The following is a 60,948-nucleotide window of genomic DNA, read 5'->3' on the forward strand; positions in this document are numbered from 1 at the left end:
AGCCAAGGGCAAAGACTATGTGATGTAGTCTGTGAGGAGAATCTATGGGGCCCAGGGCAGAGCAAAGAGAGCCACAAAACATATAGGGCCTTGTATAGTTTCCTCAGGTATGTGCACTTCAGCCTTCAGCTAAATACTTGAGAATGCCATTCTCTGGATCTCCAGGCTTCTCACTGTTCAGCTCTTTCTCCTCAGGTTATCTGTCCTATTAGTTCTAGCTGCTTTGGATACCCCAGATTCTTTCTCATCCCTGTCTCTTCATCTCAGGGAGTCTTCTGGGTTCTACCAAGGTTCCCCTCTCTATATTATGTTTTTGTTTCCAGGTTTTTTGGTTATTTCCAAGATTTTCCATTTTTAGACACTTTCAATATATTGGGTATTTCTAATATATAGCCTGTTTTATCATTATTTCAAGCAGGAAGTTAAGTCTAATCTTTGTTATTCTGCCTTGGTTGGTAGTAAAAGTCTCTCACATGAATTACTGTTAATGATTTATTGTTTAATCAAGGACACCCTTAGTTATAAAATCACATTTTTGTTACGCATATTGAATCTAATGATACTTTTAAGGAGGATAAGGGTAGGGGTTGGATAAAGGGTTGTCTTTTGAAATAAAAAAGACAAGATTATATTAGTATTTCAGCTTTATTATTTAAAGTCAGCAGAAGTGTGTTAAACAACAAAATTCAACCAAGTAAATTTGAAGACCTAATGGGCTTTATTAAATGATTCATGAATTGGGCAGCATCTCATCTAGCAAATAGAAAGGAGTTCTGTGAATTGCAGGAAACGAAAGGTTTTCAAAGGCAGAGGGGGAATGGAAAAAGGGAAATTATTAACAAAGAATGCATTGTTTTAGGCAAGGTCAGTTTCCTTAGGGGAATGGAATGAGTTCACAGGTTAAAGGTTAACATGGCTACGGGAGTTGAAACTCTCATTAGGTTAGGTATTAAGTCTTGATTCACTGGCATAGGGCTCTTAACATAAGTGACTCCATTTTTGGCCTGTGGTTTTCTTTTGAACAGGTGTATCAATAATTGAACTCCCAAGTTCTTCCATTCTCATTCCAGTCTCACTTCCTGAGTAGTTTTTTCAAATTATTTAACACTTGTGTAAGGATATTTTATGATCCATCTTGACCCAAGTTAAGAATTTAAGATGCCCATGTGTATAAATAAAGTAAGTCAAGAAAATGTAATTTAGAGATAAGTAAAGAAAAACAAAGTCAAACAAAAACAAGAATAATTCATGTAGTATGACATGTCTTATACAAATGTAACATTTTATAGTGGTCAGAATAGTGGTTACCTTATGTGGGTACTGATAGGGAAAGAAGGCAATATTCTGGGGTGCTGAAAATATTATTTTGAATCAGGTGGTGAATTCATGAACATAAATACTCCCATAACTTAAAAATTTCTCCATCTATATGCTTAAGATTTGTGACCTTTATTGTATGGAAATTATATCTCAATAAAAAAAGTAATTAAAAATCATTGACTCCTACATTTGCCACAGATAAAACTGAAATCTACCTCTAAGCTTCCCAACAGTCAATAAACACATACAAAAAGAACATCTGTTTAATTTCACAAATCATAGTATAGAAAACATAAAAAGAAACATATTATATCATAATTAACTATAACCTAATTCTTCAAAATACTTAGAAGTCATAAACAATTGCATAGAAATAATCTGCTTTTAGTATCTGTTCAGGGGGATGGAGGGAGAGGGAAGGAGGTGTTGGGTGTAGATTGAGTTATATAAATAATTTATAAAGTTAATTAACCAAACTTGCTTAATATTATGTCTTATACCTTTCTTAAGCACATTCTAAAACCATGTCCTAATTACATTGCAGGAAATAAAGGGCCATAGTTGTCCCAGGAGCAAACAGGAAATGATTCATCCAGCTATTGTGGAATGTACTAAACATTCCACAAAAATTCCTTTCTCCTTTCTGGGACCAGTACCTTGGGTCATGAGTCTCATGAACAGTTGTGTAAGGCTTTCTTCAGTTTCCTGTGATATTATATACCATGTTACAGGTTCATGAAAATTCCCTTATCATTTGTAACCTAATAAGGTAGGGAAATTGTTGTTAAAAAATCAGAAATGTCCTGGCCTCTGTCAAAAGTGGCCACCTATCCACTCACACAGTCAGAAGGAATGACTCAAAAATTGGAAAGCATAGTTAAAATAGACTGGTCTGGAGGATTTATAGAGCTATAAAAGAACTATGACCTTCTGGAATAAATGTGAAAATTTGTATGTGTTCGTCAACATTAAAAATGCAATCCTCAAAGAAATACTAATCTGGCACCAAGAAAAAATGACATCAAAACTATTTCTTATTCATTTTCTCCTCAGAGTTGAGGTCATAAAATAAACTTAAGTTTTAAACTAAACCATTTAACTAGTTTTAGACAATGTTCAGAGCAGCAAGGGGCTGGTTTCCCATTAGCAAATATTGTGGGATGAGGTGGCTAGTAGCAGGTGAAAACCAGAAGGAAATTAAATTTCTTCTAGCACTTTACTCTCCTCCTAGGATAATTTTGCTGTTTCATGACCTCTTGAATTGAAGTTTCATTAATTTGTAGTAAATTCACAAAGCAGAAGATCTTTCTATTATGCTCCTAAAATAATAAATAGCAATAATAATTATTATTTTAAAACAATAAATTAGTTTTTGAATGAAATTATTATTATAATTTTCTTAATAATTAAAAGCAAATGAAATCAGCTTTCAGTTTCACAGTTAGCGAAAAGCCACTGCTTTTAATATGGTAATGTTTACTGTCAGTGCTAATTTTTTCCTTTTTCTTCTGAAAGAGTATTTTAACAAAGCTACTCAAAATAATTGCAATCATTGGGATGTCTTACCTTCAAGCAAAATTTATGACAAGCAGAGATGCAATCATATAATAATAACAGGCATTGTAGTATATTATTTCAGGCTAAATTGCGAAGTTCTTCCTGTGGAATTACAAACTCTACCTCAGGAAGTGAATCATCCTTTTTTTCCATTGGCATTTAGTATCATACCCTAACTAGGCTGAATTAGTCTGTGGTTTGCCATGTAACAGCCTCAATCTCTAAAAAATTACAACGTAAGTAATATCTTTAGATTCCTAGGCCCAATTTTAACGTAAATTAGAAGTGTAGTTGGGATCGTTTCTTCCTAAGTTTTTCCTCTTTAATGAAATATACTATTTTATATCATCAATTATAGACAAACGATATATTGTTTAGAATTGAATAGATCTTAACAAACCCTTTCATTTGACATCCCAACATATTTCTTTTCTGCTGAGAGAGGTTAAATGTTTCTTTTCTTTTGAAAGCAGTCTAATATATTTGTAAGTTATATTATCTAAGGTTGATTTTTTTTTCTTTTAAAAGAGGATGATAAATGGTCATGAATGTATACAGGTTTATTCATTCTTTGGGAATAATTTTTCCTGTGTTCTTCACATATAATCCCAATTAACTCTAATTGGAGTTTTGCCCATGTATCAGATATGGAATTTACCCTTCTAAACGTAGGAACAAGAGTGTTTTAAACAGTGAAGCAGATGGTAAAGGCTTACCATGCTTTTGTAAAATAAGTGCTACTGACCAGAAGCACATAAACAATAGCTTCATTTCTAATAAATGATATGGTTGCTGTGATATTCCCACTTCCTTCTTCAGAGAAATATCCTGAAAATCCTGGGCAATTTATAGGATATAATAGTTTGGAAATATGTAGACATATGATTTAATTAGAAGAAGCACATAATGATACCTGCTCTGAGTACAGCATATCGGTTATTGCCGTTGTGCCACAAGTCAGAAAATATTTTAGGAACACAATCTTGATTGGAAAATATGCTTTGCCTCATCATTTGACTTTTTAAGTTTTTTTTGGAGGTGTTTGCTATTTACATCATTACTAGTCTACCATCCAATTTTCCTTCCTCCATTTTCTATTATACTTAAATACACTTCTTGAATTATCTCAAAAATATCACTTTTATATTTTTACTAAGTTGCCTGAAAGCCTTGTTGCTCTCTTACCCATGCATGATCAGAAGTTTAAGTCCTGTCAAATGACAAAACAAACAAGTTAGTAACAAGTTTGAAGCCTCTTATTCAAGGTGAAAAATCCCATTGTATGGTGAACCCCCATTGTTTTTGAGGGATTTGGGGCAAAATCGAGTTTTATAGAGCATTGGAAGAAATAACACAGAAAAAGGATTGGCCAGAAGGTAGAGGATTTTCTTATAAGACTACCAGGTCCTATTTTCTAGGGTAAGGTAAGCTAGCTAACTAAAGCTAGGTTGGAGAATTGTGACTGGTATAGGGTTGGATTCCTCAACAGGTGTTTCCTTGTAAATGCAAGCTGATTTAGGTTTAGATTTGTGATATAGGCCAAGCCAATGGGGACACTTTTATGCAAATTAACTTTATCAGCCTGAAGTCCTAAAAACTGTATTTCAAGTCCCCTGCCAACCTAATTTCCAGCCTATTCTGTCACTACTTAACAAGTAGTAGCAACCCTCAGCTGCATCTATCCCAATGTTCTCCTAATACTTTTTCTATTCCCTTGTAAGAGTCATTACTTTTAAAACTTCTAGCATTTGAATTCTTTCTCCTTTTGCCCTCTCCACCCTATCGTGTTTTTGTAACACTTCTAAGAACATATGCTAAATATTTATTTGGTATCTAATCTCATAGTATTTATAGTAGCTTAATATTACCTGGAGTGCCAAACATGTATCAGATGTCTTACTTTTATGTTATCTTGATCTGTTAAATTCTTTTTTATTTCATTTTATTCATTTGATTTCTTTATTTTTTTCCCATATAGAGAATAAATCTCCAAATTCCCTGAGAGTAAGCAAAAGAACTTGTGTGGTATTCAAACCATTTAACCAAAATGCAATGAACAAGAAAGATACAATTCATGTCATATAAATTTTTTATTCCAATGAGAGAATGGATACAAGTATACAATTAACTCCACAATTAATTGCAATGGTAATGGATGCTCTGGAGCATCAAAGTGCAATATGAGTATTCTTTCAATCAATATGTTTTTACTGTAAGGGAGGAAAAATAATTTTCTCTTTACCATTCTAGGCTTTTGGCTGAAACCCCCTGTAATAAAAGACATATTAACAGGAAAAACAAGCAAATTTAAGTGACTCCTGTACACATGGGAGAGACCCCGGAAAACTGAATAATTCTCTGAAATGACCCAAGCCACTACCTTCAATACCAACTCCAGCTAAAGATAAGAGATGTTGGGGGTTAGGAGAGCCAATTATGGTAGGCTACCAGGCAAAGCACAGTAAACAAGGGTGTGTTGTTATGCAGATTTAGGTCATTGTCTTCTCCATTGTTAAGAATTTCTAGATATTGATTGATTGATTGATTTTAAGAGTTTCTAAAGATTTAGAGTCAACCTTCTCTTGGTACAGAGAAGGAGACACCAATACAAATGGAGACACTCCAAAAGTGTAAATGTCCCTTACAAAAGAGTTTTCTACTTGGTTTTCAGAGCTTCACTCGTGTCTGCTGTTTCTTAAAAAATAACCAGTTAAAGATAATCCATATATCAAAGAGACATATTTTGGGGTGGCAAATTCTGCTCCCCTTTATTATTAAATTACAACTATGTGCCAGACACTATTCTAGATGCTGGAGGCACAATTCCAAAAATATTACCTTCATGCAGCTAACATTCTAATAAGGAAGCCTTAAAATAGTTAATTAACAAATAAGTATTTGTTAAATAAATAACCCTTTTAGGAAATGACATATGGTGTGAAGAAAATTAACAGAGAAAGACTGAGAATGGGAAGGGAAAAACAGTGGGATCTTTTTGATATGGAATTCAACAAAGGCCTTTCTGAGAAGATGACATTTGAGCAGAGACCCAAGTGAGGAGAAGGAAGGATAAGGCACTCAGATTGGGAAAGAGCATTCCAGAAGGAGCAAACAGCAATAGTTTATACAACAACAAGTGTATTTTTATGCATGTTAAGCAGGCAATAAGCATTCATTAGTATGCAAATGTACACTTCTTTAAGAAGATGAATGTATAAAATATTCTCAGGCAATGAGTGAAAAAATTCTTGAGCTCCTTAGACATAAAGTTCAGCAACTAACTGAAGGATTTTTGAAGAAAGCCCTGAAATACTTAATTCCCAGTGAATCTAAAATGTTAAATCAACTTCAACAACATGGATGTATACCATAAGTTTCATTTCATTCATTTAACTCTGAAAACAGTATATAAAAGAAAGTTCAGCAAGGAAAATAATTTCTTAGCTTGGTTCTGCTTCTTACTAATGGTGTGACTTTAAATCAGTCATTTCCCCTCTTGGATTCTTAGTTTCCTATTATCTGAGAAAATAAGTATTAAATCCTACTCTACCTAGCTTACCAGATGGCTATGAAGATTAAATGCAATAATAAATGCACAATATATATATTCAACAAAAGGCAATATCCAAAAAGAAAATAGCTTTATTTGAAACAAAATGGCATTTCATAAAATTTGCAAGTGATTTTTACTGATCTATCATAGGCACTAACTCAGGAAACTATTCAGTGAGGTCTGGAATGCTGCCATGGCCAACTGCTCCATCCCACGGAATCCTGAGGGGACTGACCAAATCAAAAGCATAGCTCCTGGCTGGGTTGGCCAATACTGTTGCCAAACAACCTCAGGTAAACTCATCAAGAGAGTCCAGTAACTCAAGAGATGAGTATTTGGAAAAGAGAAAGGCAGAAATTTATTCTGGGTGCCAGCAGCTGGGGGACATGGCAGGTTCAAGCCTTAACAACTGACCTCTCCACCAGCAAGATGGATATCCAGAGTTTTAAAGAGAGAAATTCAGTAAGAGTACAGGCAAGAGAGCAGGAAGATAGTGCATGATCATAGGTAGGGGTCAGTATGTGTTCAATGCAAGCATGTTCATCATGGGCAGGGAAGGGGATATGTGGAGTGTGGTCTTCTAGGCATTGTGTTGCTATCAGGGCTTTTCTGGCATAGTGGTTGAAATGTTCTGGTCATTGAAAAACATTCTCATCAGTCCAAGAAAGTGCGATAAGAAATAAGTACAATGGTTTTCAGTTAGAGCATGAGTTAAGTGGTCTTATCTATTTCTGGTTTCAGCTCTTGGTGTCTATAAGTAAGCAAGAGGGCTTGTTGTCATAATTACATGAACAGCAACAATATTTATTGAGCAACTACTAAGCACCAGGACTGTTCTTTGCACTGTAGATGCAGCAACACATGAAAAGAGCAAAATTCTTGCCCATATGGGGCTTACCTTCTAGCAGTAAAGTCAAACAAGAGATAAGTAAGGAAAATAATAATAATAATAATAATAATAATACTAAGAGAGTGGTAAGTGCTATAGAGAAAAAGGAGAGTAAAAGGATAAAATGCACTCAGCCAAGAGTGAGATTTTCAATTTTAAATAGGTTGGCCTGGGAAGGGTTCACAGAAGGAAGATGAGCTAGGGAGATTTATGGATAGCTGGAGGAAGATTATGCCAGGCAGAGGAGGCATGGAAGGCAAAGAGCTTGAGGTAAGAATTTCCTTGGCACACTTAAAAAACATTGATGAGGCCAGTGGGGCAATATTTGAATGAATTCGGGGAGAGTAGTAGGAGATGAGATCAAAACTAATTACAGGCCAGAAATCTGACTTAATTTTAAAGAAATCACTCAATTTATGTATTGTTATTTTATTCATTTTTTGATTATTATTTTATTCTATAAATTATTGCTGCCATTCTAAATCCTTTGTGAAATAAAGCAGAATGCATAAAAATAGAATGTACTAGTTACCATAGTTAGAATATTTACTAGGGTCTTATGAACAGAGTACATGTCTACATTTTTTTTAATTTACTCAGAAATTCATGGTTTTGGATATTATCCCCATTTTGTAGATGGAGAAACTGAGATCATTAATTGGCCCCAAATCACATATCTGTTAAACTACAGGGCCAGAATTTGAACCAAGATCTGTCTGACTCCATATCCAGTTCTTAGACCACCAAAAAAATATAGTCTGATATGAAAAAAACATACAAAACTTATAAATGATCTTTCTGTATGTTTAATAATGTTTATTGTATTTATACACCCAGTTTTCCAAGATATATATTTTAATTAGTATTTATACTGCTCACTAATGTAGAGAAGGAAAAACAATTTTCCCTCTACCCTTCTGGGTTCTTGCTGAGACTCCCTCCTGCAAACAGAAGGAAAGCAGAAGAAAAGCAAACAGAAGTTTAATAACATGTATACCACCTGTAAACATAGGAGAGACCCAGGAAAACTGAGTAACTCCCTTTATTGGCCCAAGCCACCACCTTAAATACTATCTCCAGCTAAGGACAAAAGATGCTGGGAAATGGGGAGCCAGTTATGGGAGGTCCCAGGAAAAGCCTGGTTAACAAGGGTAGGATTATATGGGGCACCTGTGTGGCTCAGTCAGTTAAGCATCTGATTCTTGATCTCAGATTCTGAGTTCAAGCCCTGTGCTGGGCTCCACACTGGGCATGAAGCCTACTGTAAAGAGAGAGGGAGGGAGGAAGGAAGGAAGAAATAATAAAATTAAAAAAAAAATTTAAATACAAAACAAACAGGGCATCTGGGTAGCTCAGTCAGTTGAGCATCCAACTCGATTTTGGCTCAGGTCATGATCTCAGAATCATGGGATTGAACCTTGCGTGGGGCTCTGAGCTGAGCATGGAGTCTGCTTAAGATTCTGTCTCCCTCCCCCGCTGCTCCCCCCATTCTAAAATAAAACAAACAAACAAAACATGGGTAAGGTTATGAAGATTTAAGTTTTGCCTTAATTGATCAGAATTTCAAGAGGTTTAGAGTCATCGTCCTGTTCCTGCAGTAGAGAGGATGACACCCTTATAAACAGATTTCCCATATAAGTGTCTCTTATAAAAGGGTAACTTCCCTGTTTTCAGAGCATGCCCTTTGTCTGGCATTTCTTAAAAATAACCAGCTCAAGATAATCCTTATGCTGAAGAGGCATATTTTGGGGTGGCAAATTTTACTCTCCTCCACTAACAATCTAGTATGTTCAAAAAAGATATTTTCTTTAAGATGAAAACCTAAGGAGTATAGTGATAGTGTCTTATTTTATGCTTAAATCCTAGTCATTCTTCAGATCCAATCATGAGCCTCAATACCCCCAGGACACTTTTCCATAAATGTCAAACTTTAATGATCTTTCACTTTAGTAAACTATTAAACTTAGAATGGTGCCATACAGATTTTGGCTTAATAGTTCTCTAATAGAGTTATGTCTCTTCAGTGAATCTTCCCAAATAAGAACCAGATTTCCTAAAAGTAAAAACTATTTCTTCTGTTTATTTTGCACTGATAGAACACTTAAAGAAATTTTGAGTCAGATAAATATCTGTTGATAAGAGTGATTGATAGTATAAGAATGATGAGTTGTAAAAACTGATGGCTCTTGAGGACAAAATTCAGATGAGTTGTAAAAACTGATGGCTCTTGAGGACAAAATTCAATAAAGTACCTAAGCATTACAGTAGAATTTCACATAACACTTTCCCAAGTTTCCCAAGAATAATTTTGGTGATATTTTAACTTTGTTAAAAATACTGTTTGAATTACAAAGATTTCTCATTGTGTAAAGAATATTTTAGGGCTTTTCGATGTAAATTAGAAATTCATGAACTTCTGATGTTCATGATTTAGATTTTGCCATTCTACTTGCAAAGGGAAGTAATTTTCACAATAGCAGGGAAGGCTATCTTTGTTGGAACCAAATGAAAAAATATTGATTTGAAGACCCTTAAAGGAAATTTTCAAAGCAATGTGTGAACAGTATTGGAAACTTGTCAGAGCCATTTTTCAAGTTTATACTAAAAAACAAACACCATTTCCTACACCACAGTGAGGAGCTGAATAAAAATTGTATGTGTTGTGTATCATTTTTATTTTGGAATAAGCTAAGTGCATAAAAGAAGTGTAAAATATCATACCTGATTTTTAATTGTATTCTTTCAACTATAAATACAAAGGGATAAATTGAGACAAAAACTCTCGGGTTTAATAACCATTCTTTTGATGCCTTTATTATGTCTGAAGTATAGGTGTCAAGGAGCATATGATATTTCACAGTTAAGTCTTTATGCAGGTTTTACTTATCCAAGCAGTAAGAAATGACAGGCCTCACTGGACTTGATATTCAAATTATCTTTTTAAAATTCCCAGTGTCTTCTGCCAGTCATTATGTTCAGAAAATGATATTGAAGTGGTTGACAAGTGACTGACATATCACTTATCCCAAATAAAATAAAACAAATTCTTATTTCATGTATTTAATACTAAAGTCTTAGATAAATAATTATTATGAGGTCCTAATTTTAATTTGTCAAATTAGACATTTTAATCTGAAAATAATTGAAACATATTAAGTGGGGAGTTATATTTCTAAAAAAAAATTACCAATGGGAAAACCCTGATTACTCATTTCAAATAACCTGAGCAATGATTTTTAGCATTACAGAACATAATTAGATGTGCAAAATGCATACATGCCAACTTTGAAATTAAAAACTTCTAATATTTTCTAATTGGTTTACAATGGCTGATGCAACATGTAAGTATTTATCAATTGTTTACCTGAATAGCTTTAAAGTTAGGGGTTTTTTTATATGTAAAAAGCATTTGTTTTTCCTTGTTTGCCAGAGAAGAAGTTTCAGCACATAATAGTGCCTTTGGTTACACTGAAAATCTACACAGTCATCCACCAAATGGAAGCCAACCAATTACATATGAATTTGTCTTGCCAAGATGTAGAGTTAATCATTAGCTTTTGAGATGAATGAGGAAACTAAACGTTCTGTAGCTGATTGGTATGTCAAGGTTTCTGTAAATGTATGCTGTAGTCATCCATTCTTCTCAATCTTTCAGAAGAATGGAACACAGTATAAATTTGACTTTACACCAAAAAAGTCACAGAACCTGTGCGAATCTGTTGTATGACAGAATAACAGAAAAAACAACCACAGCCATAACACCAACACTAGTTACAATTAACATTTATTGAGCACTTAGTATGTGCTAGGCACTGTGATTTGAATTTTCTGTGCATTAACTCATATACTCTTCACAGCACCCTACAGGGTGGGCATTTTCATGAAGGTAAGTAACTTGCTCAATGTCTTATCGTTAACCATCTGAGTGTATATTAAAACCCAAATTCTAAATCCTAAGTTTATAATGAGTATGATTAATAATCAGAACACTGCAGAGTGCCTGAAACACAGTAGGAACTTTAGAATATTAAGTGAGAGTGATTAAATGCTACTTTTATGAATTAGTACATAAAAAGAGAAAGAACGTCTTAGTCTCTTAAGTAGCTTCCTATTACGTGCAGATGGGCTAGTAATTTAAATCACTCCTGTCATTTTTTTTTATGGGTCAAGGATTCTCTTGTAATTATTGTTAAATCTGAGGAAAATAGCAGAAAATGGAGTAGGCCAAAATGCATTCTGGAAATGGGCTTGTTTGTTAAAAAATGTTTTAAACACTGTCTTAAGTCCTGTAATTCGGAAAGGATCCTTCCCTTCTCCAGAGTTCACAGTGGAGCTCTTCTTCCACAATAAAATAGTCTACCAAGTCCCTTTCCAGGGAAACTATTATCAAAGTAGAGTCTGTTTTCTTTGGTTAAAATGCCCTTCATTTCTTTTCATCCTAGTGAATACCTACTCATTTGTTCACACTTCAAGAATTTGCTTAAATGTTTATTTCTGTAACAAGACTTGGTAATGATAATCACTCCCTTCTTAGTAGTATCACTTCATAATATACATTGGCTATGTTATAGCATAAAATATTGTGACTATTCAATTACATCTTTGAAGGCAAGGGTTATTGTTATTGCTTAACATCATGACTTATATTTAGCAAATGTTTTTCTTAGGTAGAGAAACAGACTTTGAGACAAGGAATCTTGTGTAACTGATTTATTAAGGTAGTGTATCCAAATCAGAGGAAACTGGTAGGGGAGTGGGGCAAGTAGGACAGGCAAAGAGAGGAAGACAAATAAGGATGTGATTTTAGGGAAATTCCTCTGGAAAGTAAAACTTCACCTGATCCCATAGGGTAACTCTGGACTGAAAGTTAAGTCTCAGGGTTATCTTGATCCAGGAAAAGAAACTGGGTTTTTCATGCCCTGCCACTCAAACAGATTATAAATCCCCAGGCACTTCCAGCTCTGTGTGTGAGCTAAATAAAGTAAAGAAGCACCAATAGCCCAGGGGCAATCCTGTGGAAAAGACCCAAAGTTGCTGGCTGTTGGAAGCAAAAGCACATCAAAGGGCACAAAGTTACACATGCAGCTGGTAAAAAGGAATTAGAGAGATATGGGCACAGGGATGATACTATCAGCTATGGTGCATAATATTTGTTTCATGAATTAAAGAGTGAATAATCAATTCTTCACTCAGACCAATGCTGTGCACAGGAATAGGTTGCCTGAAGAACCAATGCGCTAGAAGTCAGGGTTTAGGTATGGATGAGAAGCAAGCAATGCCACTTAGACTATTGACATTGATCTCTCTTAATCTGCTGCTCCCTTATTTAATTTCCATTATATGATCAGCAACTCTCCCCACTGTCCACTCTTGGCTAAAACAGGTGCTGCAAAGGAACATGTACAGAAGGAATAGCACTTGGTGCAAGCATTTCCTCATCTAGAGAGCTGAGAGTCACAATCTGGGTACATGGCTAAGCATTCTCAGATTCTTTTTATCCCAAAGAAGTCAAAATAACTCTGAATGTAATGTGAATTTAGAGTCATTTTTTTCCCTCTATGTTCTATTTTGTTATACAGTTCTCAGATTTATGTTAGCCATAGAACTCCCTATTCAAGAAGATGTATACCCAAATTGTGACTCTCTGTTTTAGCCCAACGGGATTTATTTTCCCGGAGCCAGGCCTAAATGGGAACAGTATATATAAAATGTTATACTCACAAAGCCTCTTCTCTCAATTCTTTCCTACCATAAAGCAAATTCCAAATATATACCTCTTTCACCATACTTAGCAAACCTGCATAACAGTAATTTATCAGCTAAGTTGTTAACTGTGAGTAAATAGTGATAGTTTAGAATATGAATATGATAGTTCTGAGCCTGAACTTTGCCTCTACTGTGCGTTGCAAGAAACATCTTACTGAAGTCATTTCACCTAAGCTTTAGTTTCTTCATGCAGAAAATAAAATAGTTATAATATCTAGCTGGCCTCATTATATGAGCATTAAATGAGACAGTCTGTATGAACTCCTACCTGCAGTACTTAACAAACAGGAAATAGCCCATAGATGGCAGCACATTACCAGCACTCAAGCCTTTTTTTTTTTTTTTTTTTTTTTTTTTTTTTTTAAGCAGGAGTAACTTCATCCTTTAAGCCATAGTAATCTAGGCCTAAGGGTCTACATATTTTGCTACAAAACAGAGTACTAATCAGATTTCCCAGTTCATCTAGTGTGAAAATTCAGAACCTCCGGGAAGTAGGTGCCAAGATGGAGTAAGAAGCAGAAGAGATTTATTGGGATGTGACAAACACTTCTTGTTCAAACTTTAGATAGGCTTCTCTGAATCCACTTTTCAACCAGATCTCAACCTTGGGCCTTGACTTTGGCCTGCCCATCCCAGTTTTAGTAAGAATCCTGCTAAGCCAGTTTAGTGAGAATCTCTCCCACCCACCCACCCCACCTTGGTATCTGATCACCCTGGCCTACCTCCAGCAAGAATCCCATTAAGTCAGTTTAGCAAGAAATCTCCTAGCCTTGATGTCTTAGTAATTTTCCATCCACTGACTCTCTCATTGGCTCTAATTCCCAGCTGTCTTTGCTGTATTAAAAGTTGAGCCTGAGCTCTCCCTATTATGATAATGTTAACATCTATCACAAAGGTCCCAAATAAAGTCTTCCTTGCCATTGTGACCCATGTCAGAATGTTGTTACACAGGTGAAACCTATGTAAGATAAGGACTAAGGAGTAGGAAGGAAAGCCTTCAGACCATGGTACAGGTCTGACACCTGTGAAGTGGGGGGGAAGCTAAGAGGAGGAGATTGGAAGAGCCTCAGACCACAGTGCAGCTCTGAGAAAACCTCAGCATTCCAACAGAGAGCCCCAACATGAAGATTATCCATAGAGGGGATATTACATTGGGCAGAAATGGCCGAATCCAAATACCCCTATCATGTTCAGTCATTAGCAGGTGGGGCGGGGGGTGGGAGAGGGGGTGTGCTTCCTGGGGATAGTGTATCCTAGGCTCAAATGCCTGCAGCGGATGTGGAATCCTGAAAGCACTGCAAATGGAGGCTGTAAATTTACTGTAGTCCCCACAGCAAATTATCCCTTTAAGGGAGATCTGAGGAGCTGCCATACCTAGCCAGGTACTCAAGTGACCCTATAATATAAATGAAAGCAATGCTTTTTGAGCCTATCCCTTATTAGCTATGAAAACATAGCTACAAGAAAACAATTGAAATTCTCTAAGTTTAGAGAAAATATATGACAATGGCTGTTCCAGGATTATCATGAGAGATGTGATAGTCCCAGGCCCTGGATTCTAACAATGGGATTCTTACCAAGGATTCCAAGGATTCTTTCCTCCTCTCTCCATTTCCAAGGCCTGACTTTTGCAGCCACTTATGAAACCTTGACATACCCTTTATGAAAGCAATTGTTTTTATTGTTATTGTTCTTTTTTTTATGTCCTCACATTTGCCTTATGTTAATACTAATGGCTAGTAACTTCTATCAGTCAAGTTGGTTTAAGTTACGTAGTGTTATGCCCAGAATTCGTGATCCCCAAAGACCACCAGGGAGCCGAGTCCGATGCAAAAGCAAAGAGCCTTTATTCGAGCTAGCTCGAGCTCAATCCCCTACCTGCACCGACGCAGCGGTGAGATACCGGGGAGAGAGAGCGAGTTTCAAAAGCACAAAGGTTTTATTGGGGTCTAGGGGCAGTTGGTGAGGTAATGGCTGTGGCCTCAGCCGATTGGCTGGGGAAGGGTCGTGGCCTCGGCCGACTGGCTGGGGAAGGGTGGGAGTCCTGTTAGCAGGTCGCCAGGCGTGTTTTGATGGGGAAGTTTGAACGGGTGAGCGGGAGGTTACTCAAGGGGAGGAGGCGTGGTCAAGGTGGAGGACACAGAATAAGATGGAGTTGGCCGGTGTAGGTCTGCCCTTTCAGTAGCAGTGACAAACACTCTGAATATTTCAGTGGCTCGGTCATTCCACATATTTATCCAGGGTTAGATGCAGCTCTGCTCTACACTGAGGGAACAGCCTTAGCCTGGAATAGTGTTGGTCATTGTGGCAGAGGGAAAAACATATGGTGAACCACATATTCAATCTTAACATTTGTGCTAAAAAGTGACATACAGCATTTGGCCAAAGCAAATCATATGACTAAATTTATGTCAGCAGAGCAGAATACATAATCCTCTTATAGGATTATTCAATAATAAAATCTACTACATAGCCCAAGTTTTACACCTTTAACCTAGAATCCAAATGTCATTTTTTTCCTTACAACATGTATTTTGGTATTAGTACTTCAGTTTATACAGTCAACAGAAACTAAGAAATTAACTGCATGTATCTCTGTTAAGAACTCCTTCTGAAGCTCCTTACTTGAGCTCTGTCATTTGTTTGCTTTCTTATCACTGCAGCACCTTAGCAAATATATTCTAAGGATATTGTGGGTTTTGTATGAAATGCATTAATCATTCATGTTATTTTGATTGGCTTCTCTTCTTTTCAGTATATAGCAGCCAAACAAGGTCAGTACTATAAGATTTATTACCAAGTATTTTACTGACAATTGATTTTTCTCCCTCTAAAATCTTACTGTGATACATTAGCCTATGAGTCTTTACTGCTCTTTTTTTTTAGGAGGGAAAAAAGTAGCACTCTATCCACCCTAATTCTGTGATAATCAGCCATTGTAAAAGGAAATCCAGAGGGGATGATTTTTTTATGTTCTAATATCTCCCTGGACATAAATGTGAGATAAGGTGATAAGGCCATTGGATTAATTCAGAACATTGACTGGTCCAAGCAATTACTGCCATAAGTACCAGTACTGTTTTAGTTAGAAGTATACTAAAATTTCAAATCTACATTAATATTAGGTTGTATCTCTTATGGGACTGGTCTTCTCCCATTTTTCATGAGAATTCAAGTTTGTAATTCCATGGTAATACTGAGCATAGAACTAACTTACTGAAGTTGTAGAAGGTTTTTTAAATCCAAAGATTAATTTATATCATATAATGTACTTTTTTCCATTAAAGTGTTTTTAGGGAAAAGGTATATAAATAAAAAATTTGTTATACAAATCAGATATTTAACTTTTCAAGAAGATATTTAAAAGATTTATATGGTAACTTCCTTTTTTTAATACTAGCTATCACCTCCTCATATTTTTAATTTGGAAACCTGGCTTTCCAATTCTGACATTTATTTTGTCTTCTGTTACAACTATAACCGCAGTCTCCAGACTGTGTATCAAGGTACCCTAGGACATTAAGAGATGTTTTAAATTTTCAAAAAAAGGTCCAGTAACATTTATCAGACACAGTCTCAAACTACTAGGACAAAGTAGTTCAGTTTCACCATTAGATCATATGAAATTCCCTTTGATTATATTCTGTCTTTGCGAGGCTGGATTTTGGCAGTTGCCATGATAAAAAAGCAAGTAGTGTATGAAAATCAATATAGAACAAGAAATGAGGGTGATTCCAAAGTGATCCAAAGTGAGGGTATCCAAAGTGATTCCAAGGTTTGAGATGTGCAATACTGAACATGCAAATACATATTGTGATTATTAAAGAGTGAAATAAAAAGTTATATTTTTTCTTTCAATTTATATGTATTATCTTTTTCCAAATGGCTACTAAATCATCAGTACAAAAATATATATTAAGTTGCTTACACCTAACAACTCAATAAACAGAACTCTTACATATTTATTCTGGTCTAGGATCCTACATGAAAATATTATTGAAACACTAAAAGCATCTTAATGTGAGAAGGTTTAGGTACCCCTAAACTATATATATATTATTTCCAGTGTACTATTTGAATAAGACAGGGATGTTACAGTGGAGAATTTGTTTCAAATAACTCAAAACCATAGATGATATGGATTTATAAATGTATATAAGATAGTGTTGTGCTGGATACCCTACATTCTCCATTAGTCTAAAAAAGAAAGCTTTTATTGCATCTTAATTCCATCTAATGATATAACCATACATGTTGGACAACAAAGGTGTTTATGTACATTCATAAATTCTGATTTATTGATGCTTTTTTGATCAACTGTTTAAATATGTTATTTTAAGCAGTGTAGTAGACATTGATGATTACTTTCCCTGTAATCTACCTGCTTACCATCACACACACACACACACACACACACACACACACACACATACACATGAGCAAACCTTGTCTTTTGAGTGAGGCTGGCCATCCTCACCCCATCCTACATATCCCTATAGCTCCAGTTCTGGACCTACCTAAACCAATCAACATAGCCCCATCCCCTTTGGACTGATTATTGGTTAAGGATGAGCATGTGGTGTGACCTAGTTGGTCTAAGTACAGTGTAAGTCATGTCTCTGTTTTATGATTGGAAGAACAGAATTTCCCACATGCTCACTGAATAGGATCTAGGAAGCCTGTGGTGCAGCTTATGTTGGAAACCATCTTGAAAGATCTAGGAGAGGTAGGCCCAGAAACAAGCCAATCCCATGAAAGACTGAGTAGAGAGAAATTTGCTTTTGATGACACTTTTACTTTGCTGAATTAATTCTAACTTGAAGCCATCCACACCAACCTACCACACATACACTTTGGAATTTTCAGAAAATTGAGCCAATAAATGTCATCTTTGTCAAAGTTTCTTTGTTACTTGCAACCAAAAATATTCTAATACAAATGTCTTACACTTTTTGTAACTGCAAATAAGAAAATCTTAGAAAAGACTGCTAAAACTTAAATCAGTATTTTTTCTTTGTGGAGAAACAATTGGTTGTCATTCAAATAATAGAAAGTAAGATTGATTCCGTATTTCCATGAAAATATTGTCACACTGATTTAGTGTCCTATAACTACTATGTATGTGTGTGTGTACACATATCTATAAATACATAGACATATTTGAAAAAGAAAAAGAAAACTAATATTTATTGAGTTTATATTATATACCAGACATGACATATTTTAAGTATGTTTTAGGGTAATATTGCTCTTATAAATACACTCAAACTGTGCAAATCCTCCTTGAGTAGAGAAAAATAGTTTTAAGCTATTAATTAAATAGTCTCAATTTAAAGTTTGCTTATGAAAAGTATATTCTAGAAAAAAGTTATGATTTAAATCAGTTTTTCTCAACCATGGCTGTACATGCCCATGGCCATCTCTGGGTATATGGATTTATTTGTCTGTATCAACAGACAACTGACATTACTAACTCTCCAAGTGATGCTAAATGTGGGTTTAGGATTGAGTAACTCTAGCTTATGTGAGTTAATCAGAGAGTCTGACTTTGTTCCCACTACCTATGTTTTCTTTAACCTTCTCTACCAGCTTTCTGTCCTAGGAATAGTCAGCCAAATGCTGTTATCCCTTTTTTTTAAAGTTCATTTATTTATTTTGAAAGAAAGAGAGAGCAGGGAAAGGGAAGAAAGAGAGAGAGAGAGAATCCCAAGCAGGCACCATGCTCAGTGTGGAGCCTGAGGTGGGGCTTAGTCTCACAACCATGAGATCATGACCTGAGCCAAAATCAAGAGTTAGATGTTTGACTGAGCCACCTAGGTGCCCCTACTATTATCCTTTTTTGACTCAGTGTATAGAAAGTCAAATTGCAGCTCCATGTTGGTCTCTGTCAAGAATTGATGCCTGGCTGGCTCAGTCAGTAGAGCTCAGGATCATGGGTTTGAGCCTCATATTGGGTGTAGAGATTACTTTAAAAAAGAAACTGAGGCTAAAATATTAACCCTAGTTTTTTCTTTATACATCTTCTTTCAATAATTCACTAGCCATCAAGCATCTCCTGTGGATTTTCTGGCTTAACAAAACACCAGGCTGCTTCCTTAGCTGGGTTGTAGGGTCTCACTAAGAAATTTATTGGGATGTGTGAGAACGGACGTGGGTATAGACCTTAATTTAAGTAATTTTCCTTGCTATGTCTGTGAAGTAACACTGACTGGATGATTGCTTTTTCCCATGTTTCTTCCCAGGCTCTTAAAACATTAGCATTACTAATCAAAACCAGGTAAATTAGTTTTAGTGAAACTGCCGGTGTTTATTCTCAAACACATTACCACAGAAGGTCTGTTGCAAATGTAACATCTGTGTTTCACTAAAAGAGAAGGTAGGAGAACCATGATTGTTTATAGCTCAGATCATTTCCATATTGTTTTGTTTTTGTGTTAATAATGCTTTCTTACTAGCTTTCCCAAATAACAGAAATCTCTAGAAATGAAATAAATTTCCAAGTCATACCTATTATATGTCGTTACAATATGGAGAAACTAAAAGCCTTCAAAATAATTTGATTCCTGATTTTGTGAGATTCAATAGAGATTTTCTGGATAAGGTGGAAACAGGATATACTCTCATTTTCTTGTGATCTGAAGCATACACAATAGTACCATCTGCTTCCGTTTTCTTACACTGAACAATGTCTTCACATACTATCAATAGAGAACGGCCCTCTTGGGTATATTAAACTCATTTGTAAATTTTTGAAGGTAAAGATCATAGTTGAGTGTACATTTCCCAGAATGTATTGTCATTAGGAGTTGGACTTATTAAGTCACTTCCTGTTACATCAATGAGATTCCTGGGCCTTATATAGGGGTATTATGAAAACATAACATAACAAAATACTGAACCATATTCTTCCTGGCTCCTTCAATAATTGACAGAAATCATAAAAGATCCAGCTAAAACTCTGCTTTATGTGATATAAAGTGCTGCTAGATCCAGTTTAGAACTTTTCCCTATTATTTTATGGCATTAATGCAGCCATCTCTGATATAGTGGTGATGTAAAAAAAAAAAAAAAAGCCTTTCCCTCTTCATGTCTACCTTCTGAAAGGCATTATCTGATTTGAAGAGAAAAGCATGTCTTAGAGAAAGAACTACAGACAAATAAAGAATCTACACTTGAAAGACTAACTTAAAATGGCATCTGCAGCCAGAAAACTTGTTCTTCCCATCTGACAGTCAGAATTCAGCTCCTTTCATCAGTATTCAGTTCTAATGCATTTGTAGCAATACAAATAACAATAAACAAATGGAAAAGCAAAAGAAACATATTAACATATTGCTTAGAAGCAGCCCCCTGATTCAATTATCATGTAATCAGGAATCAAAAGCCAATTTCACTCAATAAAGAAAAAGTGGATATATAACTTTTATAGTCTATGACTATTTCACTGGAGAAGGAAAAAGGTTGTTAATGTGATTATACATGTGAAGGTTACTATTGTCTCTAACACAGGCTTGTAATTATTTTCAGTGCTCAGAGAAAATACTAAAAGAAAAGACTAATTTTCCTCTTTAATAAACAAAATAAGTAGTACCTTAATATAGCAATAAGTGTACTTTCTGTCAAGAATTTAGAAGGCCCTCTAAATTGGCCTTTGGGTATTTATGTTGTAATAATTTACAGGAAAAACATATAATATGTATGCAAAGTTCAAAGGATTTTAATATATAAATGCATTGCCAATATTATTAAGATTCCGATTAACATCCACATATTATGTTGTTAAATTGGTAACAAAGGTATCATGAAAATTTTGAGCAAAGGTACATCAACTTCCTTCATTTTGTAGATAAAGAAACAACGCAGAGGGGTTAAATGACTTTCACAAAATGTATAGCATTCAGCATAATAATTAGAATGAGAGCGCAGGTCTCTCAGTTGAGTGATATGTTTGCCACTACAGCACATGTCACAGAGAAGAATCTTAAGTGTCATACATTATTGTCATATACAAAATAAAATACAGTGCCTTTAAACACAAACAACCACTCAGTCACCAGTGTGATTATTTTGTTGTATTTCCTTGCAAATTTTTTCCTTGAGTACTCCTTCCCTTCACCTTTTTAAATAAGCTTTATTAAAGTATAACTTAAACACAATAGAATACATTAATTTTATGTAAACAGTGCAATATATTTGTCCAATTATTACCTGCATGTAACCACCACCCACTCAAGATAGAGTATTTCCATCACATCTGACTAGTTCCTTTATGCATATTTATAGTCAATTTCCACCACTATTCTTGCCTCAGGCAACACTCATCTACTTTCTATCTCCGTAAACTATCTCCTCTTCACAAATTTCGTATAAATGGACTTATATAATAGGTACTCTTTTATGTCTGACTTTTACTCAGCAAAATACTCTTGAGATTGATTCACATTATTGAATGTGTTGGCAGTTTTTATCACTGAGTAGTATTCCATTGTATGGATATAGCACACTCTTTACGCATTCACTGTTGAACATTTCAGTTATAGCCAATTAAGGGCTCTTATGAATAAGATGTTATAAACATTCATATCCGTGCATCTTTTTATATTAGTTGTTCCTTACCTGGGGTTTTTCTGGTATTCTTTATGATTAGATTCCAATTTGCAGCCTTCAGTGGGTATCATGTCTTATCCATCTGCCCTACATTGGTAATGTTAATTTTGATCATTCTGTCAACTGTTTATCAATTATTTTGATGTATAATTACTAATATTTCTTACCTTGAGACTCATAGGAAATCTGTAAGTAGGCACTTGAAGGTCATGAAGATAGCCTGTTCCTCATTAAAACTTCACCCTAGATTTATCACCTGTTAATGATTCTTAAATGACCTGATTTTTATCATTATAGTTGCAAAATAATGATTTTCCAACTCCAGTATTCCCTTCAGATTTACCAATCAGTCCTCAGAATTCTACTATAAGCAAGGGCTCTCCTACCCCACCTCATACCCATTTATTTATTATCTACTTATTATGATTATGAACCCATGAATTTCTATTTTATCAGTGGTTCATTATGTGTCTTAATTATCTTGATGGTCAAGTTGTCAGTAAGAGCCCTGTCTAGTTAGTTCCTATGCCCCTATGAACTGACCTATCAATTCTTTTTTTCTTTACTCTTTCTTACTTTCAAACATAAGAAGACACTCCAGACTCATCTTGTATCTACCCTGCCTTATTCCCAGAATCAACCATTTCTCCAAGGAGTCCTGACTCTTTCCTGAGAAATGGTATTGGAGACCTAGATCTAGATGTCATGTGTGTTCATTGCTCCTGGGCTAACTTTGCTCAGTGGCCCTCTTACTGGGTAGAGCTGGGAAAATATGCCTGTGTATACACATGTAGCTAAATATACATCCAAACATATACACACATACATATACACATGCATATAAATTAGTACATATACATATATACACATTTTAGAAATCATGGATTCTCAGTGGCACCTCCAGTTCTAATTGATTTCCACAGAGTTTTCTGTTGCCTTCTCCATATTCCATACTTTTATGTACTTTCTTTCACAGTGAGAACACTGGCTCCCAACAACATTGTAAGTTTCACTCATATGCTCAATTCTGTAATACGTGTAAAATAGTTTTAAGAGTTGCTTTCTCCATACCACTATAAACAAACCCTTTACAAAGAAATCAAAATTTGTGTGCAAATCTCTTCCCTCCACAACCCTGTCCAACACTGAGAATATACAGTCAAAAGCTTCATTCCTAAATTAATTAGTCTTTCTTGTCTCCTCAATGTGGATATAATCATTTGAAATAAAATTAAGTCACTTGCTTTCACTTCTAGCTTTTTTCCCTCCTCATTCTTATTGATTTAATTTCATTTTTGAACATGTAAAACATTAGCATATATTCAAAAGTTAAATATATTCAAAAAGATACACTCAAAGAAGTACCATTCCATTCTGTATTTTTTCCATACTATTCCTCCGTATGTGTAACCAATTCATTGTTTTCTGTGTTTCTTTTTGTAAAGATAAGCAGACATATGCATGTTTTCTTATGTCTCCATCTTTCTGTACACACAAATGGTAGCATATGTTTATGCCTTTTTGCATTTTGACCTTTTTACTTGATATCAACGCCCTGGAAATCACTCTATATTAGTTCAGAGATCTTCCTCATTCTGTTTCACAGTTGTGTAATACTTGTGCATATGTAATATACTTTATTCAAACTATATGTAGTATAGTTTATTCAAGGGTAGAAACCTTGGGCATCTAGGTAGTATACAGTTTTAGCAATTATATGTAATGTTCCAATAAATAACCTAGATCAGATGTATTTTCACATTGGTGGAGTCATATCTTTAGGGTTAATTCTGAGAAGTGGACTGCTAAATTGAAGGGTAAATGCCTTTGTGGTTTTGTTAGATATTACCAAATTCTCCTCCATTTGATGTCATATCATTGTGCATTGCCACCAGCAACTTATCAGAATACCCATTTCCCTCAGCCTCTGCATGAAATTTATACAAAAATTAACATGATTCTATTAACATAGTATTATTTCCTAATTTGAAAAGATCACACCGAGATAGGGGAAGATGGCGGCGTAGGAGGACGCTGGGCTCACCGCGTCCTGCTGGTCACTTAGATTCCACCCACACCTGCCTAAATAACCCAGAAAACTGCCAGAAGACTAGCAGAATGGAGCCTCTGGAGCCAAGCGCAGAAGAGAGGCCCACAGAAGAGGGTAGGAGGGCGGCTAGGCGGTGCACGCTACACAGACCGGCAGGAGGGAGCCGGGCGGAAGGGCGGCCCACCGGCCAAGCAGAGCCCCCGAGTCTGTCTGGCAAAAGCGTAGGGGCCGGAGAGAGTGTGTTCCAATAGCAAGCAGGACTTAACATCTGGAGGTTATAAGTTAACAGCTCTGCTCGGAGGGCGGGAAGGCTGGAGGACAACTAGAGGGAGAGTTGCTGAGCCCCGGACGACAGAGCTCAGCTTGGCAGGGAACAAAGGTGCTCGCCAATGCCATCTCCCTTGCCCATCCCCAACCAAAATCCCAAAGTAAACCAGTTCCTGCCAGGGAACTTGCTTACACCCTGCAAACACCGAACACTGTGCTTCTGCGGATCCATCCCTCAGGTGGCGGTTTGAGTCACTCCCGGTGCCGCAGGGCCCTTCCCGAAGCGGATCTCCGAAGGAAAAGCAAGTTGAGCCTGCCCCTCCCACCCCTGTGCACCTTGCCAATCCACCGCAGCTAATACGCCAGAACCCCAGCACCACAAGCCTGACAGTGTGCAAGTAGCCCAGACGGGACACGCCACCCCACAGTGAATCCCACTCTTAGGAGAGGGGAAGAGAAGGTACACACCAGTCTCACTGTGGCCCCAGCTGTGGGCTGGGGACAGACATCAGGTCTGACTGTGGCCCCGCCCACCAACGCAAGTTATTCAGTACAGCACAGGGGAAATGCCCTGCAGTTCCACACCACTCCAGGGACTATCCAAAATGACCAAACAGAAGAATTCCCCTCAAAAGAATCTCCAAGAAATAACAACAGCTAACGAACTGATCAAAAAGGATTTAAACAATATAACAGAAAGTGAATTTAGAATAATAGTCATAAAATTAATCGCTGGGCTTGAAAACAGTATAGAGGACAGCAGAGAATTTATTGCTACAGAGATCAAGGGACTAAGGAATAGTCAGGAGGAGCTAAAAAATTCTATAAACGAGCTGCAAAATAAAATGGAAATGACCATGGCTTGGACTGAAGAGGCAGAGGAGAGAATAGGTGAACTAGAAGATAAAATTATGGGAAAAGAGGAAGCTGAGAAAAAGAGAGATAAAAAAAATCCAGGAGTATGAGGGGAAAATTAGAGAACTAAGTGATGCACTAAAGAGAAATAATCTACTCATAATTGGTATTCCAGAGGAGGAAGAGAGAGGGAAAGGTGCTGAAGGTGTACTTGAAGAAATAATAGCTGAGAACTTCACTGACCAGGGGAAGGAAAAAGGCATTGAAATCCAAGAGGCACAGAGGACTCCCTTCAGACGTAACTTGAATCGATCTTCTGCACGACATATCATAGTGAAACTGGAAAAATACAAGGATAAAGAGAAAATTCTGAAGGCAGCGAGGGAAACGTGCCCTAACATATAAAGGGAGACCTATAAGACTCGTGACTGATCTCTCTTCTGAAACTTGGCAGGCCAGAAAGGACTGGCAGTGAATCTTCAATGCGATGAACAGAAAAAATATGCAGCTGAGAATCCTTTATCCAGCAAGTCTGTCATTTAGAATAGAAGGAGAGGTAAAGGTCTTCCCAAACAAACAAACTCGGAAGGAATTCATCACCACTAAACCAGCCCTACAAGAGATCCTAAGGGGGAATCCTGTGAGACAAAGTACCAGAGACACCGCTACAAGCATGAAACCTACAGACATCACAATGACTCTAAACTCATATCTTTCTATAATAACACTGAATGTAAATGGATTAAATGCGCCAACCAAAAGACAGAGGGTATCAGAATGGATAAAAAAACAAGACCCATCTATTTGCTGTCTACAAGAGACTCACTTTAGACCTGAGGACACCTTTAGATTGAGAGTGAGGGGATGGAGAACTATTTATCATGCTACTGGAAGCCAAAAGAAAGCTGGAGTAGCCATACTTATATCAGACAAACTAGACTTTAAATTAAAGGCTGTAACAAGAGATGAAGAAGGACATTATATAAGAGTTACAGGGTCTATCCATCAGGAAGAGCTAACAATTATAAATGTCTATGTGCCGAATATGGGAGCCCCCAAAATGTAAAACAATTCATCACAAACATAAGCAACCTTATTGATAAGAATGTGGTAATTGCAGGGGACTTTAACACTCCACTTACAACATTGGACAGATCATCTAGACAAACGGTCAATAAAGAAACAAGGGCCCTGAATGATACATTGGATCAGATGGACTTGACAGATATATTTAGATCTCGGCATCCCAAAGCAACAGAATATATTTTCTTCTCGAGTGCACATGGAACATTCTCCAACATAGATCACATACTGGGTCACAAAACAGCCCTTCATAATTATACAAGAATTGAAATCATACCATGCATACGTTCAGACCACAATGCTTTGAAGCTTGAAATCAACCACAGGAAAAAGTCTGGAAAACCTCCAAAAGCATGGAGGTTAAAGAACACCCTACTAAAGAATGAATGGGTCAACCAGGCAATTAGAGAAGAAATTAAAAAATATATGGAAACAAACGAAAATGAAAATACAACGATCCAAACGCTTTGGGATGCAGTGAAGGCAGTCCTGAGAGGAAAATACATTGCAATCCAGGCCTATCTCAAGAAACAAGAAAAATCCCAAATACAAAATCTAACAGCACACCTAAAGGAAATAGAAGCAGAACAGCAAAGACAGCCTAAATCCAGCAGAGGAAGAGAAATGATAAAGATCAGAGCAGAAATAAACAATATAGAATCTAAAAAAACTGTAGAGCAGATCAACGAAACCAAGAGTTGGTATTTTGAAAAAAAATACACAAAATTGATAAACCTCTAGCCAGGCTTCTCAAAAAGAAAAGGGAGATGACCCAAATAGATAAAATCATGAATGAAAATGGAATTATTACAACCAATCCCTCAGAGATACAAGCAATTATCAGGGAATACTATGAAAAATTATATGCCAACAAACTGGACAACCTGGAAGAAATGGACAAATTCCTAAACACCCACACTCTTCCAAAACTCGATCAGGAGGAAATAGAAAGCTTGAACAGACCCATAACCAGCGAAGAAATGGAATCGGTCATCAAAAATCTCCCAACAAATAAGAGTCCAGGACCAGATGGCTTCCCACTGGAGTTCTACCAGATGTTTAAAGCAGAGATAATACCTATCCTTCTCAAGCTATTCCAAAAAATAGAAAGGGAAGGGAAACTTCCAGACTCATTCTATGAAGCCAGTATTACTTTGATTCCTAAACCAGACAGAGACCCAGTAACAAAAGAGAACTACAAGCCAATATCCCTGATGAATATGGATGCAAAAATTCTCAATAAGATACTAGCAAATCGAATTCAACAGCATATAAAAGGAATTATTCACCATGATCAAGTGGGATTCATTCCTGGGATGCAGGGCTGGTTCAACATTCACAAATCAATCAATGTGATACATCACATTAATAAAAGAAAAGATAAGAACCATAGGATCCTGTCAATCGATGCAGAAAAGGCCTTTGACAAAATTCAGCAACCTTTCTTAATAAAAACCCTCGAGAAAGTCGGGATAGAAGGAACATACTTAAAGATCATAAAAGCCATTTATGAAAAGCCCACAGCTAACATCATCCTCAGTGGGGAAAAACTGAGAGCTTTTTCCCTGAGATCAGGAACATGACAGGGATGTTCACTCTCACCAGTGTTGTTTAACATAGTGTTGGAAGTGCTAGCATCAGCAATCACACAACAAAAGGAAATCAAAGGCATCAAAGTGGCAAAGATGAAGTTAAGCTTTCACTTTTGGCAGATGACATGAAATTATACATGGAAAATCCGATAGACTCCACCAGAAGTCTGCTAGAAGTGATACATGAATTCAGCAAAGTTGCAGGATACAAAATCAATGTACAGAAATCAGTTGCATTCTTATACACTAATAATGAAGCAACAGAAAGACAAATAAAGAAACTGATCCCATTCACAATTGCACCAAGAAGCATAAAATACCTAGGAATAAATCTACCCAAAGATGTAAAAGATCTGCATGCTGAAAACTATAGAAAGCTTATGAAGGAAATTGAAGAAGATATAAAGAAATGGAAAAACATTCCATGCTGATGGATTGGAAGAATAAATATTGTTAAAATGTCAATACTACCCAAAGCTATCTACACATTCAATGCAATCCCAATAAAAACTGCACGAGCATTCTTCTTGAAACGAGAACAAGCAATCCTAAAATTCATATGGACCCACAAAAGGCCCCGAATAGCCAAAGTAATTTTGAAGAAGAAAACCAAAGCAGGAGGCATCACAATCCCAGACTTTAGCCTCTACTACAAGGCTGTCATCATCAAGACATCATGGTATTGGCACAAAAACAGACACATAGACCAATGGAATAGAATAGAAGTCCCAGAACTAGACCCGCAAACGTATGGCCAACTAATCTTCGACAAAGCAGGAAAGAATATCCAATGGAAAAAAGACAATCTCTTTAACAAATGGTGCTGGGAGAACTGGACAGCAACATGCAGAAGATTGAAACAAGACCACTTTCTCACACCATTCACAAAAATAAACTCAAAATGGATAAAGGACCTGAATGCGAGACAGGAAACCATCAAAACCCTAGAGGAGAAAGCAGGAAAAGTCCTCTCTGACCTCAGCCATAGCAATTTCTTACCTGACACATCCCCAGAGGCAAGGGAATTAAAAGCAAAAATGAACTATTGGGACCTCATCAGTATAAAAAGCTTCTGCACAGCAATGGAAACAACCAACAAAACTAAAAGGCAACCAACGGAATGGGAAAAGATATTTGCAAATGACGTATCAGACAAGGGCTAGTACCCAAAATCTATAAAGACCTCACCAAACTCCACACCCGGAAAACAAATAACCCAGTGAAGAAATGGGCAGAAAGCATGAATAGACACTTCTCTCAAGAAGACATCCGGATGGCCAACAGGCACATGAAAAGATGTTCAACGTTGCTCCTCATCAGCAGAATACAAATCAAAACCACACTCAGATATCACCTCACACCAGTCAGAATGGCCAAAATGAACAAGTCAGGAGACTATAGATGCTGGAGAGGATGTGGAGAAACGGGAACCCTCTTGCACTGTTGGTGGGAATGCAAACTGGTGCAGCCGCTCTGGAAAACAGTGTGGAGGTTCCTCAAAAAATTAAAAATAGACCTACCCTATGACCCAGCAGTAGCACTGCTAGGAATTTACCCAAGGGACACAGGAGTACTCATGCATAGGGGCACTTGTACCCCAATGTTTATAGCAGCACTCTCAACAATAGCCAAATTATCGAAAGAGCGTAAATGTCCATCAACTGATGAATGGATAAAGAAATTGTGGTTTATGTACACAATGGAGTACTACATGGCAATGAGAAAGAATGAAATATGGCCCTTTGTAGCAACGTGGATGGAACTGGAGAGTGTGATGCTAAGTGAAATAAGCCATACAGAGAAAGACAGATACCATATGTTTTCACTCTTAGGTGGATTCTGAGAAACTTAACAGAAACCCATAGGGGAGGGGAAGGAAAAAAAAAAAAAGAGGTTAGAGTGGGAGAGAGCCAAAGCATAAGCGACTCTTAAAAACTGAGAACAGGGGCGCCTGGGTGGCGCAGTCGGTTGAGCGTCCGACTTCAGCCAGGTCACGATCTCGCGGTCCGTGAGTTCGAGCCCCGCGTCAGGCTCTGGGCTGATGGCTTGGAGCCTGGAGCCTGTTTCCGATTCTGTGTCTCCCTCTCTCTCTGCCCCTCCCCTGTTCATGCTCTGTCTCTCTCTGTCCCAAAAATAAATAAACGTTGAAAAAAAAAATTAAAAAAAAAAAAAAAAAACTGAGAACAAACTGACGGTTGATGGGGGGTGGGAGGGAGGGGAGTGTGGGTGATGGGTATTGAGGAGGGCACCTTTTGGGATGAGCACTGGGTGTTGTACGGAAACCAATTTGACAATAAATTTCATATATTGAAAAAAAAGATCACACTGTGTCACAGGCACTTTCACAGGTCATTAAAGCTCTTTGTGAATGTGATTCTATATAGTTGTGTAATAATGCATTGAACAATTATACCACAATTAATTTCGTTTTGAACATTTAGATTTTTTTCTAAATACCAATATTTTATATTCAATGACAACAAACATCTTTGGTGTATAACCATTTGCCCATGTGTAAGACTCACTAGAACAGATTTCTGAATTTTCACTTAGTATCCTCATTTTACATATTAAGGGCATTGAAGCTTGGAGAGAGAGCAAAAACTTTGCTCACATGTATGAGAAGTTCATGCATTCTATGAGACAACTTTAGCAGAAATATTCTCCTCAAACCAAATCATCTATACAAGTCTATGGGCAATAATGTTTTTGTCAAGTATAGTCATTAATGCAGTGGAGAAGAGGGGAAAACTAAGAAGTATCAACTGAAGCAATTCCTGTGCCCTCCACGAATAATTCAAAATGACTTTTTCTTTTTCATCTGACAGTGCTGGGTTTAGTGAGCTTTAGGGTTTTAATAAAGAGCTCCAGAATGATTGCCAAGTACTTCAAGTGCTCTCTGAATGCACTTGGTGTTTGCAAGGATTTTCATTTCATAGATTACTTTGTGCAGTAATTTGAGAAACTAAGTGCTTTCCTTTAAGTATACAAAGTTATGATACAATCTGCATTGAAAATTTGTGGCCTTGTGTTGCCTCCCTATCTTAGCATTGGTCACTCTTGTGAGAAGCAAGTTGAATTTTTAATATAATTTGCCTTTTCTCTAGGAACACTGGTGGAATGCCTGCTTCCATTAAAATTGCAATGTAGTGGTGGGGATTGGAGCTTTTCCCTGTGAACAAAATCATCTTACAAGCTACAAAATACTGGTATTTACACTAACAATGTTGTATCAGTCCTGTTCAATGCCATGACTGTCCTTCCCTTTGCTGACTGACACATCAGGCCTGCAGCCTCCTTTAGTGTCACACTCAATAAGGCACCCCTCACTTAACACCTGCTGGTGTTTCTGCCTCAAGCCTTCCCTTGTTGCCTGGCTACCACCTTGGCCTTGGATTTTTCTGATCTTAAAGCTCAGGCTTGTTTGACAAAGCACCTTCCAACTCCAGCTTTGGCTGCTTCACCAATCTTACTCCAAATTGCATATTTCTTGGGATATGGCACATACATGTCATGTCTCTGGCCTTTTTGCATTTGGCCACATCTGAGCCTAGATCAGGCAATTTCCATCAATCACTCACTATCATGAGATGGAGTTGCTCACATGTCAAACTGCAGACTGCATCCTGCTTGCAAAGAGATTTGTAACTTCTGGCTCTAGAATCTCAGAGCAACTGTTTCAATCAATATTATAGTCTCAAATGTTGACATGAAGAGGTTTTGTCAAAGTTTTATGCCCGGCCCACAGATTTTCCTAAATTAAGTGAGTTAGGTTGAATTTTCCTATACATGTTTTAAACCAAAAGGTCAGTTAATATGCCTTCATTACCAAGATAGAGAACGTGTTCCCACCTCCCCAAACCCCCAACACTCTTCCTCTCTCCCTCCCTCTCTCTTGCACACAAAAACACATAATTGCACTATAGTTTATTTATATTAACATAATTTGTTAATGTGTCCTTATCTCATGATAAATTGTGCACTGCTCATGGGTGAAAAAGGAGTCCTATGCATGTTTGTGTTCTGCCCCCCTAGATCTAGCACATGACCTAGAATAAAGTAGTTTTTCCTGATTATTCTCTGAGTGATTAAAGCCATGAATACAGGTGTTAATTCCTTTGAAATATTTATTGCCAAGGTCAAACAAGTGTTCAAGAGTTATTTCCAAACTCAAAGAGTTTTTCAAAGACTAAAGCAGTTATTTGACTAAAGACAAATATGAACAAGTTCTGGAGATCCTTTTAGTAGGACTTCAACCTAATAGCAAATAAGCACATCCCTTCCATTGGTATTTATGAAATGGAGAATGGTCCCAAATGGCCAGTTTTATGCAGGTCTCAATATACACCTTTGGGCTGAATTTGAACAAGAGAAGGTAGCTGTGAAGGTGTTCAATCATACTACTAGTGGGTCTCTAGTAGGGACCCTTAAGTGTTCCAGCATTGGAGAGATAAACTTTGGAATTACTGTGAGAAACGGGTGAGGGTTAGGATTGGGGATAATAGAAGGTAATTCTGAGCAACAATGGGGTTTTCAATCATGCATTCATTATGGAATTATCAGTTCATGACTCTGGACATCTTGATATAGATGAGTTTCAACAACAATTTGTGAAAACTCATGAGTATTTTCTGTCCTGTCTTCTCAATATAAGCCTACAACATGGAATGAATAAGTCACAGGGATGAAAAGTACAGCATAGGGAATATAGTCAGTGGTATTATAATAGTGTTGTATGATGACAGATGTTAGCTACCCTTGTGGTGAGCATAGCATAATGTGTAGAGTTGTTGAATCAATATGTTGATTCAACTAATATAACTAATAGTGTGTCAACTATGTTTCAATTTAAAAAAAGAAAAAAATGAAAAAAGTATATATTAGTTTACAAAATTATAAGCTAGTTAAGGGTTGAGACTGTGTCTTTGCCTCTTTAATAATAAGCACACTTTCGTAGTAGGTGTCCAAAAATATGTGGTTGATTGTTTCATACATGGATTAGAGAAATAAGTAAAAACAGTAAACATGCTAGAATTCTCTATTATGGAGTATCTGGTATCAGACTTACCCTCTTATCATGAAGTAATATAACATTTCACAAATTATTTGTGACAACTGTGTCTGGGCATTGAGCATAGATAACTCAAAACTTAAATATTTAAGAGAAGGGAAACACATGAGGCGAGTCACTTTTCAATATGGCTTTTTGTCTGGGGCCACTTTTCAGGAGGTAGAATGGGGAGGTGGAACCTAAGTAGACTAACAGCGGAGAAACAATACAAATGGTGATTGACTTCTTACAAAAAGCAGTGGGTGCCATAACATTATGGGACAATATCTTTAAAATGCTGGAAGAGGGACGACTGGCTGGCTCAGCAGGTGGAGCGTGTGACTCTTGATCTTGTGGTTGTGAGTTTCAGCCCCACACTGTGGGTAGAGTTTAAAAAATTAAATAAAAAATAAAATAAAATGCTGGAAGAAAAAGAGAAGAAAAAAACTGTAAATTCAGAATTCTATGCCCATTGAAAATCTCCTTCAAAAAAGAGAGTGATAGAAGAAAACATAAGAAAAATATTTGTCACCCTGGGTTAGGCAAAGATTTCTAAGATATAACACCAAAAGCAAAACAGAGAAAACTGATAAACTGAACTTTATCAAAATTAAGAGTGTCTGCTTTTTTTTCCTTTTCTTTGATTGAGAACAACACTTTATTAGTCACATGCACTCACAGGCTGGAAGAGGAGGATTCCATATCCCATACAGGGCCGCACAGAGGTTGCACGTGGAAACAGAAACAAGAGGCTCTGGGAGACAGGCTTTGTAGTATCAAAAGGGTGGACTGCCCCTTGGTTGCTGTTGGTTTGTTTGAATAATTCTGCTAGTTGGCGGTGAACTGAAACTTGTTACTGAAATAAATGGGAACTGGACTTGATCCATCTGATGGGGGTGCTATTTGACTAGGGAATCTTTTAGGAGAACTTACAGGCTGTTTGAGGCTCTCCCACTTGCACCTTATGTCAAGGTAGTGCATAATGTTGAAACGAGTTCATAATTATCAACCTCAAAATTCTTTTAACTGCACATACTTTCTCTCTCTTTATGTCTCCCTTTTTATATATGTTAATTTAAGTATTTATAAGAAGAAGTGGCGCTGAAGGAAGAGCATTGAAATGGTTTCAATTAGCAATTTAAGTGAAACTCTAGGTTAGGTATCTTCAGAAGAAAAGATGAGGTGTGTGTGGGTGTGCGTGCACGCACGTGTGTGTATGGTTGTTCTTATGTCTGTTCTTTAAAAGACACTGTTAAGACAATGAAATGGCAAACTAAAGGCTAGGAAAAATATATTCAAATCACTTATTTGAGAAAGAACCTATGTCTAGAATATATTAATCAAAATGAAGAATATGGAAAAAAGTTTTCAAAGACACTTCACCAAAGAAGATATACAGATGGCAAATTAGTACATGAAAAGATGCTCAATAATATTAGTCATTAGCAAAATCCAATTTAAAATCATGATGAGATATCAATACTCATCTATTAGAATGGCAAAAAAAATTCTGATAAGTACTAGCAATGATGTGAAACAGCTGGAAACATCACTAGTGCGAATGCTAAATGGTATAGCCATTTTGGAAAATAGTGGTTTCTCATACAGTTAAATGTACAAGCCAGGTATTTATACAACTGAAATGAAAATATATGTTCACACAAAAATCTGTTCACATATGTTTATCATGGCATTATGCATGCATAGTCACCAAAATTTGAAACAACACAAATGTTGCTCAATTGTGGAACGGATAAACAAATTGTGATACATCCACATGATGAAATGCTACTCAGCATAAAAAAATGAATTATTGATATATGCAATGACTTGGATATATCGCAAATGCATTATGCTATGTGAAAGAAGCTAGCCTCAAATGTCTATATAAAGTATGATTTCATTTATATGATCTTCTGGAAAAGGCAAAACTATAGGGACAGAAATCAGTGGTTGCTTGTGACTGGTAGTAGGAGGATGGGATGATTTTAAAGGGTCACATGGGAGTATGTTTAGGGTGATGGCAGTGTTCTATATTTTGATTAGATATTTGATTTTATGAGTTTGTCAAAGCTAGAAGAACTGTACATGGAAAAAAGATTAATTTTACTGTATGTAATTTGTACCTTTAAAAGTGAAAAATAATAGGGTATAATGGCCATTTTGAGATAAATAAAATCTTGAGGAAATTGTTGCCAGCAGACCTAACCTCTGAAAGATGATAAAAATAGTTCTTCAGGCTAAATAGAAATGATATTAGAAGAAAACTCAAATCTACAATGAAAAAAAAAAAAAGAAAAGTAACAGAAATGGTAAATATGTGGGTGAACATAAAGGCTCTCTTTTTTCTTTTAGTTTCCATATTTCTTTAAAAAACTGATATTTAAAGCATACATAGTATTTTATTTGGGGATTTTTAACATGTAGGAGTTAACTGTATAACAAAATAGCACAAAGTATAGGAGGGAAAATAGAATTATACTCTTTTATTTTTAATGTTTATTTATTTTTGAGAGAGACAGATACAGGATGCGAGTGGGTTAGGGGCAGAGAGAGAGAGGGAGACACAGAATCCGAAGCAGGCTCCAGGCTCTGAGCTGTCAGCACAGAGCCTGACACGGGGCTCAAACTCACGAGCTGTGAGATCATGACCTGAGCTGAAGTCGGATGCTCAACTGACTGAGCCACCCAGGAGCCCCTAGAGTTATACTCTTTTAAATGTTTTGAATTTTACACAAAATGGTATAATAGTAATTTTAAGTATACTGTGATAAATTGGGATAAATATTATAATCTCAAGAAAAAGTAATAAAAGTAGGATAAATATATCAATCAAAATCCAATAGAGGATATAAAATAAAAGACTAAAATACTCAAATAACACACAAAAAAAGCAGTCAATGAGGACAAAGAAAAAACAATATATGGGACACACAGAAAAGAATTAGCTTAGAAGGTAGATTTAAATTTAACCATATAAAAAACTGTTAGTTCATTAGGAAGACATCACAATCCTAAAAGTGAATGGACCAAATAACAGAACTATAAAGTAGATGGAAGTAAAAACTGACAGAACTAAAGTAGAAACCACAAAAGGCCACATAGTGGCCCCTCCCAGTAATCGATAAATCAAGTAGACAAAAGATCTTAGGACTGTAGACTGAACAACACTATCAACCAACTCAACCTTACCTTTATAGATCACCTCAACAATTAGTGAACACACTTTTTATGTGCACATAGAATTTCTATCAAGAAAGACCATATACTGGGCAGTAAATATGTACCAATAAAATTGCAAAGGCTAAATACTCACATGGGACACCAGGGTGGCTCAATTAAGTGCCTGACTTCGACTCAGGTCACGACTTAGTAGCTTGTGAGTTCAAGCCCTGCCTTGGGCTCTGTGCTGACAGCTCAGAGCCTGGAGCCTGCCTCAGATTCTGTCTTCCATTCTCTGCCCCTCCCCCACTCACACTCTGTCTCTCTCTCTCTCTCTCAAAAATAAATAAACATAAAATTAAAAAAAAATAGAAAAGTTTAAACACTCACAGAGTATGTTCTTTGAGCATAACAGAATTAAATTAGAAATCAATAATAGTGGGGCACCTGGATGGCTCAGTCAGTTAGTTAAGCATCGGACTTCAGCTCAGGTCATGATCTCACAGTTCATGGGATCGAGCCCCCTGTTGGGCTGTGTGCTGACAGCTCAGAGACTGGAGCCTGCTTCAGATCCTGTGTCTCCCCCTCTCTCTCTGTCCTTCCCATGCTCATGCTCTGTCTCTCTCTGTCTGTCAATAATAAATAAACGTTAAAAAACATTTTTTAAAAAATCAATAATAGCAAGATACTTAGAAGATGCCCCAAACTTTGGAAGTTAACCAACACTTTGAAATAATCCATAGGTAAAAGAATACATCACAAAGGAAATTAGAAAATACATCAAACTGAGTTCAAATGAAAACAAGATGCCTAAGTTTGTGGGATATTGCTAAAGCAACACTTAGAGGGAAATTTTTACCTTCTCATGCTTATTTTAGAAATAAGATTTAAAATCAGTGACTGAACATATGGGAAAAGGGTAAAAAAAGAAATTAAAAAAAAAGAGAGAGAGGAGAACAAACCATAAGAGACTCTTAATGATAGAGAACAAATTGAGGTTTGATGGAGGGAGGTGGGGGCATGGGTTAGATGGGTGACAGGCACTAAGAAGGGCACTTGTGATGAGCACTGGGTTTTGTATGTAAGTGATGAATCACTGAATTCTACTCCTGAAACTAGTATTGCACTGTATGTTAACTAGCATTCAAATAAAAATTTAAAAATTAATAAAATCAGTGACTCAATTTCTATTTTAAAGGCCTTAGACTACCTAATTTCAAGGCTTTCTATGATGATGCTACAGTTATTGAGATATTGTGGTATTATAAATAGATGTACAAATACCTCAAAGGAACAGGACACATCACCCAGAAAAAGACTCCCACTTATACACTCAATTGATTTTCAAGAAAGAGCTCAATGCAATTCAAAGGAGAAAGGAAAATATCTTCAACAAGTTGGGTATAATACGCATACGGGAAAAAAATTAACCTTGACTCCTTCCTTACATGGTACACAGAAATTAATTTGAGATAGATTAATAAATGTAGAAGTTAAAACTATAAAAGTTTTAAAAAGAAGAATGCAGAATATCTTTGCAAATATGGAGTCAGCAAATATTTTTAAGAGCAGCCAAACAAAAAAAAATATTCAACTTAAAATGATAAACTGGACTTTGAAATTAATTTTTTTCAATAATTGTCTTTATGAAAATAAAAATGCAGGCCACAGAGAGGTCGAAAATATTAACAACACACATATCTAAGGACTTGTGTCCAGAATATATAAAGTTCTCTCAAAAATAACTAAGAAAAAATGGACAAAATACTTGAACAAATACTACATGAAAGACAATATGTGAATAGCCTATAAGTACATGTAAAGATTCTCAGTGTCATTAGGCATGATGGAAATGAAATTAAAACCAAAGTGGTACAACCACTTTGGAAAATTGGCTGGCAATTTCTTAAAAAATTATATACACACACCCCTTATGATCCAGTGATTCCAGTCCTTGGTCTTTACTTAAAAAAAATTTAAAAATTTGGCCACATAAAGGCTTATATGAGAATGTTTATAGTAGTCGTATTCATAATAAATAAAAACTGGAAAAAAAACCCAAAGCCTATTAACAAGATAGTAAACTGGTATGTTCATGTAATGAACTAATATTTAGCAATAAAAAATAATGCACCTATACAATCAAATGCCATTGAATTGTGCACTTGTGATAATGTTTATTTCATTGTCTATAAATTTAATTCAGTAATTTAAAAAATTTACAAGTTAATTCTTTGAGGAAAGATAATTTAAGCTGAATAATACAAGGGGAAATTGGCTCAGCATATAGTTGTTTTTCTTTTCTGATCCAGTTTGTTTGACTTACTAATGTTTTATGATATGTATTTGTGTAACCTCAGTGAAAACAACCTTCTGTTCTGTGGCTCTATTCTTAAAAGTTATTCAAGGTCACCAAAGCACATCTATTGATTCCGCAGTCAACATTAGCTTTTAACTAAAATCTATATAAACCATATAACTCCTATTATTCCTGTGAATCAAAGTTATTGGGTTTTGGGGGGAGAAAGATTAATTTTTCTTATTCAGGCATATTGGAGAACACACAGGCAGATTATTGAATAAATGCTCCCTAAAATACCTTGTAATCTACAGTGTTGGATAAAAATTAAAGAAAAATCCTGAACTACATTAATGGTTTGGGTAAAATGAATCCAACTTTTAAATTACTTGAAGTAGAATTATCCCACTTCCCTGTTTGTGTGGCTCTTTCTGGAGGAAATACCAACTATTCAGAACTATTTGCAGCACTTAGATGCAGCAGACCAAAGGACTGTTGACACAAATAATGTGACTAGGCATGACATCAGTAATTCACCATGGCAGGTTGCTGAAAATTTAAAGGGGATACCCTTTTTTGTCCTGATTAGAATGCCATCATCTGTTCTAGCTAATCTCAACAAGGAAAAGTATGGGGAAACTCAGATATCTGCAGCTTTCAGAAATTGGTTTATCTGTTGCCAGGCTAACTGAATTATTTATCAATGACTCAGCACATCTCTGATGTGAAGGCATATCACACGAATTTGAAAGAAGTTTTTATTTATTTCTGCAGCCAGGAAACAAACCCAATTAAAATTAACAATTTGGAAAGATTTTTGTTTCTGAAAGTTATGAATAATTTCTTCAATATAAAAATTCAGTCTCTGCATTTTGTGAACCACTTTCTACTTGGACTCTAATGCATTTTCAGTATTCACCTTTTCACATGTTAAATGGCATGAATGGCTATTAAATGCCCATGTGTCATAAATAAAATCTCCAGAGATATTAGAATAGAAAATAAAGCAGAGTGGAAAATAGCTGAAGCCACACTTTCTCTTTCCTAACAGAACCTCAGTTTTGTTTAGGTATGTACTTCACTTACTGCTCCAGAGGGAGTTCCTATTTGCCAAAGGAATAAGGGCATAGAATTTCTCTTGGTTATTCTTGATCCACAAAGGTCATGTGACCTAGTCATGTGACTAATCAGAATAAATTTTATTCCATGTTTTGAAGAGAAGTTCCTCTGTTTGTTTACTAAACAAGAAAATAAGTACACACAGTTGCTGTTGGCATTCTCTTGGAAAGAATTTGTTGTTAAGGAAAGCAAAGAGATGGATATTCTATTATATCATGGAATCACTGCTGTTTCTATACTTGACCCTGCACTATCTCTAGTCTTCCTGGTATGCAAGAAAATATATTTCCTTACTGTTTAGGAAAGTTTAACTTAATATCTCTTATCAAAAATATTCTTCTAAACAACATGGAAGTATGTCATTCTTTCCAGTTTGGCCTTGACTCATAGTAAAATATTTTGTTGCTGGACTGAGTTTTAGGCTAGAATAGGATACTCAAAGTTAATGGTTCTTGTCTACATTGTAAACAACAGAAAATAAGTGCCCACATTTTGGTTTGTATAGTGTAATCCAATTCACAAAGCGTTTACCAAACCATCTCAAGGAATGTCAGAATTTAGCATTGTTTCTAGCTGAGACTCCCGAATCCTCTAAATTATGGAACACCTCAGGACTGAAAAAAACCCCTCAAGTATTAAAATGTCAAAGCACATACACACACACACACACACACACACACAAAATACACAGAGGCAAAGAATTATGAACTGAACCAAAGATAATTGGACTAAAGTACAGTAATTTTAGAATATTGAGATTCAAGAAGTAATTTGTATTATTTCTACTCTCTATTGGATGATCATAGATGGTGGTGGCCTTATTGAAGTTTTCTGTACTGTTAGGGAATTGTGATTTAATTTCATTGCACAGCATGAGATACTGATGAAAAACAGAATGGAGATTATTTCTCTTAAGTGTGAGAAATAGGAAAAATATGACCTGTAATTAAACTATCATCAATACAGAGATAATTTTACAAAGTGAACTTCACCTTCACAAATTAGGAAAATGATAATCATTGATAAATAGTTGAAGATTCAGACTACGGTGAGATGATCAGAAGAAAGGAAGATGGAAAAGAAACAAAATCCTAAAGAAAAAAAAAAGCACAATATTTCTTATCTGTGTAACAGAATATCAAGATTACTATTGAATCCATAAGAAGGGTTCCATTACAACATGGTGACGTAAGAGGCTTCCAGAATTCACCTCCTCTAATGAATACATAGAATCTACAGCTACACACAGAGTAAATCTCTCTAAAAGAAATCCAGAAACTGGCTGAGCAACTCCTACATACTGGGTGAAAAAGAAAATACCCACATCACAGAGCGAGCGATTTTCTTCACTTCTTTTGTCACATCCATATCCCTGTCACATCCAGATTCTTGAAATACTCCCTAAGGGGTCTTTTGCTCTCTTCTGCCTTCCAGTTCTTCCATTTCCACTATTTTACGTTGTTTTATTTTAACACTGTCCTAGCACAGTAATTATTCTATTCTCTCATCCTTTCTGCATTTAAGAGTTTAGTTTGGTTTGGTTTTTGCCTTCACCCATTACTTTCTCTCCAAACAAGAAATGACCTACTATTTTCCTGCAGGCCAAGTCTATCTTAAGACTTTGTCCACATAATACTTTAAGATGAACAGAATGTAATACTACTAAGCAATTCAAAGCAACAAACTATCAATAAATGTAATAGCATGGATGAATCTCAAAAACATGTTGAGCAAAAAGAGCCAAACCTAAATTGGTTGTGTCATTCCACTTACATTAAGTTCTAGAAAAGGCCAATTTAAGTTATGGTGATAGAATTCAAACCTGTTGGGGCTCCTGGGTGGCTAGGTCGGTTTTGTGTCCAACTCTTGGTCTTAGCTCAGGCCATGATCCCAGGGTCGTTGGATCAAGCCCCGTGCGTAGCCTGCTTAAGATTCTTTCTCTCTCTCCCTCTGCCCCTCTCCCCCTCTTGTGTTCTCTCTCTCTCTCTAAAATAAAAATTTTAAAATTAAAAAAAAAATCAAAATTGTTGTCACCTTCCTGGCAGGCAGTTGCCTGGAACTGAGAATAAGGGAATTGCTTTTGAGTAATGAAAGTATTCTACAAATTATTTAGGGTAAAGGTGACGTAAGTATATACATTTATCAAAACTTATTAAATTATATTTTTAAAGTCTCTATAATTAATTTTCGTGTAAATTATATCTAAACATTTGGAAGAATGACAGCCTTAAGTTAAAAAACTAACAGGGGCGCCTGGGTGGCTCAGTCGGTTGAGCATTCAACTTCAGCTCAGGTGATGATCTCGCAGTTTGTGAGTTTGAGCCCCATGTTGGGCTGTCAGCCTGTCACCGCAGAGCCCACTTCAGATCCTCTGTCCCTCTCTCTCTCTGCCCCTCCCTTGCTCATACTCTGTCCCTCAAAAAATAAATAAAACATTTTAAAAAACTAACAAAAGTTGGGTCAACTGGCTGTCTCAGGAAAGCATGTGACTCTTGGTCGCAGTGTTGTGAGTTCAAGCCCCACAATGGGTGTGGACCTTCCTTAAAAAAAAAAAGAAAGACTTGGGGCACCTGGGTAGCTCAGTCAGTTAAGCATCTGACTCTTGATTTCAGCTCAGGTCTTGATCTCAGGATCGTAAATTCAAGACCTACGTTGGGCTCAGTGCTAGACATGAAAACTACTTAAAAAAAAAAAAAAGAACCATTAAAAAAATGTTTTAAGAGCTTTATCAAACAATTGCAGAGTGAAGACCTTATTGGATTCTGATTCAAGGTACCAAAATGAAAAGAATAAAATGTGAAAAAAAACTAACAAAAGTTTTTATAAATTAATGTTTAAGCAATTTTTGGAAATGGCTGCCAACATTTTCAACTTAGAAATCTGTGTTTCTGTCTTTTTATAGATATCGGGAAGACCAGGGGGCACCTGGGTGGCTCAGTAGGTTTAGTGTCCGACTTCAGGTCACGTGACTCAGGTCACGCTCTTGCAGCTTATGAGTTCAAGCCCTGCATCACTGACAGCCCAGAGCCTGGAGCCTGTTTCCAATTCTGTTTCTTCCTCTTTCTCTGCCCCTCTCCTGCTTGTTCTCTGTTTCTCTCTCTGCAAAATATATAAACATTAAAATTAAAAAAAAAAAGAAAATGGGAAGACCTGGAAACATTGAATCCACATTTTCAAATAAGCCTAGCCTTTGGGCTTAGGACCCAGTAAACTTTTACAACTTCAGTTGCACAGAGACCCCATCACTCTCCAATGTGTCTTGCATACAACCAGTTTCATCCATTTATGTTTTCTCTGCAGGCACATAGGTACTTGAGTTCATGACTGTGGTCATATCCTTTCCACCCATTTAGTGCTTTTTGTTTGTTTGGTCCTTTGGTCCAAATTCTAGTTCTTATTCTTGATGTGATTATTTTCATTGTATTTGGGCAAACTGGGAGTATCCTAAGATTACACATACATATCAATGGCATAATCACAATCTCACTGAAATGTCAAACCTAAAAATTTACCTGATGCAAAAGGCAGTGGACCTAAGTAGAGACAGGTCATTACCATTCACCCAGAGACCCTGGAACTAAGCACCTTTTATAAACATACATAGATGTAATGAAATAATAAAAATACAGAATGCCTACAAATAATGCAGGCACTACTTTATGAATGATTAACCTTTCCTGTTTTTTTTCCTCAGTTTAAATTTATTAAGATATCAAATCCTAAAATATGTATCATTGAAATCTCTGAGTATATCTTATTCCACAGTGGTATTTTTTTCCCAAAAAGCTTGTCATTAAACACAGAGCAGGTAAATAATTTTATTAATGATAATTCCTGCTAGTTTTTTTTTATTTCAAGTTTTTTAACGTTTATTTATTTATGTTAAGAGAGAGAGAGAGAGAGAGAAGGAAGGAGAAAAGGGGCAGACAGAGAGGGAGAGAGAATACCCCAAGCAGACACCATGCTGTCAGTGCAGCATGAACTCGTGAACTATGAGATCATGACCTGAGCCAAAATCAAGAGTCAGATGTTTAACCAACTGAGCCACCCAAGTGCCCCTATTTCAAGTTTACATTTAAATTCTAGTTTATTAACATATATGGTAAAATTTATTTCAGGCATAGTTTAGTGATTCATCATTTAATTATAATACCTAGCACTCATCACAATAAATGCCCTCCTTAATACCCATCATCAAGTACCATTCCCTGCCCACTTCCCTCCATCAACCTCAGTTTGTTCTCCATAGTTAAGAGTCTTTTATGGTTTGCATCCCTCTCTTTTTTTTCACCTTCCCATATGCTCATCTGTTTTGTTTCTTAAATTCCACATAAGAGCGAAATCATATGGTATTTGTCTTTCTCTGACTTATTTTGCTTAGCGTAATACACTCTAGCTCCATCCACATTATTGCAAATGACAAGATTTCATTATTTTTGACAGCTGAGTAATATTCCATTACTTCTTTACCCATTCATCAGTCAATGGACATTTGGGCTCTTTACATAATTTGGCTATTGTTGATAGTGCTGCTGTAAACATCAAGGTTCACATGCCCCTTTAAATCAGTATTTTTGTATCCTTTGAGTAAATACCTAGTAGTAAAACTTCTGGGTTGTAGGATAGTTCTATTTTTAACCTTTCAAAGAACCTCCACACTGTTTCCCAGAGTGGCTGCACCGGTTTGCATTCCCACCAACAGTGTAAGAGGGTTCCCCTTTCTCCACATCCTCGCCAACACGTGTTGTTCCTCGTGTTAATTTTAGCCTTTCTGATAGGTGTGAGGTGGTATCTCATTATGGTTTTGATTTGTATTTCCTTGATGATGAATGATGTTGAGCACATCCATGTGTTTATTAGCCATCCAAATGTCTTTGGAAAAAAGTCTGTTCATGTCTTCTGCCCATTTCTTAACTGGATTTTTATTTTTTGGGTGTTGAGTTTGATAAATTCTTTATATCTTTTGGAAACTGACCTTTTGTCTCATACGTTATTTGCAAATACCTTCTCCCATTCCATTGGTTGCCTTTTAGTGTTGTTGATTGTTTCCTTTGCTGTGCAGAAGCTTTTTATCTTGAAGTCCCAGTAGTTCATGTTTGCTTTGTTCCCTTGCCTCAGGAGACATGTCTAGTAAGAAGTTGCTGTGGCTGAGGTCAAAGAGGTTGATGCCTATGTTCTCCTCTAGGATTTTTTTTTATTATTTTAATGTTTATTTATTTTTGAGAGAGAGAGACAGAGCGTGAGTGAGGGAGGGGCAGAGAGAGAGGGAGACACAGAGTCCAAAGCAGGCACCAGGCTCCGAGCTGTCAGCACACAGCCTGACGCAGGGCTCAAACTCAGAAACCACGAGATCATGACATGAGCCTAAGTCAGGCGCTTAACCAACTCAGCCACCCAGGCGTCCCTCCTCCAGGATTTTGATGGTTTCCGGTCTCACATTGATCCATTTTTAGTTTATTTTGGTGTATAATGTAAGAAAGTGGTCCAGTTTCATTTTTCTGCATGTTGCTCCAGTTTCCTCAGCACCATTTGTTCGAGATTGTCTTTTTTCCATTGGATATTCTTTTATGCTTTGTCAAATAATAGTTGACCATATAGTTGTGCATCCATTTCTGGGTTTTCCATTCTGTTCCATTGATCTATGTGTCTGTTTTTGTTCCAGTGCCATACTGTCTTGATAATTGCCACTTTGTAATAACACTTGAAGTCTGGAATTGTGATGCTTCCAGCTTTGCTTTTCTTTTTCAAGATAGCTTTGGCTATTCGGGATCTTTTGTGGTTCCATACAAAACTTAGGATTGTTTGTTCTAGCTCTGTGAAAAATGATGGTGATATTTTGATAGGGATTGCATTAAGTGTGTAGATTGCTTTGGGCAGTATAGACATTTTAACAATGTTTGTTCTTCCAATCCATGATTATGAAATGTTTTTCCATTTCTTTGTGTCCTCTTCAATTTCTTTCATAAGTGTTCTATGGTTTTCAGAGTAAAGATCTTTTTACCTCTTATTCCTAGGTATCTCACTGTTTTGGGTGCAGTTGTAAATGCGATCGATTTCTTGATTTCTCTGTCTTTCTGCTGTTTCATTATTGGTGTATAGAAATGCAACCAATTTCTGTGCATGGATTTTATATCCTGTAACTTTGCTGAATTTATATTTCAGTTCTAGTAATTGTTTGGTGTAGTCTTTCAGGTTTTCTACATAGAGTATTGTGTCATCTGTGAATAGTGAAAGTTTACTTCTTTTTTGCTGATTTGGCTTCCTTTTATTTCTTTTTGTTGTCTGATGGCCGAGGCTAGGACTTCCAGTATTATGTTAACAACAATGGTTAGAATGGACATCCCTATCTTGTTCCTGACAATAGAGGTAAAGCTCTCAGTGTTTCCCCGTTGAGTATGATATTAGCTGTGGATCTTTAAAAATGGCCTTTATGATGTTGAGGTGTGTTCCTCCTTATCCCTACTTTGTTGAGGGTTTTTATCAAGAATGGATGCTGATGTGCTGGGTGGCTCACTTGGTTAAGTGTCTACTCCTGATTTTGGCTCAGGTCATGATCTCACAGTTCGTGAGTTCAAACCCCAAACTGGGAGCATGCTGGCAGTGCAGAGCCTGCTTGGGATTCTCTCTCCCCATTCTCTCTGCCCTCCCCCCAAATAAAGCAATTAATTGAAATACATGGATGCTGTATTTTGTCAAATGCTTTTTCTGCATCTATTCATAGGATCATATGGTTCTTATCATTTCTTTTATTAATGTGGTGTATCATGTTGATTGATTTGCAAATATTGAACCAGCCCTACAGCCCAGGAATAAATCCCACTTGATCATGGTGAATAATTCTTCTAATGTATTCTTGGATTTGATTTGCTAGTATCTTGTTGAGACTATTGTATCCATGTTCATCATGGATATTGGCCTATAATTCTCCTGTTTAGTGGGGTCTTTGTCTGGTTTTGCAATCAAGGTAATGCTGGCCTCGTAGAAGGAGTTTGGAAGTTTTCTTTCCATTTCTATTTTTTGGAACAGTTTAGGAAAAATAGGTATTAACTCTTCTTTAAACGTGGTAGAATTCCCCTGGGAAGCCATCTGGCCCTGGACAGGTGCGTGGGAAATTTGTTTGTTGGGAAATTTTTCATTACTGATTGAATTTCTTTGCTGGGTATGGGTCTGTTCAAATTTTCTGTTTATTCCTGTTTTGATTTTGGTAGTTTGTATGTTTCTAGGAATTCATCCATTTCTTGCAGATTATCCAATTTGTTGGTATAAATTTTTCCATAATATTCTCTTATAATTCTTTTTATTTCTGTGGTGTTGGTTGTGATCTCTCCTCTTTCATTCATGGTTTTATTTATTTGGGTCCTTTCTCTTTTCTTGTGGATAAGTCTGGCTAGGGGGTTATCATTTTTATTAATTCTTTCAAAGAATCAGCTCTTTGTTTCATTGATCTGTTTTACTGGAGTTTTTGTTTGTTTATTTGTTTGTTTCCATATCATTTATTTCTGGTCTAATCTTTATTATTTCCCTTATGCTGGCCTTAGGTTTTATTTGTTATTCCTTTCCTAGATCCTTTCAGTGTAAGTTTACGATGTGTATTTGAGACTTTTCTTGCTTCTTGAGATAGACTTGTATTTCTATACACTGCTCTCTGTCAGTGCAGAGCCCGACACAGGGCTCCATCTCACAAACCGTGAAATCATGACCTGAGCTGAAACCAAGAGTCAGATCCTTAACCAAATGAGCCACCCAGGTACCCTCATAATTTTATCTTCTATATCACTGATTTGTTTCTCTGCTTCTTCCATCTTTGTTGTCATTGCATCCAGTCAGTTTTGCATCTGGGTTATAGCATTTTTTATTTTGGCCTGGCTAGTTTTTAGTTCTTTTATCTCTGCAGTATGGGGTTCTCTAGTGCCTTCTATGCTTTTCTCAAGCCCCACTAGTATCTTTATGATTGTTGTTTTGCATTATGGTTCATGCATATTACTTATATCTGTTTTGATTAGATCCCTGGCCATGACCTCTTCCTGTGCTTTCTTTTGGGGTGAATTCCTCCGTTTTGTCATTTTGTCTAGGTCACTGTCTTTTTGTGTGTTAGCATAGCCTGTTTTACTTCCTGCTCCTGAGAGTAATGGCTGTATTAAGAAGAGGTCCTATACTGTCCAGGGCCTGGTGCTTCAGGAAGTGTTTCAAAGTGTACACTCTGCTGTTGTGTTTTGGTTGCTCTTTCCCTCAGGTCAGTCCTCTGCAGTTTCTCCTTGCCTACAGTGAGGAGTGTTTGGACCTTGTCCACTGTGTGGCAAGTTTTAACTAGGTATGTTTTTGTCTGTTTGTTAAAAGAGGATAAATATGATTTCCCTTAAAGCTGAAGGTTTACAATACTGTATGATCAGTAGATTTGGTATGCGTGAGGGGTTTGTGCTAGTCTTCTGGGGGAGGGGCCCGCTGTGTTGATTCTCAGGCCAACTTGCCCTAGTAAAGATACACCTGTAGGGCGCAGGGAGGCAAGACTTGGTGTAAGTGGGTCCAGCCTCCACTTGGTGGTGCTGTGCTACTCACTGAAGGATGTTGGTGCTGATGGGCCAGAAAATGGTGTTCCCCAGCTCTCTTGTCCACAGAGAAGGGAGTTCGCATCTGCTGTTGTCCAGAAAGCTGTCAGGGAAGAGTGAACAGTCTCCCCTCTTGTGTCTCTGGCTTCCATCAGATCTCTGCCTTTACCCTATGTCTGGGCTGTCTGCCTGCCAGACAGCACAGAACTCCTGTGTTTTATCTCAAGCACTCAGCTGAGTTTCAAAACTCTGAATTTTAGGGACCCGGTATGGTGTGGACCCTCACTGATCCTCTGGGGAAGAGTCTTGCCATGCTGCAGCTGGTGTCATTTAGTTCCAGAAAGGCAGTTGCATGATTGCACAGGGGTTGGAGTTTACGGTAAAGCACAGCAAAAAGCTGGCACCAAGGTTTGCTGCCCTCATCAGGTGTCTCTGTTCCTATGCTAATGAATAGGACAGCACATTGGTACAGGCCAGCTCTTTTGTCCCCTGATAGACCATGCCACCTCTCCCAAATGTGCTCCAAGAAGGGGAGCTGTCTGTCCCAGTGTGACCCAGGGGATCCTCAGACCACACTGGCTGCCCCCAGGCCTCTGCCCTCCTTCCCCACAGAAGCACCACTATGCCCACCAGGCCCTGGCAGTAGCACGACTTTTAAAACTTGAGACTTTCAGTGCTACTGCTTATAAAAATTTGCAATAATCAGCTGCTCTCATTCTCCAAGTCAGTGGTTTTGGGGAAGTGTTTCTCTTGTGAAGTCTCTGTTTCTCTCTCCATCTCTCTCTCTCCTCTCTCTCTCTGAGATCAAGGCCCCCTCCCCTCTGCAGCACCTGGGATTCTTTTCTTCCAGGAATCATGTCTCCTCATTTCCTACCTTCTAAAAAATGGCTTCTTTTCTCCCCCTGTTTCTGCAGCTTGTTCTCTCAGCATTCAGATTGATTTCTTGGGTGTTCAGAATGATTTGGTCTTTATCTAGCTGTGTTCCAGGGACAAGGCAAGCCTAGGGTCCCCCTACTGCTCCACCATCTTAACTCCTCTTTGATTTCCTGCAAGGTTAAAATTACTCTATTTTTAAGGTTACCTGAACATTTCACAAGTCACAAAAATATTTTTAAGATTCTTTAATAGAAAAGTGACTGAAATAGATTGAATCAAAATAAGCTTCACCTTTCATCAGAGACTAGGCATGAGATATTTCCATTCAGATGGAGGATTTTTTTTTTTTGGCTTATATTCACCTGATGAGTGAGATATGAAAATCAGATTTCTAGCTTAGCTAGGGAATTCTATTTTGGAAACCATATTCCTCTCATTTCTATTCAGTAGCACATGGAGTGAAAACAGAAACACTGCAATTAAGTAATCATCCAGTTTCCTCATAAGAACACAGTATGTTTCAGATGATATCAAGAAGACATGATATGCAATCCATAGGACTTAGAAACATAACATACCAGCATAATGTTTTGAAACCCATTGTCAACAATATTTACTAGGCATGGCAAAAGAGGGTGGGTGGTAAGAAAAGCCAAAATTACTGAAAGGGTCTGGTAGCAAACACCTGTAGATTGCAATTTGAAAATAAATTTTCTTGTCATTAAAGAGAAATGAATTTTAAGTAAGCATGTCATTTGCTTAAACATTTCCATTGATTCACTCTTCTGGGTTGCTAGCCAAGAGGTTCTCATTGCACTGTGCATTGTAGCATCTACAGGGCAGAATATAATCATTTGCATTACTAAATTAGAGAGAAAATACTAATTAAATTAAGGTGAATTTCTGCTTCTCACACTAGTAGTAAACAGAGAGACGTCTGATTTGGCCAGGTATTCTAAGCCCAAAGAGAGGTGACTAACAATGATACACTTTTCTTAGACACACTTGGAAGGTTCAGATAAATTTAAACTCTGAGTCATCTTGGGGAAATGAATTAGGGTGAGGAGGGAAAAGAGAAAGTAGGGTGACATTGCAATCAGTTGTGTAACGGTATTTACAAATGTTGGCCTGAATTTAGAGGTTTTGGGAACAGAGTTAAATTATACCAGGCCAGTGCCCTGAATGGCTCTGTGCAGTGAGGCACTTGTCAAGTTCCAGAATGATGCTTCCAAAGCATTCATGGCTTTTCCTACTGAACTAGGTCAGCGGTGTTTGGATATTAAGTTTGGTCTTCATGGATATTAAGCATCCTAAAGTAATATTTGATTTCTCTCTCCATGACATAGTCAAGGGAGTAATAAATTTGAGAATCTGAAGTATCCAGATTATTTTCTGACTTTTCTGAATTTAATAGAATACAGTCAGATACATTTTTACAGCTTTATCTCTAATGCAATTAAAGGTAATGATTTGAAACCTGCAAATAATGAGCATCTACTATACTTTGTGATTTATATTAATTATCTGATATAATCCTCACTATGTCTCTATGAGATAAGGTTTATTCCTATTATAATTCTTACTGTAAAAATGAGGAATCGGAGAGTTTAATTTATTCACAGTCAGTATGCTAGTAAGTGCATGATTGGGATGATTTAAATTCTGACCTGTCCTACTTCAGAGTATTTTAAAACATATATTGTAACACATTGCTGCTGGGACACTGATCAGCCATTTTTTTAAATAAAAAATTACAATAGAACAAGGCAGTGTAGAAAGTATTAGGAACACAGGTAGCATCAATTTTTGAAACTTTTCTTTCAGATGTGTATATATGTGTGCAGCATGTATGTAATGATCTAAAATAAAAATGCATTACTTGCTGTATCACAGTAAAAAAGAAGTTTAAAAAATACTGCAGTCTACATTCTCAAATCAAAATAATCCGTGGTAATTATAATATGTAAAAAAAGAAACCCCCTAAAATAAAGTACTGTAACTGGAAGATATGATTGGTAACTTCCTCAGCTTTACAGGCTGTGTGGGCTGCTTTTCATTTTCTCTTTCACTAGATGTATAGGCAGATATCTCTCAGATGACTCTCTGGTTTCTGCAGTTCAGAGCCTGACCAACTACTGTGTGGCACTTAAATGTACACAAGATCTCATTTGATACCAAGTAACACTGAGTTAGAGCTTATACAAATATTAGAGAGAGAATGCAGAATTTAAATATCTTTCCCAAAGTCACCTAACTAGTACAAGACAGAAATAAGAATCAGTTATAGACCCTGTGATGGCCTCTTCTGTCACTTCCATTAGGTGGCATATGGCAGGTGTTCCATGTACACACATTTTTCAGGCTCAGAGCAGAAAAAAAAAAAAAAGGAGTGCTTAAGGAGTGTGTGAGTCTTTAGTGCATCACTAGTGCTGATAACATGTGATGGCTTTTCACACTAGTAATAAATATATGTCCTTCTTGATCTGACAACACCAACAAAATAAATCGGCATAATCATTTAATTTAAAATGTATTAAGCAACAATTCTGGAGCCACAAAATTACCAGTTTTTCAGAGAATGAAGAATCCTTCAATAATCTTGACCTTAGTGGGAGTAGGAAGGGGGGGGGCAATGAAATTGGATGTATTGTAAATAAGATACTAACTGACAGATAAGGAAACTTAATTCAGCAGTAATATATGATAATGAGGAGCTTTAATAGTTTATTACTCTTTATAAATATTCTCTCCATCTCAGCTATATGAAACATGATTTGTAAATGTAAGGATAATTTGATTTGGGTGTTCATTTAATTGATTGACCCAAATCCACACACAGGGAAATCAATTGTTTTGTAACTATATGTCTATTTACTAATCTAGTCAATTTGAGTACAGGCCATGTGAAAGACAATACACAGGGCATCTCTAGAAACATTGTGATGCATAGTTTAATGCTAAATATGTTATAGGCACATATGTAAAAATAATCCAAATGTATATTTATACAGAATGTATTTGTTTAACTGGCTAAAATATAATTAGATATACAAACAATAAATAAATGTGAAAAAATATCATAGCCACCGTGTTTAGGAAACTATAAGTGAGACAGGCATAAAATAATGTAATTAGCTATAACTCACAAATTCACAAGTGCTTTTGACATGGCTTTTCTAAGAGTAGTAATATAGCATTTAGCTACTACCAGCTTCGTTTCTATTTCTAGGAGCTAGTAACCAGGAGATGGAATGCTACAGGGTTATTGTTGGCAAAAGACCAGGTATTTCAGATGTCTGTACTCACTAGCAGGGCATGAGTTTTATGAGGATAAAAGAGTTGAGAAATTAGCCTCTTCTCTGAGAAAACACTAAATGGCGGATGACGCTGGTGCTGCAGAAGGCCCTGGAGGGCCCTGAAAGGCCACCTGGGCTTCAGCAGAGACGTCGGCAGTGGCATCTGCGACCCAGTCCAGCTACGGTCTGGATCGAGGTTCCCCAGGGCAAGGTTCAGGACAAAGAGTGGGTCCCCATCACCAAGCTGGGCCACCTGGTCAAGGACATGAAGATCAAGTCCACTGGAGGAGATCTCTCTCTTCTCCCTGCTGATCAGGGACTCTGAGATCATTGACTTTTTCTTGGGGGCATCCCTGAAAACCGAGGTTTTGAAGATTATGCCCGTGCAAAAGCAGACCCATGCTGGCTGGTGGACCAGGTTTAAGGCATTTGTTGCCATGTGAGATTACAAGGGACAGGTTGGTCTGGGTGTTAAGTGCTCCAAAAAGATAGCCATTTCCATCCCTGAGGTCATCCTCCTGGCAATCATCATCCCCATCATCCCCATGCAGTGAGTCTCCTGGGGGAACAAGATCAGGGCAAGGCCCACACTGTCCCATGCAAGGTGACCAGCCGCTGTGGCTCTGTGCTGGTGTACCTCATCGCTGCCCCCAGAGGCACTGCCCAAGAAGCTACTGATGATGGCCAGAAATGACACCTGCTACACTTCAATCAGAGGCTGCATTGCCATGGGGAGTAACTTCACCAAGGCCACTTTTGATGCCATTTCCAAGACCTATAGTTATCTCACCTCCCACCTCTGGAAAGAGACTGTTCACCAAGTCTCTCAATGATGAATTCACTGACCATCTTGTAAGGTCCCTGGCTCCAGCTGTGGTCACTGCATAGTTTTATATGAGAAGAATAAAGTGAATTAAAACCCATTTTTTAAAAAGTTGGGAAATTATGACTCTATGTTATATATAAACTCATATCATAGTTGCAATAATTTATCTATCACCAAGCATCTTGTAATGCAGCTGTAATGTAAGAGAAGACACCTGGATTTAGAGTCAGAAGACTACATTGAAATAAAAGAACTAAAATTTACTAGCTGAGTAACCTTGAAAATTAATTAGGCTTCAATTTCTTCCACTGAAAATTGTAGATGGTAATTCTTTTTTTACGGGAAGTTGTAATGGTAATTTGAGGTTGAATCATATAAAATTGCTGATATTTGATCATTTTTATCTACAAAAATGATAATTTCATTTGGATCAACCTAGTAGTAAGAGTTACACATTTATTGAATCTTCTGTCTTATAGGCACTTTGCTGTTTGACATGTTATAGTAGATTATAATAACTTCATTTTTTTACCCCTCGCTCTATTCGGGCCCTTTGCAATAATCCATTTTTAGTGTCCTCCCATCACTAGTGGGCTGATCTACCCTCTCCCTTGAATCTGGGCTCAACAACTTGACTTATTTTTGTCAATGGAATGTTAGCATGGGTGAGTGAATGGGTTTGAAGTGAACTTCAGCAGTGGGGCTTGTCCTCTCTTGCCATGTGAATATGTCCAGGATAGACCACTGGAGAATAAAACACATCTAGACAGAGTTAAGGACTTCCAGTCATTCCAGCCTAGGCCATCCTAGATCAACTGACATACAGCCCACTCCCACACCTGTTCAGGAGACCAGGCATGATTAGTATAGCCAACCTCTAGCCAACCTCCAGCTATAAACTTTCAGTTATAAACCCCAGAAGATTTATATCAGTACACCTATTATTGTGGCAATAACTAACAGATACAAATGATTCATTTTATTCACACAACAAATCTTTAGGCACTATTATCATCCTCAGTGGACAAAAGAAAACACTGTGACCCAGAGAAAAGTTCAGTAAACTGCCCAGGCTCAGAACACTGAACACAGTAAATAACAGAGGAGAGGTTTGAAATTAGGGAGTCTGGCTTCAGAGGCCATATTCTAACCAGTATACTGAATGGCTTTGTTCTTGTGAAGATGAAATGGGATTATTTTTTTTTCAAAGTGCTTTGTCAATGCTAAAGCACACTAAAAATATAAGTCATTATTATGAAGCTGCAACTCCTTTTCAAAGATGCTGTAAAATTTCAACTAAGTTTTTTCTTTGTCTCATAAAAAAAGAAACCCCAGGCAAGCACAAGATGATTTAAAATGCACTGTTCTTTCATATGTCAGTTACACAGGGGAAACTGATAAATGGTGAAATTTAACATGCCACCTTCCTTCCGAATCGGTGATAGACCACTGCTATTTGCTAGGCAACTACCAAGTAAACAGAAAAATAAAGCTATGGTTTTCTTGGCAAGTGTCATTAAAAATAGATTAAGTTTACAGTAAATGCAATCTGTAGCATAGATCATACAAAAAACCTGAAGGGGAAATGAAGGCATTAATAACATATTTCTTAATTTTATGAAGCGTTACACACATCAGTCCATGTGTGAACCAAAATAACCTAGGGAAATAGCAGTGAAACAGGCATTTATTCCTCAGCTTCAAGGAGGCATGCAAATACAAATGGTGCAAAACAAGAAGCTGATTATTCCTGGAAATTGGAATAAACATAAAAAAGAAAAGTCTGGAGATGCTAATAGGCATTAAGTTTATGAGGTGTGACTTTATTTACATGGAAGATTCTCTATGGGAATGAATTTTTAAAATTCCATTTGATTTTTCATTTTTATATATGTCAACCCCCAAATTATTATTTTCTTCAAAAAATACAACTAGAATGTTATACTGGGTGAAATGAATAATGGGGAGAACTGAAGAGAAATAGGAAGAGGGACATCTTGATTTGGGAGGCTTTTGTCTGCAAGAGTCTTTTTTTTAATAAAACACAGAAATGACACTTTTAAAAAGAAAGAAAGAAAATGTGAACTTGGAAGAACAGAGAAGAAAAAAGGAAAAAGAACCAAAAAAATAGATTAAACATAACAGGAAAAGAGAGTTCTCCAGAAAGCATAACTAAAGACTTAAATGATTTATACAAAGCCTATTGCTTTATCAACGTCTCCAAAAAAATCCTAGGCTTGATTTAGCCATTTCCTATTTTAACCATTTGTTTCTCTGATAATTGTCACCTGTTTTTCTCTGTCCTCTGAAATAGGAAAGAGGAAAGAGGGAAAACACTCAGAAGAGTTTTGCTCTTGAGTGTCCTCTGGTGTTCAGTTTTCAACACAAACTATTCAGTCATTCATTCATTCACTTCTACATTAACTAACAAACATCTACTGAGAGAAATGATAAGTCCTCATTAAGGGACGGGCATATACAAAGTAGGCTGAGAGAAAACTCACCCTGCTTAATATGGATTTGGATATCACTTTTTTCCCCCTAATCCCTACACCTTCGTGACCTCCCATTTCAAGTGAAGTTCTGAGTCTCTTCATAATGTACTTGATCAGATGATGTCACTTTGTATAATTCCTGCTGAATTATACCTTATTGTCATTGCTTCAGTGTCCTAGCCTGTCAATAATTTTCAATCCTGACAGTTTAAACATACAATGCTATATGCCAATTTTTATGTATTCTTAAAAGTCATTGACAGAATTTCCCACAGGCCAGATGACTAAAGAAAAAAAAGAAGCCTGAAAAAATTGGCACTCTATTACATGGCTGCTGGGCATATAGATTGATACTACTGCTTTGGAAAACTGCTTGATTATTAAGTTGAACATGTGAATCCTTAATAACCCATCAATTATAAGTACACAACAGAAGTGTGTGCACAGTTTATCAAGGGATCTGGACAAGAATAATCATACCGTCAATATTTGTAATAGTCCACCCTGAGAGCAAACTATATGTCCAGCCACAGTAGACTGGATAAATAAATTGTGGCATCTTCATATAAAGGAATACTATAAGGCAGTGAGACGGGCAAACTCAGTTTACATGCAACATGGATAAATATCAAGGACATATGTCAAACGAACTAAGACAGAAAACAACTACTGTGTATGCCCATTTTCCTGAATTCAAAAAGCAGACTAAATAAAACTGTAATGTATCAGATGAATAGTTATGTAGTCAAGCTATTTAAAAAAAAAAGGAAACAAGGAAATGATTATCTCTAGGGTGAGGGAAAGTGGGAAGAAAGTGATGAAAGAAGCATGACAATTTCTGGCTTTTGATCTTGGTTATGGTTATATGGATGTTCACTCCGTGATAAATTACTGAGCTCTGCATATGTATTTGTACACTTTTGCATGTGTTTTCTTTCACAATAAAAACAGACTTAAAAACAACCAAACAATATTAATTAGAACATCATGTATGGAAGCACCCTGATTATCTTCTGTTTTATCTAAATTCCTTTAGCCTAAGCTACCATTAAACATTGTGCTTTTTTTTAAATCGTTGCTTATAGAGACCATATCTTTCAAATAAACTACTTAAAGTCTTATCTAATACTTTCACCATTATTATTTTGTGAATAAGGACATATTAGCTTGGAATTGCTAGGCTGGAAATATATCTCAGAAGATAAATAGATAAGTCTCCTAAAATTAAAGACACTGAAAAATAATAACTAGGATATATGGCAACTCTTCTTAAATCTCCAATATTTTAATCATAAGTAAGAGCTAATTCTGAGGTGAAAGTCTTTTAATCACTTACAAATAAGTAGTAACCATATTTCCTTAATCCTAAAACATATTTCCTCACACCTATGAAATCAGAGTGCATCTTATAATCAACTGCATCCTCAGTCTTTGTCAGCCTCGATCAAAATTAAGGTCTTCCAGAGAGAATTTTCATTTGCTTTTGCCAGCCAACTTGAGGCACTAACCCATCTGAGACCATTTTAAATTAAATTCTCTGCTTGAGGTTTCTTGGACCACACTGAAAGTGTGAATTCAGATCTCAAACTTGCGCGAGTAGTGACCAGTTGTTCAAATTTGCCACCCAGTGATGAGGTTGAAATGTTACGGTTCTTTTGCTGTACCTTTCTCTGTGGCCACTCTATTGAAATGTTTAGTTTTATACTGAAGCTATATCCTTTGGTGACCCAGTTTTAGTTGGAGGACTCCTGTTAGACCACCCTTCCACCCATTCCCGGTTTTTCCTTTCTTATTGGTACCTACAATCTTACAATCAGTGATGTCTTAGATTATACAAGATACAGGTCACAAGTAGAGATTTGCTTTGTTTTCCGCAAGAAAATATTTAGCCTACGACAGGACAGGAAAATTCAGACTGATTCTTACATATATCATTTTGTTTAACCATGTATTCATTTTGGTCAAAATCTTGCTATATACTCTATATTGTAAAGTATTAGGTTGTAAAAAAAAATCAGTGAACTTACTTTGAGAACTGCAAATATTCCACAATATACTGCAGAATTATTGTTTCTATGTGAAATGCTTTGTGTTCCCTACTTGAATCAAAAGACCTGTGAATTCTCAGATTATACCTTTAGTAATGTCCCATTGCCTTGTACAATATTGGGCCGATACTAAAAACACAATAAAACTTACTGAATATTTGAAGGACTAAAAACAAATATGCAGTTTGCGCCAAAGAAAACTTCTGTAAATAGGGTCATCTGTGTGTATGTGCACGCAAATGCAAAGGAAAGGTCAACATCTGGGCACAGAAGCAAACAGAGCTTCTTGGTTGGTCTTCATTATGAAAATATTTTGGCCTTGCCAGGATTAGATATTATGGAAGAGCGCTTGGGAGGGTATTGAGAATCCTATCTACAATGCTTGCTCCAACAGATTCAATTCACAGCGTTAGCAGGTAATAAAAGAAGCCTCTGGACCATGTAAGGGATTGCCCAGGCATAGCTAGGTGTACTGGCCATTTTATGTATTAATGCCAATCTCAAATAAATCACTTTTCTGGTCTGCTGTGGGAGGAAAGGATATTTCTGTCATAAGTGAATGGAGGATTACTGACTTGCTGACCTTTCCTGACTGTGATAAAAGACGACTTCTTTCCTTTCAGCAATACTTTAAAAATGGAAATTGCTCTTTTAAATGTACGATGTGAGAATGAAGGAGGGAGCCCACTATTATTCCATAAATAGATGGTGGCAGAGGGCACCCCTTGGGAAAGGGAGAAATTCTCATTAGGGCTATTCTTCTGAGAGTTGTCAGTATGCATGCGTTTGCATTTAAAGACTGGAAAAAGGAGGAAGCAAGTCCTGACCTGATGTATTTTTAAGACTCTATTCTTATTCCTGCAGCATTTAAATATAGTTTGTAAAATACAGCACTCCTAACTGCCTTGTGCTATGTTTGTTATGTGGATTCTTATGTCATTCTCCTGATGAAGGAGTCAGGAATGTAAAATGATTTTGCCTTGCATTATTAGATCCAAATAAAAATGGAAAATAACAAGGCATGCATTTTCCCTTGACCCAGGAAATGGGACAGTTGCCTGGTATTTCAAAAACAAATGGCTTTTGCTGTTCAGACCACAGGAAAAAAGACTGTGCTAAAGGATTGGACTTTTTGTTAAATGTGTTTGAGGATCTTTCGAAGGCCTGAGAAATTTAAACAAATGAGAAAATGATGATGTAGAGTATTTTGTGATATCAGATACTAAAACAACTAAAATGGCCCAGAGAAAGTCCTGCCATATCCCTGAAGTCTTCTATGAATTTAGTCTTAAGGGTCCCCTTTTGCATTAGTACCCTTTGTCAGTACCATTCTTTTGTCTCATGTTCTGCATGCATGTGGCTTCTCCAGATAATTTGAAGATACTGTTCACAGAAAGAAGGGATCATGTATTAGACCGGTGAATGCTTCTGGTTCTGACTCAGTTCGTCTTAAGGGCATGAGGCCATCTGCTGTCATCCAGACTCATAGAAAAAAATGTCCATCACCGCTGAAATTTACATCAATCAATAGAACTTAATTTTGAAATTAAATAGGAGAAAAAAAAAACTCTCTAAGTAGATAACTTAGTCCCTGAACGATAGCTGTGAAGATGAGAGATAATTTGCCTATAGTATTTTGCACCAAGAACTAAAATATCATCCTAGTATGTCATTTAAACACCTAAATATTTTTTATCTCATTGCATGAAGGAACAAGCCTCCTCTTGAAGGTGTTAGTATCTATATCATAGTGCATCTGATACTGAAATACATATTTCATCAGTGGATTTTCATGAACAAGAATATTCTTCTTCTTAAAATACACACACAGAGACAGGGATTTGCATTTAGGAGGACACAATAGCAAGAATGAGGGAGGTTTTACTCTCCATCCCTTGTTTAATCCTAGGTTGAGTTGGGAACACCAATGTGAGAGAGACTAGTCTTTGACCTTGGGTTTAGTTGTCTGTGCTTGTATATAACTACTTTTTCATGTGTGGAGCCACTTTGTAGCCAAAGGGTGATCCAAGAATAACTGTAACCATTAAGATGACTTGCTTACGCAGCAATTAATGGGTTTGCTGCAACATGCTTGATTCTACTTGAGCTTGATTTACCTGAGCCCACAGCAGCACTATAGTGAAGGTAATGGAAACCTTGGTTGATGTTATTGTGTGTGCGGTATTACTCTGAAATCCTCAAGATAAGCCATAAGTGCAAAGAAATAGGCAAAGTCAGCAAGACTGACATTCATGGAGAACACATGTGAATCTGGAGTTGTGAGGTGCAACAGCCCTTATGGGCTAATGGTGATTACCAATGCATTCTGGATGTAAGATGGAGGAGAAATTACCATGAGTGGCTTCAGAGATTCCAGGGCAGCTTTCATGCCATCTGATAATTATCGGTCTTTCGCTCTCAGCATATGACTTTGATCCTGGAAAAAAATATATACTGAGAAGAGAGAGTTCACATTAAAATATTTTCCCTGAGCTACATTGTACTGTGAATAAGACATTGTACTGTGAATGAGACAACTGGAAGCAAATTTTGACAGGGAAATAGAGTGTTGGGCACCCTGGGTTGGGATGGGAAGTGTGTAAAGAAATCTTCATGTACTTCCCAATTCTTCTTTGGACATTTAGCACAACTCGAACATTGAACCCTCTAATAAAGGGTGCTTTGTCTAATAGAAGTTCTATTGTTTCCAACTAAAACTGATTTAATCAAAACAGGAAATTATTGGAAGGGCACAGGAGTATTTCATGGAACACAAGTCAGCTTGATCTCACTAGGAACTGGTACTCCTTCATATCTCTGTGTCTTACATGGTCCTTTTTGACTGTTTCTCTCTGCGTATCTACTTCTTTGCTTTATTCTCTGTAGTTTTTCTTTGCATCCCTGCACACACCCCAAAACCCCATGGTTTATGCATTTTATTACTAGCTACATGCAGAGACCAATTCCAAATTAATGGGCAAGAGAAACAGAGGAGTCTAGCTTAAGGCAGGAACCATCTCTGCTGTAATTACCTCTGACCAGGGGGGCAGGGTCATGTGGTGCAAATACGGCCGCCTCCCAAGTCCACTATTGTTCTCAGAAAAATCATTATGGGTGGAGCATAGATTCCAAAGCTAATCAATTACACCAACCTGTCAGGCTTCTACTCTCATATCTACACAGACTTATACCACACAGTTATTACTAAATGGTAAAACTTGGAAGATCAAACTGTTTGATCTCCTTTTCTTATAGATAATTTTCCCCAATACTTACTCCGACTATAACTTTGTATTTCCATTAAATTGTAAATCTAAAAATGTACCACTTCCCAAATAGATAATATGCAAACCATCCTAAGCATCTAAATGCATGAAATTTGTACATGTTTATACTAAGAAATCAAAACCAGGCTTAGTTTAGGAAAACAGCATGTTTTCCTAACATGTTACACATGTTTTCACCATCCAAATAGCACAATAGTCAAAGAAATCTGAGGCCAAACAGTGCTTTTGGTTTGAATGGGCATGAGAAGTCCTAATTGTTGCCTCAACTTCTAGAGCATTTCTAATTCAAAAATGTTATGCAATCACTGGCAGCAAGAGGTTGCTGTGTTTAGGATCATACTTGAGCTTCCTAAAGCTCAAATACCTGGCTAACTATATGCTAATGACTTTTGATACACATAGGGG

The 60,948-nt window shown here is 36.8% G+C and overlaps 1 pseudogene; it reads left to right on the top strand.

The window, feature by feature from the left end:
• Positions 1 to 31,845: 31,845 nt before the first annotated feature.
• LOC122477038 lies at positions 31,846 to 52,775 on the top strand (annotated as a pseudogene).
• Positions 52,776 to 60,948: the final 8,173 nt, after the last annotated feature.

This window comes from Prionailurus bengalensis, chromosome X (assembly GCF_016509475.1).
Source record: "Prionailurus bengalensis isolate Pbe53 chromosome X, Fcat_Pben_1.1_paternal_pri, whole genome shotgun sequence".
Taxonomy (NCBI): domain Eukaryota; kingdom Metazoa; phylum Chordata; class Mammalia; order Carnivora; family Felidae; genus Prionailurus; species Prionailurus bengalensis.